General features: G+C 45.1%; 1 long non-coding RNA gene across 2 annotated transcripts; it reads left to right on the plus strand.

Moving 5' to 3' along the window:
- Positions 1–340: 340 nt before the first annotated feature.
- On the plus strand, positions 341–41250 carry LOC123743401 (uncharacterized). Of its 2 annotated transcripts, none has more exons than XR_006770171.1 (6): positions 341–5043; positions 5247–5344; positions 16101–16224; positions 16495–16614; positions 16870–16961; positions 40425–41250. It is a non-coding gene; the product is annotated as an uncharacterized lncRNA (long non-coding RNA). The 2 variants fall into 2 exon arrangements; XR_006770170.1 differs by lacking the exon at positions 40425–41250 and adding an exon at positions 27816–28266.
- Positions 41251–72089: the final 30839 nt, after the last annotated feature.

Consider the following 72089-nt stretch of genomic DNA (forward strand, 5'->3'; position numbering starts at 1 on the left):
TGTGTGTAAGTTTACAATGCAAACAATTTAGAATTATTGTTTCTTATAAAAACAAGAAGCAATCCAGTCATTCTTTCCTCAACTCTTAGCTAAGAGGCGACTCCGGGATGCTGGCCTTCTAGGCAGAGTAAAGGAACAGCCGTATCTCAGACTGGCCAATAAAAATAAAAGATTAAGATGGTAAAAAAAAAAACAGACACTGGACAGAGGAACTCTGCCTAGAAGGCCAGCATCCCAGGGTCGCCTCTTCACTATTGACGTTAAGACTGGTGTTTTGCGGGTACTATTTAATGAAGCTGCCAGTTGAAGACTTGAGGTATCTGTTTCTCAAACCAGACACTCTAATGTACTTGTCCTCTTGCTCAGTTGTGCACTGGGGCCTCCCACTCCTTTTTCTATTCTGGTTAGAGCCAGCTTGCGCTGTTCTGTAAAGGGAGTAGTACAGTATACTTCCATACATAAAAAAAAAAAGTACCAGTAATCTTCAGATGAGGCTTGTAGGCATCCTAGAGTAAAACGGAGAAGACCATCGTGCGCATGAGTCTCATCTTTCCACAGAGGGTAGTTTGTAGGCCAAATCGTTCGGATGCTACATACGATTTTGTGAGATGTCTCATGGTCTGACAAACACCGTTCTAGCTCTGCCTCCTTTCACCACAGAGGGTGATATCGCCGATTTTTTTTAATTTTTTTTAAATTTATTTTATTATTATTTTTTTAATTATGTTAATTCAGTGGGTGTAGAAAGTCACCACCCCCTTTCAAAATGTTCACCTTTTGTTGCCTTACAGCCTGAAATGAAAACACATAAAATTAGACTTTTTACTGCTTTATTTACACACAGTAAACCCCAATATCCAAGTGAATAAAAAAAAAAAAAAATGAGATCAATTGTAGTGACTTGGATTAGTTCAGAATAAAAGCAGTTGTTCATAGAGGCGTAGTAGTGCAATTCAAAGCAAAGAATCCACTACGGGTGGAAAGGTACTTTCAAAGGATCTACGAGATAAAGTTGTGGAAAGGCACAAATCAGGGGATGGATATAAAACAATTTAAAAGGCTTTGTCTATCTATTGGAGCGCAGTTAAGACCATTATTGAGAAGTGGAAGGCGTATGACACCACCCAGACCCTGCATAGATCAGGCCGTCCCTCCAAACTGGATGACCGGGCAAGGAGGAGACTGATCAGAGACTTGTTGGCTTGTTGTCCTGTTCACAAAAAAATCTAAACCTGTTCGCTTTTTCATTATGGGGTTTTGTGTGTAGGTTGTCTAGTCCTGTGGGTGCGCTCAACGTCAATTTTCCTGTGGTCCATCTTCAGTTTCTCAGTGATCATTTCCCTCACTTTGTCCTCAGACTCCGTCCAGGTCTTAATTCCGTCCAGGTCTGCAATTCCAACCACGACAATGTTGCCCTGCCTTGATTGTTCCTCTAGATAATCCGATTTTTCCTTCATTGTTATCATGGGTTCACATACAGAACTAATGTCCTCTCCCAGTGCCTTACAGATTGTCATCTTGCTTTTTTCCTGTTTTTAAAGTCATCAAGCTGAACCTGGGAGAACTGCGAACTGTGCTTAAGGTCCTGGACCTCTCTGGTCAGATCATCATTTTATTAGTTGACTCCACCAGTGTTTGGACACTACACTTGAAACAATTTTATTGTTGTAACAGCTGCTTGTACAACTCTTTTTGTTTGTTTAAAAGATCCTTCACCTGTGATGGAGTGACACCACTGTCCTCAACCGTACTCCTACTGGCTTTAGTCTTTTTTTTTTAATGGTAGCTCTTTCTCTCGCTGTCTTTCCTTTTCTCTCTTTCTCTCTCTCTCTCTCTCTTCTCTATGTGGTAGTGTTTAAATGTCAGTGCGACGGATTCAGTCCAGTTCTGTGTTTTGTGGAGTGGTTCTGGTCTTTCCTGGACAGACAAACGCTTTCTAACCTACCACAGAGATGGCACGCTCAGTCAATGCTACTACGCGCGTGAGTTTGTTTTATTTATGACGGCGCAAGACATCTTTCCAACACGCGTGCCGTCAACCTCCCGTGGCCTTCGCCAGCACACTCCTTTTCCATGGTGACGTGGCAGATGTTTCTGCACCGTAGCAATGGTAATGATTAGTCACGGCGGCTGGCCGATGGTATTTAATCCTTCATATTCACGGCACTGCCTGGGCTTCAGATGGTAGACAGATACAGTAAACGGAGCCAGGAGATAAAGCATTTTTACCCTGGGGGGCATTCTGGGATATGTCTCCTCCATCTTAAGAGGGGTTGTGTGTGTGATAGACCACTAGTGAGCTGGTGTGAATCCAAGGTCCTCCATGTTTTCACAGCTGTAGTGTTTGTTTGGCCTGGCCTGGAATAGATGGACAGTTTGGTCTACAGTGGAGACTTCAGTCTTGCTTCTGGACATTTGGAGAGGCCAATTTGTTCTAAGCTAGACTAGAGAAATTAGCTTTAAGATGGGGGGCAGTGTCTTACTGAGGCTCAACTAGGTGCTGTGACTCTCCCTCTCTTTCTCATGCGTTCTCGCTCTCTCTCAGCATTTTAGGATTGTTGATAGTATCTGTTATTGTGTGGGTCATGTTTCCCAAACACATTTATAAAAGGAACAGGAACAAAGGTGAGGGGGAAGCTGTGGTTCTCAACTGGTTTTGCCTCAGGACCCAAATTTGAACCAGGTTGTCTCAGTCGTGACCCAATTTTCACATCGCCAAAATGCAATCTGGAAAACTATTTTTAATGTTATAGTAAATGTAACAATTATATACCAAGGCAACAACATTCCCACCTTTTTTTCATTGTCAATCATTTTGCCCATATTCTTGATGAAGAATGTTAATAAGCTCACTGTTTTGAACCCACAAAATAAACCACTTAAAAAAATAAAATACTGTAGCTCTGCTAATAGCTTTATGTTGAAAATAACGGGATTGAGGAAATGTAGTTCAGAGATAAAAATTATTGAATCACTTTCTACCTGGTTTAGTCATTTTAAATTCATACTGGGGTATTTTTCGTCATCAAAACAATGATTTGTTTATTTTTTTTCATTTTTTTTCCCTCACACGCAACCAATTCAAAACCTCCTGTCGCGAGCCACCAGTTGAGAATCGTTGGCGTAAACTGTCAAACTCAAGCGTCGCATCCTCTTAAAGGACAACTCCGCCACTTTTCAACCTCATTCATTATCTCGAGCACCAAACCAGTGTCTACGTATGTGAAAATGGCACGTTTCTATGATCTGAGGTTATTAAGATAAGAAGGTTCTAAAAAAATGCTTATATGTAACTCACAGGGTAGGATTAAAAGTAATACAAAAAATAGATTTTTCAAAACATGCAACGAGTTTCTAGCCAGAGGGAGGCTATTTCTTTGCTCTCCACATCACCGTGTATCTCATAGTGTTTGAAAATGTAATTGGTTAGACATTTTTTTTGCTATATTTTTTTTCCGACAAAACATAGAAATGCGTTAATTTCACATATGTAGACACCGGTTTGGTGCTCGAGATAATGAATGTGAGGTTGAAAAGTGCTGGAGTTGCCCTTTTGAGTAGTACATACATACTCCATGAACTTAAAAAAAAAAGTAGACCCAACCCTGGGGTGACAAACCCAACAAGTTCAGGCCCCATCAACCCATCTGACCCTATTGCCCCAACCTTTGGGCTTACCCACCTGCACCCTACTGTATTGCAGTGCATTACCAATTTAACCACTGCAGTACCAACCCAATGACTGTTCCATCGGACCCACTCAGTAACAACCCTGAGTCTAGAGTGCAACCTGAGGACAGAGCTGACCTCACTGCAGTAAAACCCTAGTGAAAGTTACTCAGGGAGGGCAGTGACCAAACCGCTGTGCGGTGCTGAGCTGGGCTGTGGCATGTGGAAGAGAGGGGGGGCAGTTATTTAAGGTGTAAGGCATTTGTGTAATCGTTAAAGTTCCACTCGGGTTCCTGGTTGATGGGGGAACTTAATTTAGACAGGACACTTCCTGTTTGCAATGCACCCATTTCCCAGAAAAGCGTCCGTGAACGGAGACGCTGTTTCCCAAAGTCCTAATTACATAGGGCTGTGTCAGTGACCCAAATAGCAGCTTTTCCTCCTGACAACTGGGTTGGCTGCCGGGCCTCGCGGCCTGGCGTTGTGGCGGGTTTAAGAGCCTTAAGGAGGGAAAGCTGCTGCTGATGCTACTACTGCTACTGTTGTTGTTGTTGATCTGATGCCATTGACTGGAACCCCAGGGGGATTATGTAACGGGCTAAGAAGAGAGCAGGGCAATCAAGGGAGTAAGACATTAGAAAATACTCAACATTGACCTTGTGAATGTGGAATATACAATGTTAACCGCAGGACAACTTAAGTAAGGGTCAAGATTCAGGGACAGTGCAGACCAGGAAAAGTCCATAGGTGCTGTAGTGTAGAAGTCAAACCATTCGTGCATCCATCCCAGAGAAAGAGCGGAATACATACTATTCATTAAATTAAACTAGGATGGTGAAATATGTGTCAAACTTAGCATATTACAGTGAGACGTGACATTTGAAATGTATTACTTGAAAAAACAAAAACGATTTAAAATCATGTTGGCCTGGGGTGATGGGTGGCGGTAGGTTGTTGGTGAGTGTTATTTTGTAGTGTGTGTGTCTGCTTTATAAATATGTGACAAGGAGAGCAGACTGGAGTCCTTATTCAGGGCAGTGCTGAAAGATGCCTGTCCAAATCTCCGCCTTTTTACAGGGGATAAGTCCAGCCAGGTTGTGTGATGAAACTCAAGAGGGTATGTGGAACTCTCAAAGTATTCCATTCTCACTCCCACAGATCTATGTCCCTCCCTGTGCCCCCTGTGCCACCCCAGCCTGGCACGGCGCCTGGGCCCAGCCTGTGGTAGTGATGCCACAGTGTAATGACAGAGCACAAAGGCCTCAGCCAGCTCCACCCTGCTCTACCTCACCTGGAACACCCCCACATGTTGACTAACTACAGAAACACACGTGGGCTGTGTTGATGTTCTAGAAGTTAATTACATCACCACATGTAATCATATATAGTAACTAATTACTGACAATGAACCCGATTTAATGATATTGAAATCTGTCAATCATTACTATAACTTTTGTATGCTTGTTTACCTACCCACTTGTAACTCATCCAGAGGAATTTGACCGTGTTATGTTCCCATACCCCCGTCCCTCTCTTTTTGTCTCCCTCTCTTTCTGTACCCCTCTCACCTATTTCAGTTGGAGTGGGTCAGTCAGCAGCTCCTCCAGTCTCGTCACCGAGAGGCCTTTAAGCTGGCCTACGTGGGCTTTGTACATCTCACCGACATGCTGTGCTGGTGAGTGAGCGAGAGGACGTGTGTGTACGTGCACACGCGCTCTATCCACATCAGTACCAAAGCGCACACTTGGGAGGCGCAGGCGGCAGCTAGGGAGAAATGTGCTGTTTTGTTTTACAAGGGGCAGTGGACCAAGCTGGCCAGATCAAGCAATCCACTGTGGAGGATGGGTGAAGGGCAAGGCGCGCACACACACACACACACCCACACACACACACTGCCATCTCCCAGAGCCCAGTGGAACATACCACCCCAGAAACAAAACTGAGCTTCAAAAGGCGGGCAGTTAAGCACCCCACAATCAACACCCTATAACCCAGCTCCGTGCATACCATCAGGACTGCTGTTTCCACCCCAACGCTCTCCCTCCAAACACAGGCCCAACACACACACACACACACACATGCACACGTACACACTCCCTAGTTCCGACACTAACCCACAAGAACATTGCCCTCATCAAATCATTCAGGCATTTTGATTATTTCTCTATTCAGCATATGTATGCATACGCTTCTCCAAAGCTTTTCAGGTTCAGTGCCTCGCTCTATGGCACAAAATCAGTTTCCTTGACCTGTTAGGGATAGGCCCCTTTCTTCTCCATTTCCTGCCTGAATGATGTGCCCAAAGTAAACTGCCTGTAGCTCAGGCCCTGAAGCCAGGATATGCATATAATTGGTACCATTGGAAAGAAAACACGTTGAAGTTTGTTAAAATGATAACTTAATGTAGGAGAATACAACAAAATAGATCTGGTAGGAAAAAATTAGATTAACAAGAGTTTAAACTTTCAGCCAATCTAAGACGCATACAGTTGAAGTCGGAAGTTTATATACACCTTAGCCAAATACATTTAAACTCAGTTTTTCACAATTCCTGACATTTAATCCTAGTAAACATTCCCTGTCTTAGGTCAGTTAGGATCACCACTTTATTTTAAGAATGTGAAATAATAGAGTAATAGAGAAGGCTTGATTGATTTCTTTCTTTCATCACATTCCCAGTGGGTCAGAAGTTTACATACACTCAATTAGTATTTGGTAGCATTGCCTTTAAATTGTTTAACTTGGGTCAAACATTGTGGGTAGCCTTCCACAAGCTTCCCACAATAAGTTGGGTGAATTTGGCCCATTCCTCCTGACAGAGCTAGTGTAACTGAATCAGGTTTGTAGGCCTCCTTGCTCGCATATGCTTTTCAGTTCTGCCCACAAATCTTCTATAGGATTTAGGTCAGGGCTTTGTGATGGCCACTCCAATACCTTGACTTTGTTACCCTTAAGCCATTTTGTCACAACTTTGGAAGTATGCATGGGGTCATTGTCCATTTGGAAGACCCATTTGCGACCAAGCTTTAACTTCCTGACTGATGTCTTGAGATGTTGCTTCAATATATCCACATAATTTTCAGTCCTCATGATGCCATCTATTTTGTGAAGTGCACCAGTCCCTCCTGTAGCAAAGCACCCCCACAACATGATGCTGCCACCCCCGTGCTTCACGGTTGGGATGGTGTTCTTCGGCTTGCAAGCCTCCCCCTTTTTCCTCCAAATATAACGATGGTCATTATGGCCAAACGGTTCTATTTTTATTTCATCAGACCAGAGGACATTATTTCAAAAAGTACAATCTTTGTCCCCGTATGCAGTTGCAAACCGTAGTCTGGCTTTTTTATGGCCGTTTTGGAGCAGTGGCTTCTTTCTTGCTGAGCGGCCTTTCAGGTTATGTCGATATAGGACTCGTTTTACTGTGGATTTAGATACTTTTGTATCAGTTTCCTCCAGCATCTTCACAAGGTCCTTTGCTGTTGTTCTGGGATTGATTTGTACTTTTTGCACCAAATTACGTTCATCTCTAGGAGACAGAACGCATCTCCTTCCTGAGTGGTATGACAGCTGCGTGGTCCCATGGTGTTTATACTTGCGTACTATTGTTTGTACAGATGAACGTGGTACCTTCAGGCATTTGGAAATTGCTCCCAAGGATGAACCAGACTTGTGGAGGTCTACAATTTATTTCCCTGAGTTCTTGGCTGATTTATTTTGATTTTCCCATGATGTCAAGCAAAGAGGCACTGAGTTTGAAGGTAGGCCTTGAAATACATCCACAGGTACACCTCCAATTGACTCAAATGATGTCAATTAGCCTATCGGAAGCTTCTAAAGCCATGACATCATGGCACAGTCAATTTACTGTATGTAAACTTCTGACCCACTGGAATTGTGATTAAGTGAAATAATCTGTCTGTAAAAACAATTGTTGGAAAAATGACTTGTGTCATGCACAAAGTAGATGTCCTAACCGACTTTCCAAAAGTATAGTTTGTTAACAAGAAATTTGTGGAGTGGTTGAAAAACAAAACAAGTTTTAATGACTCCAACCTAAGTGTATGTAAACTTCTGACTTCAACTGTATATGTACCTAAATGTTTAAAATCCATAATATTTATGATTATTTATTTGAATTACGCGCCCTCCAGTTTCACCGGAAGTTGTCCCGCTAGCGGGATAACTATCCCAAATAAGTTTTAATTAACAGACATGAGAACTGGTTTGGGAGCAGTTTAAGGAACAGAGTAAGGTTGTCGTATTGCTAAATTTGTCTGGAACACGAATTACACGACTACTGTTGAGGATTTAAACTCTGTCAACAACAACAACGTAGCCAGTGTTACATTTTTTTGTGAGTAGACGTGTTTGTGTGGGTGTATTATCCAGCTTACTGCCACGTACTGGTAACTGCCAAAATAAAGGAAACACCAACATAAAGTTTTTTAATAGGGCGTTGGGCCACCTCGAGCCAGAGCAGCTTCAATCTAGCTTAGCATAGATTCAAGTGTCTGGAACTCTATTGGAGGGATGAGACCTCATTCTTCCACGAGAATTTTCATAATTTGAAGTTTTGTTGATGGTGGTGGAAAACACTGTCTCAGGCGCCGCTCCAGATTCTTCCATAAGTGTTCAATTGGGTTGAGATCTGGTGACTGAGACAGCCATGGCATTTAACATCATTTCAATGCTCATCAAACCATTCAGTGACCACTTGTGCTCTGTGGATGGGGGCATTGTCATCCTATGGGGGGCATAGCCATGGTAGCCAAAATAATGGCCTGCACAGCATTTTTTTATACATGACCCTAAGCATGATGGGATGTTAATTGCTTAATTAACTCAGGAACCACACTTGTGGAATCGCATGCGTTCAATATATTTTGTATCCCCATTTACTCAAATGTTTCCATTATTTTGGCAGTTACACACAAATAATATGTTGTAAATATACATGTATGTATTCATAAATGTTTTTGACGTCACTACTCACTGTTCAGCCTTGGCTAGTCAGGAGCCTCTCATGAGTGTGACCTCTGAACCCTATGTGTGTGTATTTTTGGAGCGGAAGCCGGACCCTGCAGCAGCTGCCTGCTCGCTGGCTCACGGAGGTCCTACGGCAGGTCAAGTCCAGTGACCGCTCCTCCAAACTGTGTGCCACGCACTGCAGCGCAGGCATCCTATTCTTCATCCATGTGTGTCTGTGTGTGTTTATGTTTGGAGAGGAAGTTCTTGGCATGCCTTTAGAACAGTCATGCTGGAAGAACACCATGTATCGCCATCCTTCTCTCTCTAGTAAATACTATATTAGAGAGATGGGAGGGAAACATTAGGGAGATAATGAGGTAGAGGGTGAGGTAGTAGGGTCTGAGAGGTAGCAAGGTAATAGAGAGATTTTAGGAGAGAAAGAGAAGAGAAGAGAGGAGGCTGATCTCCACACCTTGGCAGACTTGTGCATTCCATTGCTGCGGTGAAATACAAAAATCAAATAAAATTGTATTAGTCACATGCACCGAATACAACCTTACAGTGAAATGCTTACTTACGAGCCCCAAACCAACAATGCAGTTGAACAAAATACAGATAAGAAATAAAAGTAACTAAAGAGCAGCAGTAAAATAACAATAGCGAGACTACATACAGGGAGGTACCGGTTAGTTGAAGTAATGTGTACATGTAGGTAGAGTTATTAAAGTGACTATGCATGGATAACAGAGAGTAGCAGCGGTGTAAGGGGGGGGGTAGATGTTCAGGAGTCTTATGGCTTGGGGGTAGAAGCTTCTTGGACCTAGACTTGGTGCTCCGGTACCACTTGACATGCGGTAGCAGTCTATAACTAGGGTGGCTGGAGTCTTTGACCATTTTTAGGGCCTTTCTCTGACACCGCCTCGTATAGACGTCGTGGATGGCAGGAAGCTTGGGCCCAGGAATGTACTGGGCCGTTCTCACTACCCTCTGTAGTGCCTTGCGGTCGGCTGCTGAGCAGTTGCCATACCAGGAAGTGATGCAACCAGTCAGGATGCTCTCGATGGTGCAGCTGTAGAACCTTTTGAGGATCTGAGGACCCATGCCAAATCTTTTCAGTCTCCTGAGGGGAAATAGGTTTTGTCATGCCCTCTTCATAACTGTCTTGGTGTGCTTGGACCATGTTAGTTTGTTGGTGATGTGGACACCAAGAAACTTGAAGCTCTCAACCTGCTCCACTGCAGCCCCGTCGATAAGAATGGGGGCATGCTCTGTCCTCTTTTTCCTGTAGTCCACAATCATCTCCTTTGTCTTGATCACGTTGAGGGAGAGGCTGTCTCGTTGTTGTTGGTGATCAGGCCTACCACTGTTGTGTCATCGGCAAACTTAATGATGGTGTTGGAGTCATGCCTGGCCGTTCAGTCATTAATGAACAGGGAGTACAGGAGGGGACTGTGCACGCGCCCTTGTGTTGAAGATCAGTGTTCCGGATGTTTTGTTACCTACCCTTACCACCTGGGGGCGGCCTGTCAGGAAATCCAGGATCCAGTTGCAGAGGGATGTGCTTAGTCCCAGGGTCCTTAGCTTAGTGATGGGCTTTGTGGGCACTATGGTGTTGAATGCTGAGCTGTAGTCAATGAATAGCATTCTCACATAGGTGTTCCTTTTGTCCAGGTGGGAAAGGGCAGTGTGGGGTGCAATAGAGATTGCATCATCTGTGGATCTGTTGGGGGCGGTATGCAAATTGGAGTGGGTCTAGGGTTTCTGGGATAATGGTGTTGATGTGAGCCATGACCAGCCTTTCAAAGCACTTCATGGCTACAGACGTGAGTGCTATGGGTCAGTAGTCATTTAGGCAGGTTACCTTAGTGTGCTTGGGCACAGGCACTATGGTGGTCTGCTTAAAACATGTTGCTATTACAGACTCAGACAGGGAGAGGTTGAAAATATTAGTGAAGACACTTGCCAGTTGGTCAGCGCATGCTCGCAGTACACGTCCAGGTAATCCGTCTGGCCCTGTGTCCTTGTGAATGTTGACCTGTTTAAAGGTCTTACTCACATTGGCTGTGGAGAGTGTGATCACACAGTCTTCTGGAACAGCTGGTGCTCTCATGCATGTTTCAGTGTTATTTGCCTCTAAGCGAGCATAGAAGTAGTTTAGTTCATCTGGTAGGCTTGTGTCACTGGGCAGCTCTCGGCTGTGCTTCCCTTTGTAGTTTGTAATGGTTTGCAAGCCCTGCCACATCCGACGAGCGTCAAAGCCGGTGTAGTACAATTCAATCTTAGTCCTGTATTGACGCTTTGCCTGTTTGATGGTTCGTCCGAGGGCATAGCGGGAATTCTTATAAGCTTCCGGCTAAGAGTCCCGCTCCTTGAAAGTGGCAGCTGCAGCCTTTAGCTCAGTGCAAATGTTTCCTGTAATCCATGGCTTCTGGTTGGGGCATGTACATACGGTCACTATGGGGATGACGTCATCAATGCGCTTATTGATGAAGCCAATGACTGATGTGGTGTACTCCTCGATGCCATCAGAAGGATCCCTGAACATATTCCAGTCTGTGCTAGCAAAACATTCCAGTAGCTTAGCATCTGCTTCATCTGACTGCTTTTTTTATTGATCTAGTCACTGGTGCTTCCTGATTTAATTTTTGCTTGTAAGCAGGAATCAAGAGGGATAGAATTATGGTCAGATTTGCCAAATGGATGGCGGGGGAGAGCTTTGTATGCGTCTCTGTGTGTGGAGTAAAGGTGGCCCAGAGTTATTTATTTATTTATTTATTTTTTCCCCCTCTGGTTGAACATTTAACATGCTGATAGAAATTTGGTAAAACAGATTTAATTTTGCCTGCATTTAAGTCCCCGGCTACTAGGAGCGCTGCCTCTCGGTGAGCATTTTCTAGTTTGCTTATGGCGGAATACAGCTCATTCAATGCTGTCTTAGTGCCAGCATCGGTCTGTGGTGGTATGTAAACTGCTACGAAAAATACAGATAAACTCTCTAAGTAGATGGTGTGGTCTACACTTATCATGAGATTCTCTACCTCAGGCGAGCAATAGCTCGAGACTTCCTTAGATATCGTGCACCAGCTGTTATTTACAAAAATACATAGTCCGCCGCCCCTTGTGTTACCAGACGCCGCTCTTCTATCCTGCCGGTGCAGCGTATAACCAGCCCAGCTGTATGTTGATAATGTCGTCGTTCAGCCACGACTCCGTGACGCATAAGATATTACAGTTTTGAATGTCCCGTTGTTAGTTTAGTCTTCCATGTAGGTCATCGATTTTATTCACCAAAGATTGCATGTTTGCTAGTAGAATGGAAGGAAGTGGGGGTTTATTCGATCGCCTACGAATTCTCAGAAGGCAGCCCGCCCTCTGGCCCCTTCTCCGCCTCCTCTTCACACAAATCACTGGGATCTGGGCCCGTTCTCGAGAAAGCTGTATATCATTTGCGTCGGACTCGTTAAAGGATGATAAGGATTCTGCCAGTCCGTGGTGAGTAATCGCAGTCCTGATGTCCAGAAGTTATTTTCGGTCATAAGAGACGGTAGCGGCAACATATGTACAAAATAAGTAAAACAATTTTTTTACAAACAATGCAAATAAACGAACAAAAAAACACAATCGGTTGGGCACACGTAAAATGTCAGCCTTCTTCTCCGGCGCCATTTAAAGATAGGAAAGAGCTGGCTGGTGGGCTGCTGGTCTCCTACTGGCCTGGCTCTGAACTGGGATAGACATCACAGGAACCAGCCTGAACCCCCTTGCCTACCCCCAGGCCAGACACACAGCTGTCTCTCATCAGCACCCACAGCCAGCCAGCACACTGGCCAGCCGGTGCATGCTGCTGATGTCACCACGGCAGAAGAGTTTATACAAAGGCTTGTGTTACGTAATGACAGTGTAGTGGCAGTTTTCCAATTGTAATCTGTCCCGTTGTGTCTTTACTGTTTTATGTATTATTCTATAATGGTGTGTTTACGCAGGCACCCCAATTATGATCCTTTGCCCAATTATGGGCAAAAGCGCTGATCTGATTGGTCAAAAAACCAATTAATGGTAAAAAAAAAGATCAGAATTGGTCTGCCTGTGTAAACAAGGCCTAAGTGACTTATTTTCCTTGTCTCTTCTCCCTCTTCTGCACTAATGGCAACATTGTACAGAATAAGGGGAGAACTACTGTCTGCCTCAGTGAAGCCACTGAAGTTCAAGGCCGACCGCGGTACTGCAGGCATTGTTAGCAAAAAACAGAATCCCCCATTATAGTGAATGGAAAAATTGAAATCTTCTAATACACCAGACATATGTCCTTGAACCGATTTTATTTTAAAATAGCACACAGAAGAAGTTATAGGGATAATTTAGTTGCTAATGGCAGCCTGCAGTACCCCGGTCGGCCTTCAATTTTAGTTACTCAATGAGAGGGGGAAGCACTGAGCTTGCCTACAACGTCACTTCTTGGGGTAGCTCAAACTGCGCATGTTATGTCTCCATGAGATGCCATCTTAGCCGACTGTATTTGGCTTAAATGCGCTATTGAGTCTTCATAAATGGTGTTACGTGATCAATGGCTTTGTCATATATATATATATATATACTGCTCAAAAAAATAAAGGGAACACTTAAACAACACAACTCCAAGTCAATCACACTTCTGTGAAATCAAACTGTCCACTTAGGAAGCAACACTGATTGACAATACATTTGACATGCTGTTGTGCAAATGGAATAGACAACAGGTGGAAATTATAGGCAATTAGCAAGACACCCCCAAAAAAGGAGTGGTTCTGCAGGTGGTGACCACAGACCACTTCTCAGTTCCTATGCTTCCTGGCTGATGTTTTGGTCACTTTTGAATGCTGGCGGTGCTTTCACTCTAGTGGTAGCATGAGACGGAGTCTACAACCCACACAAGTGGCTCAGGTAGTGCAGCTCATCCAGGATGGCACATCAATGCGAGCTGTGGCAAGAAGGTTTACAGTGTCTGTCAGCGTAGTGTCCAGAGCATGGAGGCGCTACCAGGAGACAGGCCAGTACATCAGGAGATGTGGAGGAGGCTGTAGGAGGGCAACAACCCAGCAGCAGGACCGCTACCTCCGCCTTTGTGCAAGGAGGAGCACTGCCAGAGCCCTGCAAAATGACCTCCAGCAGGCCACAAATGTGCATGTGTCTGCTCAAATGGTCAGAAACAGACTACATGAGGGTGGTATGAGGGAACAACGTCCGAAGGTGGGGGTTGTGCTTACAGCCCAACACCGTGCAGGACGTTTGGCATTTGCCAGAGAACACCAAGATTGGCAAATTCGCCACTGGCACCCTGTGCTCTTCACTGATGAAAGCAGGTTCACACTGAGCACATGTGACAGACGTGACAGAGTCTGGAGACGCCGTGGAGAACGTTCTGCTGCCTGCAACATCCTCCAGCATGACCGGTTTGGCGGTGGGTCAGTCATGGTGTGGGGTGGCATTTCTTTGGGGGGCCGCACAGCCCTCCATGTGCTCGCCAGAGGTAGCCTGACTGCCATTAGGTACCGAGATGAGATCCTCAGACCCCTTGTGAGACCATATGCTGGTGCGGTTGGCCCTGGGTTCCTCCTAATGCAAGACAATGCTAGACCTCATGTGGCTGGAGTGTGTCAGCAGTTCCTGCAAGAGGAAGGCATTGATGCTATGGACTGGCCTGCCCGTTCCCCAGACCTGAATCCAATTAAGCACATCTGGGACATCATGTCTCGCTCCATCCACCAACGCCACGTTGCACCACAGACTGTCCAGGAGTTGGCGGATGCTTTAGTCCAGGTCTGGGAGGAGATCCCTCAGGAGACCATCCGCCACCTCATCAGGAGCATGCCCAGGCGTTGTAGGGAGGTCATACAGGCACATGGAGGCCACACACACTACTGAGCCTCATTTTGACTTGTTTTAAGGACATTACATCAAAGTTGGATCAGCCTGTAGTGTGGTTTTCCACTTTAATTTTGAGTGTGACTCCAAATCCAGACCTCCATGGGTTGATAAATTGGATTATTGATTCTTTTTGTGTGATTTTGTTGTCAGCACATTCAACTATGTAAAGAAAAAAGTATTTAATAAGATTATTTCATTTATTCAGATCTAGGATGTGTTATTTTAGTGTTCCCTTTATTTATATATATATATAAAATTGGCCACGCTCAAGGTCCTAAACGATATCATAACTGCCATCGATAAGAGACAATACTGTCATCGCTCCCATCAATCTATGAAATAACACGTGAATCATGTAGTAACCAAAAAAGTGTTACTACATTTTGTATTTGATATTTCATCAACCTGGCCAAGGCTTTCAACTCTGTTAATCAACCTCCAACTGCTCCTAAATGCAAGTAAAACTAAATGCATGCTCTTCAACCGATCGCTACCTGCCCGCCCGTCCAGCATCACTACTCTGGACGGTTCTGACTTAGAATATGTGGACAACTACAAATACCTAGGTGTCAGGCTAGACTGTAAACTCTCCTTCCAGACACATTAAGCATCTCCAATCCAAAATTAAATCTAGAATCGGCTTCCTTTTTCGCAACAAAGCATCCTTCACTCATGCTGCCAAACATACCCTTGTAAAACTGACCATCCTACCGATCCTTGACTTCGGCGATGTCATTTACAAAATAGCCAGCAACACTCTACTCAGCAAATTGGATGCAGTCTATCACAGTGCCATCCGTTTTGTCACCAAAGCTCCATATACTACCCACCACGGCGACCTGTATGCTCTCGTTGTCTGGCCATCACTTCATATTCGTTGCCAAACCCACTGGCTCCAGGTCATCTATAAGTCTTTGCTAGGTAAAGCCCCGCCTTATCTCAGCTCACTGGTCACCATAGCAGCACCCACCCGTAGCACGCGCTCCAGCAGGGCAAATTTCACTGGTCACCCCCAAATCCAATTCCTCCTTTGGCCGCCTCTCCTTCCAGTTCTCTGCTGCCAATGACTGGAACGAACTGCAAAAATAACTGAAGCTGGAGACTCATATCTCCCTCACTAGCTTTAGGCACCAGCTGTCAGAGCAGCTCACAGATTATTATTTCGCCACTATGGCCTATTTATTGCCTTACCTCCCTTATCCTACCTCATTTGCACACACTGTCTACAGACTTTTTGTATTGTCTTGTTTATTCCATGTGTAACTCTGTGTTTGTGCCGCACTGCTTTGCTTTATCTTGACCAGGTCGCAGTTGTAAATGAGAACTTGTTCTCAACTAGCCTACCTGGTTAAATAAAGGTGAAATAAAGTAAATCAATATGTATATGTGTGTCATTTGGTAGAGGTCAACCAGTGGGCTGCTATTCACCTATCCAGTTCTAGATTAGTGCTGCAGATGAAGGAAAGGACACTTTTTAGAGTCTAGACTATTGACATGCTGGCGGATGCAGCAGCTGTGTTCTGTCTGCGCTCACTGTACCTGTCATGTCTCCTGTCCAGGCCCTGTTGTCATCTGAGCCGAAGTCATCCAGCTGCAGCTTGCTGAAGATGACCATGTGAGAGCTGACGGATCTGGCCATGCCTTCTCCTGACAGAGCCACCGACCAGACCACTGTCCCTTAGGGTACTCAACACTACTACTTAACACAGTCACCTGAGGCAACACTTACTGGACGGATCACACGTTCCAATGGGGGGGAAGTGGTTGCAATTGAATTTAGCTCTATCTTAGCTTGTCGTATTGGAATACTCTCTGGGTGACATTTTAACCCCTTTGATCCTCTAGATCTAGCACTGGCTCCTTACGGTAACCATAGGCTGTGTGTGTGCTCTATATGTCTCTTTCTATGATCGCACATGCAGTACAGTGATATCCCTGTTTGTCCCTCTCTAGGTTCATGCTCTCAACATCCTGAGGTGCTCTTCACAGAGACACTCATCTGGGGGGAGAACATCGTTCGTTACTGAGGGAATGCACGCAGCAGTCCTGGGTTTCACCTCCCCCGTCTGGGCTGTGAGTCCTCATCCCTCCATCCTTCCTTCTATCACACACTCCCCCTCTTCATCGTCCCTCTCTTTCTCTCCACTCATCTGAATCTGTCCTGCAAGACGATAGACCTATGATAGTTATGCAGTCTCTCTCTTCCTCCCACCATCACACGTTCCTCCTCTTCGTCATCCCTCTCTCTCTCTCCCTTCATCTGAATCTATCCTGCAGGAGGATAGTCTTCTGAATGTAATCTCTCCTCCTCCTCTCTCTCCATCTCAGGTGAGGATCTCCTCCTCCCTACTATTCAACATCCTCATCATGAGGATCTTTGGAATGAAGAAAGGAAAGGACAAACACTCCAAAAAGAACAGGTCTGGATCTGTCCTCAGTCTCCGAGACAACATCTCTCACTGTTTCCTTTAGTAGAGCACCAACATCCCACACCTGCTTGCTCAGCCCCTGTACTTCTCTATAGGGCCTGCACTAGCATATGTTAGTGCAAATCTCCCATTGGCATTGATGCACGTTTATACACAAAAGCTAAAGGTGTTTGTGAGTTATGATTTGACCTTTGAACTCTACCAGTATGTTGCGCTCGGCCCGGTTGGTTCTGTCCAGTCTTCCCTGTGGCTCAGTTGGTAGAGCATGGTGTTTGCAACGCCAGCATGGTGTGGGTTCGATTCCCACGGGGGGCCAGTACAAAAAAACAAACAAAAAAAATGTATGAAATGTATGCATTCACTACTGTAAGTCGCTCTGGATAAGAGCGTCTGCTAAATGACTCAAATGTAAATGTAAAATGTCCTGTACCACCAGGGGGCATTGAGGCCCCACCAGCCAAGCGCTTCCTCAGCCCCAACCAAATGTTATCAGCCCTACTGCTCTCTCTCTTTGCTTGAAGAGTATGGCAGGAACATACAGTCTAGTGCTACGATTCCTTGAAAAACTCCCTGAAAGAGAGACTCCCTGAAAGAGAGACTCCCTGAAAGAGAGACTCCCTGAAAGAGAGACTCCCTGAAAGAGTATCCTCTCACACTGTGCCGTTAGAAAGGATAGATGCACTGCACTCTCAAACTCCCCATCTGCTTTCTTTGTTTTCTAGTCATCCATAACCCCATTTCTCACTCACTCACTCACTCACTCACTCACTCACTCACTCACTCGCTGTGCTATCCAGGACTTGGCTCTAGAATGATTTTAACAGTTTTGTTTTAATCAAGTCTAGTGAATATGAGCTGCATACCCGTCTACAAATAGGAGTATGCACGTACAGTCGCACACACTCACTCACTAGGCCTTCACCTCTGACCTGTGTGTCGGTGTTACCGTGAGGGGGTTAGACTAGTCCTTGACAGGACCACCTTATACCCTTCGCCCTACTCTACTGTCATCTCTCCCATCATTCCCCACTCACCGCAGATGTGACCTCTCTGTCCATCCCCACAATGCAGCGCTCTGACGGGGCGCTCGCTCGGTGCTGTCCTGGGTAGCTAATCTCGCCCTTCACAGGACAGCGTCGAGCGAGCGCCCCGTCAGAGCACTGCATTGTGGATATGGACAGAGGTCACATCTGGAGTGAGTTGGGAATGATGGGAGCGACGATAGTAGGGCAAAGGGTATAGGTTGAATGGAGAGAGGAGTGCATGAGAAAAAGGTTGAGGGTAGAGAGACTTGCTGAGGCTGAGAAAAAAGTATTTGATTGTTATCCAAAGATGAATCCTATGCTTATTGCTTATAGATGCTGTGTGTGCGATGATGTTATTTTGAGGTCTTAGCTGAACTGACTTTTACCCATGGGGGCAGATGAGTTGCTCTGAAGAGATTTTTCTTTCTCCTGATAATGTCCAATCCGAGGTCTTTTTGGCCCGTCCGACAGCACAGTCTGTTTTAGTGTTTTCCTTTAGTTTAATTTGCTTGTGTGGCAAGAAACCTTCTGATCCCTCTGGGCCAGGCCAACTATCTTGTTAATGTTTTCTTAAATTTTTTTTTTTTTTTTTTAAATCGCTTTTTCTTGGTGTTTTAGTCTGTCCCATATTATTAGTGTGTGAGAGACAGAGAGAGACGTGTGTTTGTGTTTCCCCTGCTCGTGTGTTCTGCGTCTGGCTCGTGTTATTACTGTGATTATTTGGTTGTGTGTTCTGGCTACAGTAAATGCGTTGTGACAGGCGGTCCACTCCAATGTCTGGCTGGATGCTGGTGTGTTTGGTCAGACCGCTGTGTGTGTGTTGGGTCGGCTCCCATGGCTCCAGTGGAGGTGAAGTGTATCGGATCCGTCGGGCCAGCTGACCTCTGACCTGTGTGTTTTTTGCGTGCGCGTGAAAGCTGTGTGTGTGTGTGTGAGAATTATTTTGAATGAGGTTTGAATCTGAAGTTACTGAATCTGATTGTTGTTTATAATATGGTTATTTCTTTGTTATTTATTATTGCCGTTCTGCGTCTGGATTTTATTTGGATAACACAGCTCAAAGTTCATGAGAAAAACTTTTGCCCTACAATCCCTGGCCAACAGCTATAGCTGTAGTTAAGCACGTAGAATTAAGCACCTAGTTCAAACCATGAAGCTGGGAGAGAACATGTGATGCTGGTGCAGGACATGCGGCCTACAAAGTTATAATTATAGGCTAGGGAATTCAATTTTAATTTTAGAATATAATACGGACTATTTTACATTTGTGTATTTAGTCTGACTCATACGGTGCGTTTGGAAAGTATTCAGACCCCTTCCCTTTTTCCACATTTTGTTACAGCCTTATTTTAAAATGTATAAAACAATGAAATCCTCAACGATCTACACACAATACCCCAATATGACAAAGTGAAAACAGATTTTTTTTTTAAATGTTTGCAAATGTATTAAAAAACAGACCTTGTTTTTCCATAAATATTCAGACCCTTTGCTATGAGACTAGACATTGAGCTCAGGTGCATCCTGTTTCCATTGATCATCCTTGATGTTTCTACAACTTGATTGGAGTCCACTTGTGGTAAATTCAATTGATTGGACATGATTTGGAAAGGCACACACCTGTCTATATATGGTGCATTCGGAAAATATTCAGACCCCTTGAGTTTTTCCATATTTTGTTACGTTACAGCCTTATTCCAAAATGTATTATAACATTTTTGCCCTCATCACTCTACACACAATACCCCATAATGACAAAGCAAAAACAGGTTTTAATACATTTTTGCAAATGTATTTAAAATAAAAACTGAAATATCACATTTACATAAGTATTCAGACCCTTTACTCAGTACTTTGTTATAGCACCTTTGACAGCGATTATTGCCTCAAGTCTTCTTGGGTATGACTCTACAAGCTTGGCACACCTGTATTTGGGGAGTTTCTCCCATACTTCTCTGCAGATCCTCTCAAGCTCTGTCAGGTTGGATAGGGAGCGTCGCTGCACAGCTATTTTTCAGGTCTCTCCAGAGATGTTCAAGTCCGGGCTCTGGCTGGGCCACTCAAAGACATTCAGGGACTTGTCCCGAATCCACTTGTGCGTTGTCTTGGCTGTGTGCTTAGGGTCGTTGTCCTGTTGGAAGGTGAACCTTCGCCCCAGTCTGAGGTCCTGAGCGCTCTGGAGGAGGTTTTAATTTTTTCTCTCAATCCTGACAAGTCTACCAGTCCCTGCCTCTGAAAAACATCCCCATAGCATGATGCTGCCACCACCATGCTTCATCATAGGGATAGTGCCAGGTTTTCTCCAGATGTGACGCTTGGCCAAAGAGTTCAATCTTGGTTTCATCAGACCAGAGAATCTTGTTTTTCATGGTCTGAGAGTCCTTTAGGTACCTTATGGCAAACTCCAAGCAGGCTGTCATGTGCCTATGGTAGTGGCTTCCACTACCATAAAGGCCTGACTGGTGGAGTGCAGCAAAGATGGTTGTCCATCTGGAAGGTTCTCCCATCTCAACAGAGGCACTCTGGAGCTCTGTCAGTGACCATCAAGGTTTTTGTTCACTTTCCTGACCTAGGCCCTTCTCCCCTGATTGCTCAATTTGGCCGGTCGGCCTGCTCGGTACAGAGAGATCCTTGATGAAAACCTGCTCCAGAGCGCTCAGGACCTCAGACTGGGGCGAAGGTTCACCCTATCCAACAGGACAACGACCCTAAACACACAGCCAAGACAATATACGAGTGGCTTCAGGACATGTCTCTGAATGTCCTTCAGTGTCGCAGCCAGAGCCCAGACTTGAACCGGATAAAACATGTCTGGAGAGACCTGAAAATAGCTGTGCAGCGACGCTTCCCATCCAACCTGACAGAGCTTGAGAGGATCTGCAGAGAAGAATGGGAGAAACTCCCCAAATACAGGTGTGCCAAGCTTGTAGCGTCATACAGAAGAAGACTTGTGCTTCAACAAAGTACTAAGTAAAGGGTCTGAATACCTTTAAGTAAATGTGATATTTCGTTTGATTTAAATGTTTAAAAACCTCTTTTTGCTTTGTCATTATGGGGTATTGTGTGTAGATTGATGAGGGAAAACAAATATTTTATCCATTTTAGAATAAGGTAACAAAATGTGGAAAAAGTCAAGAGGTCTAAATATACCTTTCATAATATTTCCCTTGTTGTGCAACGTGCGTGTGAGCCAACCTCCTCTTTCTCTCTCTATTGTTGCTTCATTCCTTCCTTGCTTTTAACAGTAAAATGAAATTAGTTTTGTTGTCCTTATCTTCAGCATTCTAATGACATGCTTGAATAATGTAGGACTGGAATAAGATGCTTTCACTTCTCTTGACGAAAATGGAATGGTTAAGGGTCTAAACAAATATCTGCCATAGCCTACCACCATCTCACGTGCTCTCTTCTTTCGAACTCCCCGTGAGTTCTATTGGCTGCTGTATTTAACATTCAGCAAGCAAGAGCATGTATCCCTCTTCGAATAGTCTTATTAGCATAAGAAATGCTATTCTTGTCTAGCTTTTCCTGGGACTCCAAGAGTGTTTTTTTTAAGGAGAGCGGCCTGGTGGGTATTGTGCAAGAGACCGAGGGTGTAAGTTAGAAGCTTATGCGTGAGCTAAATATAAGGCTAATACAGCGTTGAATTTTTTTTTTTACCTGAAAGAGGTAGACTAGGACATCGACATTTCGATCTCGAACAGGATTATCTATTTTGGATGGAATTGATGGAGAGAGACTGTGAGAGTGCTCACGTGCGCACGGATTTAAAGCAACGATATTTGAGTGATTCGGCTATTTTAAACCTTTGCAGCAAAAAAAAAAAAAAATGTGACCCCCAAAAGCTAGATGGAGATGTTTGAATTAGACGCACATTTAGTTATTATATTACTGTAGTATAGGCTATGCCTACCTGTCACCAGATAAAAAGTTACCATCATGAGATAATAGAGAGATTGTGAACTGCGTTCCCTACCGAGATACACGCTGTCCTCGCTCTGAGCATTCATGATTCATCTTAATGCAGAGAGAAGGCCCTAGAGAAGACAGATTTAGACATTGCACATCATTTAACAGTTCCATTTCACGTCATGCTGTTAGTAGAAATAATATAATCATTTACCGGTTTCTCACTGTTATTTATCCCGGGAAGAAGGAGTGGGTTTGGCCGCGGAAATCTCGGTAACCCGGTTCCCGTTATTCAACCCAGTGTGTACTGTGTGTGTGCGTGTGCACTGGTGTGAGTATAGAGGTCAAAGGTGATTTTGTGTGGCATAGCTCAGAGCCCTGTGATGGACAGGTTTGCAGGGGGCTGGGCCGTGTTAGCTGTGTTAAAGCCGTTTGGCCTGGCTGGGAAGGCTACGCTAATCCTAAGTGAAAGAATACAGGGCTTTGTGCAACTGTAACTGCTACCACATTGGCCTAGTCAGTCCCAATCGGGGGACTGTTTTCCGTGTCGCGCTGTGGCGCTGCTTGCCGCCACATGCGGCCTCACCAGACACAACCGACGCACCTCTACCATGACGGCGCCCCGGCTCTAACTCGGACCAGGCCTGGGACGGCTTAGTTAGTAGCGGGGGAGAGGAAGTGGGGTGGGAAGGAGGGAAGGGTGGATGTGTCCCTTTCGGGAAAGAATGTGTCGCAGTCATGGCTGAAGCATATGTGTGTGCCGGTCTTCACGTAATTGGTTTACGTTGTTTGGCATTGCAGGCTAGCCTAGCAAACCCTTCCTTCCGTTTCAGGGCACGTTATTAGACTTTAGGAGTTCAAAAAATAGGCCTTTATTGGCTTGGGGTAAATGGTGGGGTTTCAGCGTTTTGAGTTTGCCAAGGTTGAACAAAGTTTATCTGCACACGCTACCGCTCCATCCCCCCCCCAACACACACACACACACACACACACACACACACACACACACACACACACACACACACACACACAAAGTGACTGAGTCAGACTAGTGTCCACAGTACACCATTTCTTTCCAGGCACACTGCTTGCCTTACCTGTTTTGGGGATAAACAAGCGGTGCAAGCTGAAGTAAAGTGTGTTTCTCTCTGAGTTGGTCGTTGGCATGAGCCTCATGAGAAGCCGACCCTGCTGGCCTGCTTCTAATGAGCTCTTTATGGGCCTGTAACGCTTTGATATGGAAGGAAGTGGTTTAGAAGCCAGAACTGCACCAGAGAGGTTGTTTTCTTTATTTCTCCCAAGTTCCTCTCTCTCCCACTCTCTCTCCCTTCCCCCTGTCTCACTCACATTTCTCTGCACAAGGAAACTTATGTAATTATCAAATGGTTTGCAGAGCTGGGTAGGATGCTCTGCTGATATTACGCTACTGTTTAAATAACAGAGTAGATTTACAGCAGGGGTAGGCAACTAGATTCAGCCGTGATTTTTGTCAGAGCGGATGGTCAGGGGGGCTGACCAAAATGATAATAATTTGTACATTTACCACAACTAAGCCCAAAAATAGTTTTCTATTTGAAAATAACTATCATTTCATACCGTGATTACATTGAGACACGATCACATATCAATTTTTTTTTTTTTAAGCAGAATTTCTGGTGATTTTACAGTAATTTTTTTTTATTTATTTTTTACTAAAAACTTGCAGGCCAAAACCTGCCTGTTGCTGACCGACCCCTGTGTGTACAGTTCAAAAAGTTGAACTGTACACACAGGCTCCCTAAGTTGAAAGACCCCTGTACTGACTTTCCCAATCCTCATCACTCTGGCACTCGCTCTCTGCTTCCACACACAGTCTACAAACCAGTGATGCAGACCTTTGGAACATCTATATTTTAAAAAGTCTAATAAATCCATGTAATGTAGCCTACACCTTCACAATAAATCCATTATTTATTTTAGACGGGTCTAAAGAAGCATGATATGAAGAAAATGTAGTCTATTTCAGAAGAACAGAATAGCATGCTCTGAGTTGCCCTTATGTTAGGTCCTGATCTGGCTGATCTAGCAGACAAGATTTGCATAGAATTCGTGGTTTTATTTTATAGTACGAAGAATACAATTGAACAAAGCTGAATAAAATAGAAAGGATATGCTTAATTTAGGTATTAATGTAACATTAGTTGTTCTACAAACTTTGGGCTATATGTTTTGGTTTTTAATACATTGTAAGGCTGCATGGTATGACTCTGATTTGTAAAAAAAAAGTTGCTTGAAAGGCGTGAGCTCTGCTTAGTTTTTTGCACAGGCTGTACACACTTCATCAGTCTCTCATTCACAATTTGACAAGCACTTGATAATGCCTGGAATTTCACGGCGGCATCCCCTTTGCGGCCGTAATGCAAAAAAATCCATGCCTTTTTCGGCTAGTGGCCATTGTGCCCTTCTCCCTGAGTGCTGCATGCTCCAAAGCACCTCTTACTCACATGGCTCTCTATCACATGATTGGGTCTTTTGCACAGGCTACAAGTGAAGACGGACGCATCGGGTACGCAACTGGGCGCATCCTTGTCCAATTCCGAGGTGCATATTGAAAATATTGGAAGAACTGTCCACATTTACTTTTCATCAGCCAACATGATGAGTAGGCCTGTCAATCTACTATCCCCCATAGTACAAAAGTCGACCTATTCTGTGCGAGAAAATTAAATATTCCAAACATAGTCCGGGCCAGTTGTGGGATGTGATAGATTCCAAATTAATACAACTATTACCATTTTTAAAAAACGTGTTTACGCAATGTGGCTGAAGTAACAGATCTGAACGTTTCGCTTAAAGTGTTGATAAACTATTAGGCTATTTCTTCACATTATAAGCACCACAATGTGCACATGGCAGTAGGCTATAAGCGCGGATGTTCCATTAGCGTGAAGACACCATTATCAAAAGTGACCACAAATGCGATTATGCATATAATGTTTTTATTATAAAGGTGCATTTTTATGGTGAAAATGATCTTCCCCAAACTTGAAACTCACGCGCTGCTTATATATGCCAGTTAGGCTCTACACCCCTTGTAAAGTGGATTAATGTGCTGCATTAGAAGTTATTTGGACGCTTTAGTTATGATACAAACCTTATTAAAACATATAGGCCTATGGGCTAGACTACATGAGGTGTGCGATTATCATGCGAAAAAGTCGCAAAAAAAGGATGTTTCTTATTCTGGGCATCATTCACATGTGATAATATCTAATTCACAAGTGATAGGCTAATATTGTCACCCATCAGACTATTCTTGATTTAATCTTGATTTTACATATACTAACTAATATATGTGTGAAATTTGTTTTGATTTAGAATAGGCCATTATCATGCACCTGTCTCGAAACGGGCAGCAGGAAAAAATACGTCATCTATGCACTTAAATAGCGAATGCCAGACGCTTTTCCCGTGGTTCATTTTCATGCCAGTCAGGTAGGCTATACTTCTGTTTTAAAGATAAGCAATGTGCTTAATATAAGGAAAGTTGAGAAATAAATATTGTATGCTTAGCCTATAGAGAGCTGATGGGATCCTCCTCTTTTTAGTAGAGGCCGTTACTGTTTTTTTTTTTCGCAAAATTGCATAGCCTATAGAAATGTTGTGCAACATGAGCTCATGGGCTCTCATGAAGTGTTTTGATTAGATTTTCAATGACATTTGCATTAATGTCAGAGTGATTAGAGGGACAATGGAGTGCTGAGCACCAGGCCGTGACCGCCAGTGTGACGGTAATACGCTCACCGCAACAGCCCTAGTTCCACCCCACCATTGGACAGCACAGCAGTCTTCCCTCAGTCACCCCCTTTCCTCTTTTCAGCCTCCTCTGGTTTCTCTGGGGCCCTAAATTAAGGCCCCGTTGAGATGGCTTCATTATGCTCGTTAAGCTCGTTAAGCTCATTAAGGCTATTGGCCAGACTAATGGCCAGTTTCCTGGATACGGAAGAGGGAGGAGGGACCGACAGACTCCTCCACTCTCTATGGAAGAGTCTTAGTCTTCTTATATCTACCAGTTTCTCTCGTCTCAGTGCCTCCACCTAAAAGCTTTTGGACTCTCACTCACTCACTCACTCACTCACTCACTCACTCACTCACTCACTCACTCACTCACTCACTCACTCACTCACTCACTCACTCACTCATATTCCCTCCTTTGCCTCTCGCAGGAGTCATGTATAGTTTCCCACGAAACTAAACCTCGCTCCCCTCGTTCTCCAAACAAGCTCGTGACAAACCAGAGCTTCACAGGCCCAACTTCATCCAGACCCTCACAGGGTATCTTGGATCCCCACACACATCTCTTATTTTAACCTGCCCTCTTGTCAGTCCTACTGTACATGTCAGGCCAACTTTGACTTCAGGGTAATTGTGAGGCTCGTGGATTGAGCTTTCTCTCCTTTCACCATCATACCTCATACAGTATGTGTTGTCGTCCTCTCCCTTTGCGCTCTCTCTTTCCTCATCTCTCCTTCCTTTTTTAATTAGCCCCCTTACCTTTTAATTAGCCCCCTTACCTTTCATATCCATCGCTCTCTCTGTCTCCCTCTCTAGCCTCTCCAGCAGGGATTCGTATGTTAACAATTCCTCGGCCCTTCAGTGGCACATGACATCACTCGTGGCAGGGCTTGCCTGCGCTGTGTCTGACTGAAATCGGACACTAAACGCATTACGCGGACCTTAATTAGCGGCCTGTTACATTTCCCATCTCACCCATCGCCAGTCCAGGCCATCCCAGGGGGGGGGGGGTATTGTTAAGGACCCAGCTGTCAGAGGGGGGTCTGGTTTTTGGGCTTTCTATGACAACCTCATAGTGATGGTGACAGGCCCCCCCCCCCGAAGCACTCCTCTCTTTCTATCTTGCACCTCTTCTCCTCTCCCCATTCTGAGTCCGGGAGAGAGATGGGGGTTGTAGAGTTTGAGAGTGAGAAATGTAGAATGACAGAGTTGTAGGATTAGAATGGGAGAGGTAGAGTGTGGTAAAAGGGATTGATATGGGGTTTGAGTGAAGAAATAGGTCTTTAAAAGATTAGGTGAAGCAGAGATGATCGGAGTAAGACGGACTAGACTGATGGGATGTGGGGGGGGGGTATAGTTCTATTCAATAACTATTACTTTACTGTGTACTGTATCTCCCCTGTGTGTATCCTATCCTCTTCTGTATCCTGTCCATATTCCTAAATCCAGAGAACATCTGGCCTGTAATATTTCCCAGGCAAGTCTGCTCTGTCTCTGTCTTCCAGTACGGGGGTGAAACTACTAAATATGTGTATAAAGGTTGTCTAAACACAGCAGATTTCCTGCACACTCAGCGAGTCACTCCATATGGGTCAATGATCAGTAAATCATTGCCATGCTGCGTTCTGTGCTTATACCGACACCCTCTTTCTTTCTGCCCCCCTTTTTCTAGGGGACCATTTCCTTGGTCTTTTAGTCTACACTTGTTCTCTTTCTATTTTTTTATGAACCCCCTATCCATACTCTTGTTCGCCTGCACCACACTTTTCTCTCTTGTCGGTCTGCACAATTTTCAATTCGATGCAAATCTCACATCTAGCCAGATACGCTGGATACTGGATTTGGTTCTGTGACAGGAAGACGTTACACTTCGACTAGTGCGAGTGGCTAGAAAAAACATCAACAAAGCCCTTCTAAAATTAAAAAGATAGCCGTGGGGGCACCTCCGTGAAAATCGCGACTTGTCCAAATAACCAGTAATTCAAAAACCAGCGCACCGGAATCGTCTTCGTAATGATCACAGCCCGAAAGACTTAACATTTTCGTGTTTTCGGCTGTCTCGTGAGACTAAATGTTGTTAAATCGGTGTACCACAACAAGTACAGATGATAAATAACTCTCTCTGTGTCTGTTCTAGTGACAGTGGTCAGGTGATTCTGTACCCCAGCCTGTTCCTGTTGCTGCTGGTGTTGGAGCTTCTCTTCCCCTTCCCCATGGACAGGTCTTCTTCCACCCTGGGCCTGGCCCCCTTCATGCCTTTCATCAGATAAGGAGACACACACACACACACACACACACACACAACAACTGATGACATAACTTTGGGGCTCTCTCTCATCCAATGGTGATTTAGCTAGAATCATACTGTTTGGATCACGTGTTCCATTGATACTGTACACACAATAAGTTATGCAGAATTTTTTTCCTGGATCAAAAAGGGCTTAGGTGAGGTCTCCCGAGTGGCGCAACGGTCTAAGGCATTGCATCGCGGTGTTGCGGTGTGAATACAGCCTGGGGTTGGTTCATTACCGGCAGTGACCAGGAGTCCCATAGGGTTGCACACGATTGGCTCAGCGTCGCCCAGGTTATGGAAGGGTTTGGCCGGGGGGGGCTTTACTTGGCTCTTGGCGCTCTAGCAACTCCTTGTGGCCTACAGGCTGACTTCGGTCGTCATTTGAACGGCGTTTCCTCCGACACACGTTGGTGCAGCTGGCTTCCTGTTTAAGCGAGCAGGTGTTAAGAAGCGTGGTTTGGCGGGTCATTTTTCAGAGGACGCATGACTCGACCTTCTCTCCCGTTGGGGAGTTGGAGCGATGAGACAAGATCATAATTACCAAATTGGGGAGAAAAGGGGGGTAAAAATGACAACAACAAAATATTTAAAGTGTAGGGTGTGGCAATGGGCACGGCGGGCCCATTGGCGCGGCTGAATTTTTGAGGACATTTAGAGGCCCCCCATTTTTTGTCATTGTAGAGAAAGTTTTACAGGTTAAAATTTCCTGCAGTTCTATGCATTTTGCCATGGCTAATACTGTGTTATTTTGCTCAAACATAATAAAATCAATACTGCTAAAGTAATTATTTGTATATATATTTTTTTGACATGCACTGAACGTGTTTCGTCACACAGTGCCTTCAGAAAGTATTCATACTTCTTGACTTATTCCACTTTTGTTGTTACAGCTTGAATTCAAAATGTATTAAACATATATTTTTTTCTCTCCCATCTCTGCACAATTCCCCATAATGAAAGCATTTTTTTGTTACAAATGTTAGCAAATTTATGGAAGATTAAATACAGAAATAGGTCATTTACATACAGTGCATTCGGAAAGTATTCAGACCCCTTCACTTTTCCACATTTTGTTACATTACAGCCTTATTCTGAAATGTATTAAACATTTATTTTCTTTTTTATCAATTTACACACAATACCCCATAATGACAAAGCAAAAACAGGTTTGGATTATTTTTAGCAAATGTCTTAAAAATACAAAACTGAAATATGACATTTACATAAGTATTCAGACCCTTTACTCAATACTTTGTTGAAGCAACTTTGGCAGTGATTACAGATTACTGAGGAGTGGCTGCCTTCTGGCCACTACCATAAAGGCCTGATTGGTAGAGTGCTGCAGAGATGGTTGTCCTTCTGGAAGGTTCTCCCATCTCCACAGAGAAACTCTGAAGCTCTGTCAGAGTGACCATCAGGTTCTTGCTCTCCACCCTGACCAAGACCCTTCTCGCCCTATTCCTCAATTTGGCCGGCTCTAGGAAGAGCAGGCCGCCCGGCCAAACTTCTTCCATTTAAGAATGATGGAGGCCACTGTGTTCTTGGGGACCTTCAATGTTGCAGAAATGTTTTAGTACCCTTCCCCAGATCTGTGCCTCGACACAATCCTGTCTCGGAGCTCGACGGACAATTCCTTCGACCTCATGGCTTGGTTTTTGCTCTGACATGCACTGTCAACTGTGGGACCTTATACAGACAGTTGCGTGCCTTTCCAAATCATGTCCAATCAATTGAATTTATGACAGGTTGACTCCAATCAAGTTGTAGAAACATCTCAAGGATGATCAATGGAAACAGGATGCACCTGACCTCAATTTTGAGTCTCATAGCAAATGGTCTGAACACTTATGTAAATAAGGCATTTCTGTTATTTTGACCCCCCTTTTGCTGCTATAACAGCCTCCACTATTCTGGGAAGGCTTTCCACTAGATGTTGGAACATTGCTGCAGGGATTTGCTTTCATTCAGCCACATGAGCATTAGTGAGGTCGGGCACTGATGTTGGGCGATTAGGCCTGGCTCGCAGTCAGCGTTCCAATTCATTTAAAAGGTGTTCGATGGGGTTGAGGTCAGGACTCTGTGCAGGTTAGTCAAGTTTTTCCACACCGATCTCAACAAATCATTTTTGTATGGACCTCGCTTTGTGAAACAGGAAATGGTCTTCCCCAAACTGTTGCCACAAAGTTGGAAGCACAGAATCGTCTAGAATGTCATTGTATGCTGTAGCATTAAGATTTCCATTCACTGGAACTAAGGAACCTAGCCCGAACCATGAAAAACAGCCCCAGAACATTAATCCTTCTCCACCAAACTTTACAGTTGGCACTATGCATTCGGTCAGGAAGCGTTCTGCTGGAAACCGCCAAACCCAGATAAGTTTGTCGGACTGCCACATGGTGAAGTGTGATTCATCACTCCAGAGAACGCGTTTCCACTGCTCCAGAGTCCAATGGCGGCGAGCTTTACACCACTCCAGCCGACGTTGGCATTGCACATGGTGAACGTAGGCTTGTGTGCGGCTGCTCGGCCATGGAAACCCATTTCATGAAGCTCCCGACGAACAGTTAAGGTGCTGACGTTGCTTCCAGAGGCAGTTTGGAACTCGGTAGAGTGTTGCAACCAAGGACAGACGATTTTTACGCGCTTCAGCGCTCGGCGATCCTGTTCTGTGAGCTTGTGTGGCCTACCACCTCGCGGCTGAGTCGTTGTTGAAAAGACAGGGTCCTGAAAAAGGGCCGTTTCTTTTCATGCTGAGTTTAGCTTTCCCCAACCATAACAGTTCCAAGAATATAGTAGACCTAATTTCTGGTCAATAAGGGACAGTATTTAGCCGAGTGTGGAGGCTGTTTTGTGTGTGCGTAGGTGTGTGTGTGCAAGTGCATGCATGCAAGTTTATGTGTGTCTCCACATCTCACGACGTTCCCAGATTCCCACTCCTTTATCTCTACTCCTCCTGCCTTGCTGCGTCGGGAGGGTCCGGGCATACGCGTGGGAAACAGAGGTTCGCACATTCTTCTCACTTCTTGGAGCTGGAAGGAAAGACGGAAAAATATTATTCCTCCGTAGCACCTGAAAACAGCCCAGGAGCCGACAGCCACGCCCATTCCCTCTCTCTCCACCCCCCCTGACTCGTACCATCAGCCAGTAAGAGCGGGGGAGGGGGTCTCTCTATCACAGAGATGTCAGATGCACCCTAATGGAACGTTCTGTTCTAACACTATAGGGAAAATAGACTGGCGGAGAGCAACAAACAGAACAGACACAACAAACGCAGTCAACACCACACAATGTCGCGTAAACGGCTCCATAACGATGTACAGCGTAAACGAAGACGGCCGTCGCTATTCAGTTCAGTTGATTTAAGATACCAGTCTGGACATCAAGACGAATCTTCCCGGGTTCTTTCGCAAACACACGACACACAACATAATACAATACGAAACATGAAGCACAACACACATTTCGATAAGTAGGCATTATAATAAATCATTCATTCAATGAAGTTGTTTGTCTGTAGATATGCGTGTGCGCATGTGGAATACTGTAGGCCTATTTCTTGGCTGGAGAATTCGCTCCCTCTTTCCTATAGGTTGTACAACACCTTGATAAGTGTGGTGGATATTTGGAAACTCATCAGTCATTTAGCAGGCACTCTTATCCAGAAGGGAAAGGTAAGGGGTACACCTAGTCGGTTGTAAAACTGAATGCCTTCAACTGAAATGTGTCTTCCGCATTTAACCCAACCCCTCTGAATCAGAGAGGTGCAGGGGGCTGCCATAATCAACATCCATGGTGCCCGGTGAACAGTGGGTTTAACTGCCTTGCTTAGCGGCAGAACGACAGATTTTGACCTTGTCAGCTCGGGGATTCGATCCAGCAACCTTTAGGGCTACCTGGGCTACCTGCCCAGCAGCAGTCAGTTAGGGCATTTATCTTAAGGTGGCTAGCCGAGACAAGCACATATCACAGTCGTATTACGTACATTTTTCTTCAGTAAGAAAGTTGTGAGCGTAGTCAGTGCTAGTAGGAAAAGACAAGTGCAAGCTTTTTTTGTTGGGGGGGGGGCGCTAAGACTGTCTTATTTAACCTCTTGACGTTACCCTAGGATAGGGGGCGCCACAGCGCATTTTGGAAAAAATTCGTGCCCATTTTCAACGGCCTACTAATCAAACTCAGAAGCTAGGATATGCATATAATTAATACCTGTGGATAGAAAACACGCTAAAGTTTGTAAAACTGTTTGAATGGTGTCTGTGAGTATAACAGAACTCATATGGCAGTCAAAACCCCGAGACCGATTGAAACAGGAAGTGGAATTCTGAATTGTGGACTCAACTTCACGTCGTTGCCTATTATTCACACCGTGAGCTATCGTTATTTGAGCACTTCCTATTGCTTCCACAAGATGTCGCCAGTCTTTACAAAGTGTTTTGAGCCTTCTACTGTCGAAACTCAGTGAATGAGACGCGTTGGAAATTGGTCACAGGGGGAGGGCCATCACCATTATGACGCGCCGGCGGCCCTGTCTACCCCCACCTTTGGAAACGTTTTGAAACACAATGCAATCATCGCCCTCGAATCTTATTGGCTCTCTTGTTGAAACAGGCCCTGAAGATTTATGTTATACAACGTTTGACATGTTTGAACGAACCTAAATGGGAAAAAAATATTTTATTTCAAAACGGCTGTGGCGCGCCCGGCAGAGTTTTTGGATACACCATTCAGACGCGCTAACAACAGCAAGCTAATGGAACATAAAGGATGGACTTTTTCGACCGAAAATACATCTGTTGTGGACCTGGGAAATCCTGGAAGTGCTTTCTGATGAAGACAACTAAAGGTAAGGGATTATTGACAATATTATACAACATTAGATGTGATATGCGATTGTTCCAAGATGGCGCCTAGCTGTATTTACTAGCTCATTTTCTGAGTATCGCATCCCCTTTTATCGCTAAGTGTGATTACCCAGTAAAGTTATTTTTAAATCTGGTATGACAGGTGCTTTCAAGAGATATTCATCTATAAATCTTAGAATGACAATATTACATTTTAAACATGTTTTCGAATAGTAATTCAGTAAATTGTAGCACTGTTTCATCGGATGCTTTTGACGGGAAAATAGTTAGTCAACGTCAGACTCCGATGTAAAATGCTGTTTTCATATATAAATATGAACTTTATTGAACAAAAGAATGCATGCATTGTGTAACATGATGTCCTAGGTGTGTCATTGATGAAGTTTGTAAAAGGTTAGTGCTGCATTTAGCTGTTTTTTGGTTATTTGTGATGCATGTGGTTGGTCGGAAAATGGCTATGTTGCTGCTTTTACGATGGACTCCTCTAACATAATCTAATGATTTGCTTTTCCTGTAAAACCTTTTTGAAATCGGACGACGTGGGTCGATTCAGGAGAGGTGTATCTATAAAACGATATGAGACAGTCCTATATTTGAAAACAAAAAAAAAATTAAATTTCGTTATGCTAATGTCGCTAGGAGTTTTCCCTGGATTTTGATCCCGCTGACGGGACGAGACGCTAAAGAGTTAAGATACTCTTTGAAGAGGTACTCCCTTATACGGATGTGACAAACATATACAATTGTTCTTAACATTTAAACTGGCATTTTTTTTATGGTTTGAACGATAAGACAATATTATAAAATGACGTGAATTCTGCGTATGACCCAATGATGTGTATACCGTTGGTATGACCGCTAGGGGGCAACGCGGTTCAGTCTACCGCGGTCCTGGCAAACGAACAGATGTCGCTCACCTTACTGCTGTCCCCCATCCACTCAGCAACGATGGTAGTTAATCCCGTTGTAGGTTCGCCGCTATGTCCCTATCCTCCGTGTTCTCTGTTGTCAGTACACGGTTCTTCCGACATGGCATCTTGCAGTCTGGTTCTAGATATGCCATCAGGGCAGTGACGCCGACATCCTCTACCATTTGACTATGGCTGCGTATAAACTGCAATCATTTCTGTAATCAGCGCTGGGATTTTCTCACTCTGTCCCTTATCGCACTGCTGCTAGCAACAGGTTTCAGATGGTTAAGCATTGCTCCTGTACTACCACTGTAGCTCAATTCCACCTTGCCGAGTTAGCATTTATTTCACCATCTTCTCATTTCACCTTTTCAAAACATTGCCATACAGGACATCGCTGCTGTCTCACTCTTGGAACATTTCGAACTGTTAACGACGATTACCTGTGGAGCGCTGGCAAATCATTTTGGCAAATAATTTGAAAGATGCATATCTCCTCCTACGAACGTTACAGCATTGTTGCATTAGGTATTTGTTACGTTTTGTATTTTTCCCTTTATGATTATTATCGGGACCTGTTAGGGATTTTTTTCCTAAACGTTTACGGTCCCAATGTCATTTAAACATTCACATCCCCCACTCCCTTAGACTATTAGTAGGCAGGGAGGAAGAGGAGGAGGATGGGAGGAAGGCGGTGTGTGTGTGCTTGGTGCCTGGGATAGAGGGAAGAGACCGAGGGAGGAGAGGGACCTCTGGCTTTCTCATCCAATGGGTTTTGAGAAAGAGACAAAGGAGATACGACAGGAGTATTCAATTGTGATCTTCCCACACACGTACTGTACACTCCTCAGCACTTTTACAGTAACAGAATGAGGAAAAGATAGCTAATGAGTAATGACCTAATAATAACCCCAAAGAGAGCCCAGGCCAAGCTGCTTTACGCTGAGTATGATCTCATTTTGTTATGTTTTATGGTGTAGCTCTTAAATGATTTAAACAGACATTTGTATTTTTTTAGGCCCCACATTTCCCCCCCCTCTCAATATAATGTATAAATGATGCGCTCGGTCACCTCTCTGACCCAACTGTCTATGCTGCCTGATGGAGGAAAAGGAGGATAAAGGGATGATGGAGGGGTGTGTGTGTATGGCTGGTCTGGTCCGTTACAGCGGGGGGTTAACTGCTCTAGGTTCAGAGTGCTGGCTGGTTCTTGTCAGTGGAGGTATGCGGCGCGCATCCACCCAAATGAAGCCCATATGTTGGGGATGTTAAATATAGCAGGGCCCTTTTCCTCTCTCTGCTTCTACCCCCCCCCCAATCAGGCGCGTGTGGACGTGTCTGGGAGGATGATAACTATCTGCTCTCCCCCCTCTACGTCTCCACCTCCAGGACTCATCCCCACTGTGACAGAACAGCTCAGCAGTCCTAATCCACCTTTTCATCTCGATCTCCCTCCGTCCTTCTCATCCCCAGCTCCCTTCCTCTGATTTACCTCTCGCATTCCTCTATCAGCTCAGCCTTTGCAATGCTTCTCGCCAGTAAGGGCGATGACGCTGACCGCGACGATGATCGTGATAACTAGACAGATCAGCTGTGTGTTGGGGTCGCAGTATTTCCCCCGTGACTCCCTCCGTCTGTGAAAGATGAACAGGCTGTTTTCGTTATCGCTCTTTCGCTCTCTCGCTCTCTTTTTCTCTGTGCCCTTGGCAGACTGGCACTGCTTCTGACTAACCTGATACCGTTTATCGTTTTTCCACTATCCGGACCAAGCATCTCTGTGCGTGTCTTCCTCCCTCACTCCCTCCCTCCCACCTCTCTCTCTCTCTTTCTTTCTCTCTCTGCTCCCGTCCCTCTTCTGGCTATCTCATTTCACTGTAACCGTCATTATTTAACTGTGCCAATTCCTTCCTGACGGACTCCATTACGGCTCAGAGTTGCTCTAGTTTAGTGTTAACACGGTATAGAGACATTCGTTGGGGAGGAAACCAGACCCCAATGAGCCCCAGATGCCCCCTCTAGCCCTCACCTCCTCTGGGCTGGCGGGTAGCGCAGGTCCCTCTCCGTGTCCTGACCCCCTGGAGACGGCTTCGGACGGCCCCGTTTCTAAAATTACACCCTACAAACTGTCATTTCCTCTCCAAAGTGTTTTAATGAGACAAATTAGCACTGATAGTTAACATATGGGGCTCAAATGGGTCTGGGGGGGTTGATGGGGCAGGGTGGTTGGCCATTAGGTGTGTGTGTGTGTCAGTTCAGAGCAGAGGAATGATAACTGTTTTCTCTGACACAGGGCCTCTGTGTTCTGTTTGTCTGGGAGTTATAACACAGCAGGTGAAGGACCATTTGTTGAGAGGTTGTGTTCTGTGTCTAAACAGGCTCCCCTTGTCCAGCCCTTATTATCTCTTTCATTCACTCTCTCTCTCTCCCCCTCTCTCACTCTCACTCGCTCCCTCTTCTTACACACAGAGTATATAAGGTCATGTTGCCCTCTAGACTATTGGTGTTGGATCATGCCATGTCTTTTTTTGTTATTGTGGCTTTGGATGCGAAAATATTTATCGGCGAGTACACAGTTCTCAATTGTATTTCACAAATGTCCAAACAAATGGGTTCTTATTTATATAGTGAAACAGGGCCATTGAGAGTGGGCCATTTCAACAGGCAATATTTAATCAAAGACATTTTAATGTTTACATCCCTAAGGGGTGTTTCCTTCTCTGTAAATAGAGCAGTATCACTGGAACCCCCGTTGAGTGAGTGTGTGTGTGTGTGTGTGTGTGTGTGTGTGCTCGTGTATCATAGAGAAAGGGCGGAGGAGCAGTTGTGGGTGTTGTAAACATATCTTCCAGCCCTCCAGGCCAAGCTAAAGCTCCAAGTAGCAGAGCATCTTCATTTTGACATTCCGTTCCTTAAGCCGCGGTGATGGATTGACGCTCCTCTGCTGTTGTTCTGGAACAGACCGCTGGAGTTTCCAGAGCAGAGCGGCATGGCGAGGGATGCTTGTAAAGCACTCAGCTCCTCTAAGGCCCCGTAAACACATACATACATACATACACACACACACACACACACACACACACACACACACACACACACACACACACACACACACACACACGGAAGGCCCCGGACGCAAACGGACAACGTCACAGCAACTCCCTCTCCCCTCCTCCCCAACCTCACCCTCAAATTCCCTTCCCTCACCCCTAACTGTCCTACCCCATTACTATTGCCTTTCTTCCCTCTTCTAGTTTTTCACCCCTGCTTATTTTTCACCCATACATCCCTCTCCTGCCCCTCACCTCTTAATTTCCTCTCCCTCCTCCTACACCAACTCTTACCCCCACTTCCCCAGGCTTGCGGAGGTGAATTAAGAGGTTATCTGTCAGTCTGGGTGGGTGGGTGAGTGTGTGCGTAAACAAGTTCCATGTGGTGCCCCAGAGTGTTGTCTGGGGAACGATATGCTGAAAAGCCCTAGTGAGCCTGATTTCTCACCATTCAGACAATGCGCAGAGGCCATGTCTATAAGGGCACAAGGCGAGACTCAGATGCAGCCACGGGAGGCAGATGGTTAGAGTCTCTGATATTTATTACAATCCAAGGGGTAGGCACGAGAATGGTCGTGGACAGGCAAAATATCTAAACCAGGTCAGAGTCCAGGAGGTACGGAGTGGCAGGCAGGCTCGAGGTCAGGGCAGGCAGAATGGTAAGGCAGACGGGTTCAGAGTCCAGACAGGCAAGGGTCACAACTGGGAGGACTCGCAAAATAGAGAGAAGGAAAAAACAGCAGAATGGGGGAAGAAAACACGCTGGTTGACTTAACAAACAAGATGAACTGGCAGAAGACAAGCAGGGGGAACACAGGAATAAGTACCCAGAGACTAATGGGGAAAACGGTAACACCTGGAGGTGGGTGGAGACGATCACAAAGACAGGTGAAACAGATCAGGGCGTGACAATGTCTCTCTGTCTTAATGTAAATTAACTTTTGTTAGTCAGTTAGTTAGTCTGTCAATTGGTCCTCAGTCAGCCAAAAGGCCCTTATTCCCACCTCCCTCGAACGTCACCCATGTCCAACCCACTCTGCCTCCATGTCAGTTTTTTTTGTGACACAGTGGGACAAACAGACAGTCACTTCTAAACAAGGCTAATTTTAGCAGGTGTTAAGGGTGACTGACCAGTGACCACATTCCCTTACACCTCCATGTACAGTATAATACAGTAGAGGACTGTGTTTGTGTGCGTGTAGGTGAAAGGTCATCCTACTTCCCTGATAACTATTTGAATAGGTGGGATGTATATTCAGACTCAGATAGATATCAGTACACTCATTTGTTTGGAGTTTTGGAACAAGTTGTTCTCCTACAATATACTACTCACCCAAACACAGGGAAGTGTGTGTGTGTGTGTGTGTGTGTGTGTGTGTGTGTGTGTGTGTGTGTGTGTGTGTGTGTGTGTGTGTGTGTGTGTGTGTGTGTGTGTGTTCCTACATTATCAGGACCCCAATGTTCTAACAATTCACCCGAATGTCCTGGAAAGGTAGGAAAACAATAACTTTTTTTGAAAAGTCAGGACTTTTTTTCAGGTCCTGAATTTGTTCAAATGCAATTTAAGCTTAAGGGTTAGATTTAGTTTTAGGGGTTAGGGAAAATAGGATTTATAATGGTAAATGTTTTTAAACTCAACAGTCCTGAAGTTTGTGCGTGCTTAGTAGGGCTTTCATAGGACAAGATGACGCCGACAAACATGGTCGCCTGGCTCCTAAGCAACTTTGCAGTATTAAAAAAAAAAAGTGTTATTTCTCACATTATTAGCTCAGAACACTTTTTGCATTCTGACAGCTGGAAAGAACCTTTAGATATTAGAGCAGCTGTAACTCACCAGCATTTTGACCATAAATACGACTTTCCTAAATTGGATCCTTTGTTCGTACCCCCCAAGGCAATTCCACTTATCCCAGAGGCTGTTCCAAGATGCCACCGGCGGAGAAGAGATAGTCGGAGTCTGACTTTAGTCTGACTAAGGAGGCGTGCACACCATCCACCTCTTCAGAGTAAATTACTCGCTAATGTTCAGTCCCTGGAAAATAAAGTAGACGAGCTCAGGGCGAGGACTGTAACATACTCTGTTTCACAGAATCATGGCTCTCTCCAGATACACTGTCCCCGTCCATACAGCCAGCTGGGTTCTCAGTACATCGCGCAGACAGGAATAAAGAACTCTCCGGGAAAAAGAAAGGAAGAGGTGTATGTTTCATGATTAACTATTCATGGTGTAATTATGGTATCGTACAGGAACTCAAGTCCTTTTGTTCACCTGACCTAGAATACCTTAATAAAATGCAGACCGCATTCTCCCGAGATAATTCTCTTCTGTCATTGTCACAGCCGTGTATATTCCCCCTCAGGCCGATACCACAACAGCACTCAAGGAACTACACTGGACATTGTGCAAACTGGAAACCGTACTGTATAGATGATATCTGCATGTGTGGTTCCCACCATGAAGCATGGAGGAGGAGGTGTGATGTGTTGGGGTGCTTTGCTGGTGACACTGTCAGTGATTTAGAATTCAAGGCACACTTAACCAGCATGGCTACCACAGAATTCTGCAGCGATACGCAATCCCATCTGGTTTGTGCTTAGCGGGACTTTAATTTGTTTTTCAATTGGACAATGACCCAACACACCTCTAGGCTGTGTAAGGGCTATTTGACCAAGAAGGATAGTGATGGAGTGCTGCATCAGATGATCTGGCCTCCACAATCACCCGACCTCAACCCAATTGAGATGTTTTGGGATGAGTTGGACCACAGAGTGCAGGAAAAGTAGTGGCTTCTTCCTTGCTGAGCGGCCTTTCAGGATATGTTGATACAGGACTCGTTTTTACTGTGGATATGGATATTTTTGTGCCTGTTTCCTCCAGCATCTTCACAAGGTCTCCTGCTGTTCTGGGATTGATTTGCACTTTTCGCACCAAAGTACGTTCATCTCTAGGAGACAGAACGCGTCTCCTTCCTGAGCGGTATGATGGCTGCGTGGCCCCATGGTGTATATACTTGCGTACTGTTGTTTGTACAAATGAACGTGGTACTTTCAGGCGTTTGGAAATTGCTCCCAAGGATGAACCAGCCTGGTGGAGGTCTACAATTTCTTTTCTGAGGTCTTGGCAGATTTCTTTTGATTTTCCCATGATGTCAAGCAATGAGTTTGAAGGTAGGCCTTGAAATGCATCCACAGGTACACCTCCAATTGACTCAAATGATGTCCATTAGCCTATCAGAAGCTTATAAAGCTATGACATCCTTTTCTGGAATTTTCCAAGCTGTTTATAGGCACTGTCAACTTAGTGTATGTAAACTTCTGACCCACTGGAATTGTGATACAGAGAATTATAAGTGAAATAATCTGTCTGCAAACAATTGTTAGAAAAATGACTTGTCCTTGCACAAAATAGATGTCCTAACCGACTTGCCAAAACTATGGTTTGTTAACAAGACATTTCTGGAGTGGTTGAAAAACGAGTTTTCATGAATCAACCTAAGTGTATGTATACTTCCGACTTCAACTGTGTATATATGTTATATAATATAACATCTTCTAAATGTGTTTGCAACCAATACAATTGTATTTGATCGAATCCCTCTTCTCTAACCTGCGTTGTCTGTTGTTTGTGTGTTCCAGGTGATGTTGTTCTGCGGTCTACCAGACCCTTGAGACCCCGTTTGTCATGGTAACCCAGGTCCACCTCCACCCTCCAGACCCTTTCGGAGGACCTGCCTCTGGAACCTGGAGCTAGAACCCAGGAGAACCACATCCACGGAACCCTAATACAGGTCTGGAACCCATTCCATTCTCTAATACTGGCAACACACACTGAAAAAGAATGCGCTGTCTCAACGCACACACATTTGCACACGCACACACATTCTGACACAGTATGCACAGTCTCAACACGCACTCGCAGACACAGCTCTCAACACACCCTGTCAACACACAGTGCACATCCCATCAACCCCATTATCACACTGTGACAGTCCAGGGTAAATACAGATTTAGTACTGTCAACACACTCTGACAACAAGTGAACACTCACACAGTAATATCAACACGTACTGATGAGATATTGATACAGTCTTACTCATAATGGGACAGCTTGGCCCAAATCGGGGGGCGTTAGTGTCAGGGGGGGGAATTAATAGCTTTGTTTTGTATTTTCCTTCCATGATCTGACAGTTATGATTTGAGAGTGGTTTCTGGTCTTAAATACTGGCTATTTTTCAGGGAGGTCTGTGGGATAGAGGGAGAGGAATGGGGTGAGAGCGATGGAGACAGGGTGAGAAGGAAAGAGAATAAAATGAGTAGGAGAGAGGGAGCATAAAAAAAAAAGAGAGGTAGGGAGGCAGAAAAAGAGATTGAGATATGGGCTCGCAGAGGCTTACGGGTGTCTTTGTGAGAGCAGGGTTTATTTTATTTCCGGTCATGGTGGCCACGTGTGGAGTTTTCACAGATGTCCCTCTCTCTCTCTCGGAGGTGAGGATGACAGGAGAGCCGTGTCTCTGTGGCCAGGGAGGAGAGAGGGAGGGATCGATAGAGAGGGAGGGAGGGTTGAGGGAGGAGAGAAATAGAGACGACCACTTTGAGAACATGCAGGGAGGATAAGATGGATGTAAGATCCATGTGATGCGTGTATACTCTATGGGGTTTTACAGTAGAGCCAAAGCTTGCAACCGGTGTTTCCTCAAAATAATTTCATTTCCTCAGCCCTCACACCTCTCTCCACCTCTGTCTACCATATTAGACAGGGAAGAAGACCCTCTGTTGTCAATCGATCATATTTATAAAGCACCTTTTTATAACAGCAGTTGTCACAAAGTGCGATACAGAGACCCAGCCTAACACACCAAACACCCCAAAGAGCAAGCAATGCAGATGTAGAAGCACGGTTGCTAGGAAAAATTCCCTAGAAAGGCCGGAACTTAGGAAGAAACCTATAGAGGAAGAAGGATCCGAAGGGTGGCCAGTCGTCTTCTGGCTCTGTCGGGTGACGATTATAAGAGTACATGGCCATCAAGGCCAGAGGGAGTGAAAGAGAGGGGCACGTCTGGTGAACAGGTCAGAGTTCCATAGCCGCAGGCAGAACAGCAGAAACTGGATCAGCAACACGACCAGGTGGACTGGGGCGGGGACAGCCAGGAGTCGTCAGGCCAGGTAGTTCTGTGGCATGGCCCTAGGGCTCATGTTCTCTGGGAGAGGAAAATTAAAGGGAGCATTCCTAAGATCACACAGGACACCAGATAAGACAGGAGAATTATACCAAATAGGACAGACCCACCCTAGCCCCCAGGCACATAGACTATTGCAGCATAGATACTGGGGACTGAGACTTGGCGGTCTGGGGACACTGTTGCCCCATCCAAACTTACCCCCAGACAGGGCCAACCAAGCAGGATATAACTCCACCCACTTTGCCAAAGCACAGCCCCCACACCAAAGGAATATCAACAACCCTAACTTACTACCCTGAGACAAGGCTGAGTATAGCCCACGAAGATCTCCCCCATCGCACGAGCCTCGTGGGGTCGCAAAACCAGACAGGAAGATCACGTCAGTGATTCAACCCACTCGAGTCGAGTATAGCGAATAACCTAGGGAGAGAGGACGGCCGAGTCATAGTCTTCACAAGGTCTCCTGCTGTTCTGGGATTGATTTGCACTTTTCGCACCAAAGTACGTTCATCTCTAGGAGACAGAACGCGTCTCCTTCCTGAGCGGTATGATGGCTGCGTGGCCCCATGGTGTATATACTTGCGTACTGTTGTTTGTACAAATGAACGTGGTACTTTCAGGCGTTTGGAAATTGCTCCCAAGGATGAACCAGCCTGGTGGAGGTCTACAATTTCTTTTCTGAGGTCTTGGCAGATTTCTTTTGATTTTCCCATGATGTCAAGCAATGAGTTTGAAGGTAGGCCTTGAAATGCATCCACAGGTACACCTCCAATTGACTCAAATGATGTCCATTAGCCTATCAGAAGCTTATAAAGCTATGACATCCTTTTCTGGAATTTTCCAAGCTGTTTATAGGCACTGTCAACTTAGTGTATGTAAACTTCTGACCCACTGGAATTGTGATACAGAGAATTATAAGTGAAATAATCTGTCTGCAAACAATTGTTAGAAAAATGACTTGTCCTTGCACAAAATAGATGTCCTAACCGACTTGCCAAAACTATGGTTTGTTAACAAGACATTTCTGGAGTGGTTGAAAAACGAGTTTTCATGAATCAACCTAAGTGTATGTATACTTCCGACTTCAACTGTGTATATATGTTATATAATATAACATCTTCTAAATGTGTTTGCAACCAATACAATTGTATTTGATCGAATCCTCTTCTCTAACCTGCGTTGTCTGTTGTTTGTGTGTTCCAGGTGATGTTGTTCTGCGGTCTACCAGACCCTTGAGACCCCGTTTGTCATGGTAACCCAGGTCCACCTCCACCCTCCAGACCCTTTCGGAGGACCTGCCTCTGGAACCTGGAGCTAGAACCCAGGAGAACCACATCCACGGAACCCTAATACAGGTCTGGAACCCATTCCATTCTCTAATACTGGCAACACACACTGAAAAAGAATGCGCTGTCTCAACGCACACACATTTGCACACGCACACACATTCTGACACAGTATGCACAGTCTCAACACGCACTCGCAGACACAGCTCTCAACACACCCTGTCAACACACAGTGCACATCCCATCAACCCCATTATCACACTGTGACAGTCCAGGGTAAATACAGATTTAGTACTGTCAACACACTCTGACAACAAGTGAACACTCACACAGTAATATCAACACGTACTGATGAGATATTGATACAGTCTTACTCATAATGGGACAGCTTGGCCCAAATCGGGGCGTTAGTGTCGGGGGGGAATTAATAGCTTTGTTTTGTATTTTCCTTCCATGATCTGACAGTTATGATTTGAGAGTGGTTTCTGGTCTTAAATACTGGCTATTTTTCAGGGAGGTCTGTGGGATAGAGGGAGAGGAATGGGGTGAGAGCGATGGAGACAGGGTGAGAAGGAAAGAGAATAAAATGAGTAGGAGAGAGGGAGCATAAAAAAAAAGAGAGGTAGGGAGGCAGAAAAAGAGATTGAGATATGGACTCGCAGAGGCTTACGGGTGTCTTTGTGAGAGCAGGGTTTATTTTATTTCCGGTCATGGTGGCCACGTGTGGAGTTTTCACAGATGTCCCTCTCTCTCTCTCGGAGGTGAGGATGACAGGAGAGCCGTGTCTCTGTGGCCAGGGAGGAGAGAGGGAGGGATCGATAGAGAGGGAGGGAGGGTTGAGGGAGGAGAGAAATAGAGACGACCACTTTGAGAACATGCAGGGAGGATAAGATGGATGTAAGATCCATGTGATGCGTGTATACTCTATGGGGTTTTACAGTAGAGCCAAAGCTTGCAACCGGTGTTTCCTCAAAATAATTTCATTTCCTCAGCCCTCACACCTCTCTCCACCTCTGTCTACCATATTAGACAGGGAAGAAGACCCTCTGTTGTCAATCGATCATATTTATAAAGCACCTTTTTATAACAGCAGTTGTCACAAAGTGCGATACAGAGACCCAGCCTAACACACCAAACACCCCAAAGAGCAAGCAATGCAGATGTAGAAGCACGGTTGCTAGGAAAAATTCCCTAGAAAGGCCGGAACTTAGGAAGAAACCTATAGAGGAAGAAGGATCCGAAGGGTGGCCAGTCGTCTTCTGGCTCTGTCGGGTGACGATTATAAGAGTACATGGCCATCAAGGCCAGAGGGAGTGAAAGAGAGGGGCACGTCTGGTGAACAGGTCAGAGTTCCATAGCCGCAGGCAGAACAGCAGAAACTGGATCAGCAACACGACCAGGTGGACTGGGGCGGGGACAGCCAGGAGTCGTCAGGCCAGGTAGTTCTGTGGCATGGCCCTAGGGCTCATGTTCTCTGGGAGAGGAAAATTAAAGGGAGCATTCCTAAGATCACACAGGACACCAGATAAGACAGGAGAATTATACCAAATAGGACAGACCCACCCTAGCCCCCAGGCACATAGACTATTGCAGCATAGATACTGGGGACTGAGACTTGGCGGTCTGGGGACACTGTTGCCCCATCCAAACTTACCCCCAGACAGGGCCAACCAAGCAGGATATAACTCCACCCACTTTGCCAAAGCACAGCCCCCACACCAAAGGAATATCAACAACCCTAACTTACTACCCTGAGACAAGGCTGAGTATAGCCCACGAAGATCTCCCCCATCGCACGAGCCTCGTGGGGTCGCAAAACCAGACAGGAAGATCACGTCAGTGATTCAACCCACTCGAGTCGAGTATAGCGAATAACCTAGGGAGAGAGGACGGCCGAGTCATAGTCTTGTGAGTGTTGGGGATGGGCTGGAGTAGTGAGTGTTGGGGATGGGCTGGAGTAGTGAGTGTTGGGGATGGGCTGGAGTAGTGAGTGTTGGGGATGGGCTGGAGTAGTGAGTGTTGGGGATGGGCTGGAGTAGTGAGTGTTGGGGATGGGCTGGAGTAGTGAGTGTTGGGGATGGGCTGGAGTAGTGAGTGTTGGGGATGGGCTGGAGTAGTGAGTGTTGGGGATGGGCTGGAGTAGTGAGTGTTGGGGATGGGCTGGAGTACTCGATTCAAGGTTTGTATTAGATTGCTTTTTTTTTTTTATTCAACTATTTAGCAGGTTAAATGTGGTGGGGGAAGTCAACTGCCTTGAAAATACTGTGATTTAAATGTCATTTTCAAAACAACCAGTAGGCTTAATTTGAAAAACAAATGGCATACTGCAAACTTTTTTTTGCCCTCAGCCTCATTTCACGCTAACATTGCGAGAACTCAAGATTCTTTGTTGACGAGAGTACTTGAACACAGACATTCTTTCAAATGCCCATCCCTAGTGTGTGTGTGGTATGTGCATGCATGCCTGTGCGTATAAGGGCCCTTGCATCAGTGTACTTGTTTACTTTAGACGATCCACCACAGATAGACCGGGCAGCGTGTCAGGTCCCGCCCGTTCAATCTGAATACGGAGGGGTGTCTTTCCCCCGATGGACCACAGATAAACGGGAGTGTTTGGAGACGCTGGGTCGAGATCTGGAGGAGCGCTTGGCTGGGGGTAGCCAAGAGGGGGGCCGGGGTTTGTACGCAAACGTTCTGGTTGTAAACACACTGTAGAGTATAGAGGAGAGACCAAAATAGACAGAGTGTACGTGTGGACTGGAGCATCACTCAGGGCCCACTAGATAGAGGAGATAGTGTGTATGCACACATACTGAGGCCCTGTTTATGCTGAAGTGATGAGGACAGTGTGTTCAGCTGCAGGGGATGGCTAATGTATGTTAATGTGTTACAGCCACTGTCCGGGAGTCAGTTTTGTGTGTGTGTGTGTGTGTGTGTGTGTGTGTGTGTGTGTGTGTGTGTGTGTGTGTGTGTGTAACAGGTTGCAGATGTGGCTGTCTCTGCCCTATTGGGAAAAACCTTCCTAGCTTTCATTTGCTGATTTTAACTTCGCTTCTGTTGCTATCCAGAAGGCCCCTTTTCACATCCATTAACAGAGCGCGTAGACAGTACACATTCCCTGTACACTGACATACTCTTCCCCAGCTCTCTCTCCCACACCCCTAGCTGTGTGACCTGCAGCATCCCCCAGGAGACCATCCCCAGAGCGTCATGCATCAGCAGACCGAGGTTAGAGTTATTAGAGATGGCTCTTTGGTTAAAGCACCACCAAACACAGTGCTAGCCAGCACTGCCCCGGTCCACCCGATAAGTTCTGTTGACACAACCTCCCCGGGCTTCCCCTGGACCGGCCTAACAAGGGAACAGACGGACCAGCACTAACAGAACCTGACGCCCGCACCCGACACGCACCAGGCCTGTCTATCCAGCATGCATAGCGTTGGTCAGTAGAGTTTTAGGTCACGCGGTGGGGAATTAATCCTTTGTGTATTTCCACAACACAAGTCAGGAGTTGTACCGTAGACTTGCCCATGGACACACTTTTTTCTTTCTTAAGTGTTTGGAGGAAGGGTTCGTTACCTAAACAGCATTGTAGCTGTATGTAAGTGCCAAAATAAAGGAAACACCAACATAAAGTGTCTTTAATAGGGTTTTGGGCCAGAACAGCTTCAATGCACCTTGGCATAGAATCTACAAGTGTCTGAAACTCTATTGGAGGGATGAGATGCTATTCTTCAACGAGAAATTCCAAAATGTGGTGTTTTGTTGATAGTGGTGGAAAACGCTGTCTCAGGCGTCGCTCCAGAATCTCCCCTGGGTGTTCAATTGGGTTGAGATCTGGTGACTGAGACGGCCATGGCATATGGTTTACATCATACATCATTTTCATGCTCATCAAACCATTCAGTGACCACTCGTGCCCTGTGGATGGGGGCATTGTCATCCTATGGGGGCATAGCCATGGTAGCCAAAATAATGGCCTGCCCAGCATTTTTATACCTGACCCTAAGCATGATGGGATGTTAAATGCTTAATTAACTCAGGAAACACACCTGTGTGGAAGGACCTGCTTTCAATATACTTTGTATCCCCCATTTACTCAAATGTTTCCATTATTTTGGCAGTTACCTGTATCTGCCAAGCTGTTAAGAGCATTGGACCAGTAACCTAAAGGTCGCTGGTTTAAATCCCCGAGCCGATTAGGTGAAAAATCTGTCAACGTGCCCTTGAGAAATGCACTTTACCCTAATTGCTCCTGTAAATCGCTCTGAATAAGAGCGTCTGCTAAATGACTAAAATGTAAAATCTCGTTCTGTGATAACAAACCTCCAAACGAGCTTCAACGCCATACAACACTCCTTCCGTGGCCTCCAACTGCTCTTAAATGCTAGTAAAACTAAATGCATGCTCTTCAACTAATCGCTGCCCGCACCCGCCCGACTAGCATCACTACTCTGGACGGTTCTGACTTAGAATATGTGGACAAGTATAAATACCTAGGTGTCTGGTTAGACTGTAAACTCTCCTTCCAGACTCACATTATGCATCTCCAATCCAAAGTTAAATCTAGAATTGGCTTCCTATTTCGCAACAAAGCCTCATTCACTCATGCTGCCAAACATACCCTCGAAAAACGGACTATCCTACCGATCCTTGAATTTGGCGATGTCATTTACAAAATAGCCTCCAACACTCTACTCAGCACATTGGATGCATCCAATCACAGTGCCATCCGTTTTGTCACCAAAGCCCCATATACTACCCACCACTGCGACCTGTATGCTCTCGTTGGCTGGTCCTCGCAACATATTCGTCGCCAAACCCACTGGCTCCAGGTCATCTATAAGTCTTTGCTAGGTATAGCTCCGTCTTATCTCAGCTCACTGGTCAGCATAACAACACCCACCCGTAGCACGCGCTCCAGCAGGTATATTTCACTGGTCACCCCCAAAGCCAACACCTGCTTTGGCCGCCTTTCCTTCCAGTTCTTTGCTGCCAATGACTGGAACGAATTGCAAAAATCATTGAAGTTGGAGTCTTATATCTCCCTCACTAATTTTAAGCGTCAGCTCTCAGAGCAGCTTACCGATCACTGCAGCTGTACCCAGCCCATCTGTAAATAGCCCATCCAACTACCTACCTCATCCCCATATTTGTTTTTGTTTTTCTGCTCTTTTGCACACCAGTATTTCTACTTGCACATCCTCATCTGTACATATATCACTCCAGTGTAAATTGCCAAATTGTAATTACTTCTCCACTATTGGCCTATTTATTGCCTTACCTCCTTACTTCATTTGCACATACTATATTTTTCTATTGTGTTATTGACTGTACCTTTGTTTAGCCCATGTGTAACTTTGTGTTGTTTTTGTCGCACTGCTTTGTTTTATCTTGGCCAGGTCGCCGTTGTAAATGAGAACTTGTTCTCAACTGGCCTACCTGGTTAAATAAAGGTGAAATAAAAATAAATAAAACAATCTATGTGTGTAGCCTCAGAGCTTTTCTGTAGCAGACGGAAGTCTAGCTGTAGTGCTGTTTCTGAGGTTGTAGCCTGATTTATCCTGGTCCCAGACCGGTTTGTGCTGTCTTGCCATCTCCTATGGTTGACCATCGGAGTTGGCAAGACAACACAAACAGATCTGGGTCCAGGCTATAGCTAGAAAGGGGCCATTCAACATTGCAGCTGACTTTAACGGCGTGTCTATACTGACTGATCTACAAATCACCTTGCATCGTAAATGACTACTCACTATTATTTGTAGATCAGTCAGTCACAATTTACCCATCATACATCATGGTTTTGATGCTCTTGAACTCAGCCAGGGTCTGTAGAGAGTAGGACTAGTACAGCACAAACAGATCTGGGACCAGGCTATAGCTAGAAAGGGTTTGTAGAGAGTAGTACTAGTACAGCACAAACAGATCTGAGACCAGGCTTTAGTTAGTTAGGGTGAGTAGTACTAGTATGCGTAATGAAAGAGGACACAGAAGGTCACCACGCCTCCATGTTCTCTCTGGCTCACTGTTCTAATACAACAACCCTAGCTGCTTTCTGTCTGCTCCGATCGTTCACATAACACACACACACACACACACACACACAGGTCATGCTTCTCTCCCTCGTCTGCACAGTGGCAATAACAAGCAAGTCCCTGGGGTGCAGTTGAGCTCCACAGCTCCGTGACGGGTAAAGATTGAAGATGTCATTGTTCACACATGCCACAGGGCTTGTTTGTCTCATAACGTCTGCTTGTGTGTGTAGGACCATGTCTATCATTAGTTCTGAATTGTTTGTTTGTATGTTTGTGTATCTTTGGATGCTCACGCTTAGGTGTAAATGTAGCAAAAGTATTTGAGTGTCTGCTTATTTGTTTGTATTTTTGTGTAAGAGTCTTATTCAAGGGTTTGTGTGTTGTGCATGTGTGTTTTCTGGTGGTTTCTTGCGTTTGGGTGCACTTTTCTGTATGTTTGCGCGCCTGTGCGCGTGTGCCTGTGCGCATCTAGCCGTGCCCTGTGGTCAGTCCCTGGTCGTGGATGTGGGAGTGACTGCAGCCTGATAACAGCCCTCACACACCACCACTATTTTTACCAGGCTAAATGTGACACACTCGCACAACACACACTCAACACCGACTGTAAAACGCCTCGCTAAAAACAACCCGTACAGAGACGGTTTGATTTGTTTCGTATATAGCTCAAACATTGCCAAACCGTTCTCATAAAGTTTCCCCAAAGCGGTGGTGCCCTTCATCAAAACGGCACAGGTCAAAACCCTGCCCCCCCCCCCCCACTGCTCCATCTCCAGACAGGGACACAACAGTGACCTCTCAACCCATTTCCCTTCTCCCTGGGTTAAAACGTCTGGACCGTGACCCTTTCCTTCTGCTTTATAGATCTCATCTGACTGTGGCATCTCTATTTTAGCTCCGTCTTATCCCATCTCTCTTCTCGTCCCGCCTCTGTTTTTTTTGCTCCATGTCATGCTTTTTGGAGGACGGTTTGGGTTCTATAAATATTCCCATTTCCTTCAAGCAAGGCCGGATTAAGCCGGCTGAGACTCCCACTAGGGACTTCCCAGTCTGAATCGTCGAGGGGACAGTGAACGACGGAGAAGGGAGGGGTGTGGTGGATGCTGTTTGTGAGAGCCAGTGGGTGTTGGCTGGTACAGGGGGGGTGAGCAGGGCTCGGTGACCCAGGGCTGGTGCTACGTGGTGGCCCTGGTCGGCTTGGTTTTCCCCCGTTGCCTACCCTGCATGGTGTAATGAATGGCTTCCTCCACTGTGGCCGTAGCTCAGCTAAAGAGTATACTTACTATGGCCCAGAATACACAAGAGTACACGGACTACAGGACCGAGGAGGCTGAGTACACTGCCTCAGAATACACTGCATCTGACCTAGCCTCAGAATACCTGGCCTCCATTATAGCATCTGCAATATCTCCACTGAATAATATTATCATTAGGCCATTTTATAATATATGTAGAAAGCGTTGTGTTTATATCTTTCTTGGTCCCAAACAGCCACTTGGTAACCGCACAACTTTTTTCAGACTGTTCATCATCAGCCAACATAAACTACTTTACTTTGTTTGTCTACGAACCTCAGCGATTGTTTGCCTAGTCAAACTCACAGCAGTTCACTCCTCAGTAATTCAGACACACACACACACACACACACACACACACACACACACACACACACACACACAGTTATTACTAAACCAGTTGAAATGACATTGTGTGTGTGTGTGTGTGTGTGTGTGTGTGTATTTTCTATGTGCTGTACCTGCTGCGTTCCTACCAGACGACCACACACAGAACCCAGGCGGCAGGAAGTGACATCAGCAAAGCCCTCCAACCACGACTGTGGCTCGCCTCCAGGTAGTTTCTCACTCACTCACACTTATGGACGCATACAGTGCCTTCGGAAAGTATTCAGACCCCTTGACTTTTACACATTTTGTTGCGCTACAGCATTATTCTAAAATTGATTAAATAGTTCTTGTTTTTTCCCTCGTCAATATACACACAATTCCCCATAATGACATAGCAATAACAGGTTTTTTGATTTTTTTTTTGCTAATTTAGATTTGTTTAATATGACATATCACATTTACATACTCAGTACTTTGTTGAAGCACCTTTGTCAGTTATTACAGCATCACGTCTTCTTCGGTATGACGCTACAAGCTTGGCACACCTGTATTTGGGGAGTTTCTCCCATTCTTCTGTGCAGATCCTCTCAAGCTCTGTCAGGTTGGATGGGGAGCGTTGCTGCACAGCTATTTTCAAGTCTCTCCAGAGATGTTCAATCGGGTTCAAATCTTCCATTTAAGAATGATGGAGGTCACTGTGTTCTTGGGGACCTTCAATGCTGCAGAACATTTTGGTACCCTTCCCCAGACCTGTGCCTCGACACAATCCTATCTCAGAGCTCTATGGACAATTCTTTCGACTTGACCTCATGGCTTGGTTTTTGCTCTGACAAGCACTATCAACAGTGGGACCTTTATAGTGGGACCTGTCTGCCTTTCGAAATCATGTCCAATCAATTGAATTTACCACAGCTAAAAGGCACATGTACAAATATATCTCAATGATGATCAATGGAAACAGGATGCACCTGAGCTCAATTTCGAGTTTCGTAGCAAAGGATCTGAATACTTATGTAAATAAGGTACAGTTGAAGTCGGAAGTTTACATACACCTTAGCCAAATACATTTCAACTCAGTTTTTCACAATTCCTGACATTTTAATTCCCTGTCTTTGGTCAGTTAGGATCATCACTTTATTTTAAGAATGTGAAATGTCAGAATAATAGTAGAGTGATTTTATTTTAGCTTTTATTTCTTTCATTACATTCCTAGTGGGTCAGAAGTTTACATACACTCAATTAGTATTTGGTAGCATTACCTATAAATTGTTTAACTTGGGTCAAACGTTTCGGGTAGCCTTCCACAAGCTTCCCACAATAAGTTAGGTGAATTTTGGCCCATTCCTCCTGACAGAGCTGGTGTAACTGAGTCAGGTTTGTAGGCCTCCTCGCTTGCACACGCTTTTTCAGTTCTGCACACACATTTTCTATAGGATTGAGGTCAGAGCTTTGTCTTTGTTGTCCTTAAGCCATTTTGCCACAACTTTGGAAGTATGCTTGGGGTTATTGTCCATTTGGAAGACCCATTTGCGACCAAGCTTTAACTTCCTGACTGATGAGATGTTGCTTCAATATATGCACATAATTTTCCTTCCTAGTGATGCCATCTATTTTGTCAAGTGCACAAGTCCCTCCTGCAGCAAAGCACCCCCACAACATGATGCTGCCACCCCCGTGCTTCACGGTTGGGATGGTGTTCTTTGGCTTGCAAACCTCCCCCTTTTTCCTCCAAAAAGGTCAATATTGCCAAACAGTTGTATTTTTGTTTCATCAGACCAGAGGACATTTCTCCAAAAAGTACGATCTTTGTCCCCATGTGCAGTTGCAAACCATAGTCTGGCTTTTTTTATGGCAGTTTTGGAGCAGTGGCTTCTTCCTTGCTGAGCGGCCTTTCAGGTTATGTCGATATAGGATTCGTTTTTACTGTGGATATAGATACTTTTGTACCTGTTTCCTCCAGCATCTTCACAAGGTCCTTTGCTGTTGTTCTGGGATTGATTTGCACTTTTCACACCAAAGTACGTTCATCTCTAGGAGACAGAATGCGTCTCCTTCCTGAGCGGTATGACGGCTGTGTGGTTCCATGGTGTTTATACTTGCGTACTATTGTTTGTACAGATGAACGTGGTACCTTCAGGCGTTTGGAAATTGCTCCCAAGGATGAACCAGACTTGTGGAGGTCTACAGCTTTTTTTCTGAGGTCTTGGCTGATTTCTTCTCATTTTCCCATGATGTCAAGCAAAGAGACACTGAGTTTGAAGGTAGGCCTTGAAATACACTGCTCAAAAAAATAAAGGGAACACTTAAACAACACAATGTAACTTCAAGTCAATCACACTTCTGTGAAATCAAACTGTCCACTTAGGAAGCAACACTGATTGACAATAAATTTCACATGCTGTTGTGCAAATGGAATAGACAACAGGTGGACATTATAGGCAATTAGCAAGACGCCCCCAATAAAGGAGTGGTTCTGCAAGTGGTGACCACAGACCACTTCTCAGTTCCTATGCTTCCTGGATGATGTTTTGGTAGCATGAGACGGAGTCTACAACCCACACAAGTGGCTCAGGTAGTGCAACTCATCCAGGATGGCACATCAATGCGAGCTGTGGCAAGAAGGTTTGCTGTGTCTGTCAGCGTAGTGTCCAGAGCATGGAGGCACTACCAGGAGACAGGCCAGTACATCAGGAGACGTGGAGGATGCCGTAGGAGGGCAACAACCCAGCAGCAGGACCGCTACCTCCGTCTTTGTGCAAGGAGGAGCAGGAGGAGCACTGCCAGAGCCCTGCAAAATGACCTCCCAACAGGCCACAAATGTGCATGTGTCTGCTCAAACGGTCAGAAACAGACTCCATGAGGGTGGTATGAGGGCCCGACGTCCACAGGTGGGGGTTGTGCTTACAGCCCAACACCGTGCAGGACGTTTGGCATTTGCCAGAGAACACCAAGATTGGCAAATTCGCCACTGGCGCCCTGTGCTCTTCACAGATGAAGCAGGTTCGCACTGAGCACATGTGACAGACGTGACATAGGCTGGAGACGCCGTGGAGAACGTTCTGCTGCCTGCAACATCCTCCAGCATGACCGGTTTGGCGCTGGGTCAGTTATGGTGTGGGGTGGCATTTCTTTGGGGGGCCGCACAGCCCTCCATGTGCTCGCCAGAGGTAGCCTGACTGCCATTAGGTACCGAGATGAGATCCTCAGACCCCTTGTGAGACCATATGCTGGTGCGGTTGGCCCTGGGATCCTCCTAATGCAAGACAATGCTAGACCTCATGTGGCTGGAGTGTGTCAGCAGTTCCTGCAAGAGGAAGGCATTGATGCTATGGGCTGGCCTGCCCGTTCCCCAGACCTGAATCCAATTGAGCACATCTGGGACATCATGTCTCGCTCCATCCACCAACGCCAAGTTGCACCACAGACTGTCCAGGTGTTGGCGGATGCTTTAGTCCAGGTCTGGGAGGAGATCCCTCAGTAGACCATCCGCCACCTCATCAGGAGCATGCCCAGGCGTTGTAGGGAGGTCATACAGGCACGTGGAGGCCACACACACTACTGAGCCTCATTTTGACTTGTTTTAAGGACATTACATCAAAGTTGGATCAGCCTGTAGTGTGGTTTTCCACTTTAATTTTGAGTGTGACTCCAAATCTAGACCTCCATGGGTTGATAAATTGGATTTCCATTGATTTTATTTTTGTGTGATTTTGTTGTCAGCACATTCAACTATGTAAAGAAAAAAGTATTTAATAAGATTATTTCATTCATTCAGATCTAGGATGTGTTATTTTAGTGTTCCCTTTATTTTTTTGACACACACACACACACACAGCGACACAAATGACATCCACTCCTGATATTGAAGACTCTCCTTTTTCTTCTGCCCATCCCCTCCTTGGCTGGTTTCCCTCCACACCCCACACAGGCTTCCAGTTCAATGGAACCGATCTCCACACCCTACCACATACCTCCCTGTCCCAAACCTGGGCCTGTTTTTGCAGTGTCATTCTGGGGTATTGTGTGGGTATTGTATTGTGTGTAGATTGCTGAGTATTTTTTTAGAGGCTGTAACGTAGCAAAATATGGAAAAAGTCAAGGGGTCTAAATATTTTCAGAATGCAGTGTATGTGGACACCCTTTCAAATTAGTGATTTCGGCTATTTCATCCACACGTGTTGCTGACTTGTGTATACAATTGAGCACTCAGCCATACAATCTCCATAGACAAACATAGGCAGTAGACTGGCCTTACTGAAGAGCTCAGTGACTTTCAACGTGGCATCTTCATAGGATGCCACCTTTCCAACAAGTCAGTTCATCAAATGTCTGGCCTGCTAGAGCTTCCCCGGTCAACTGTAAGCGCTGTTATTGTGAAGTGGAAACGTCTAGGCGCATCAACGGCGCATCCGTGAAGTGGTAGGCCACACGAGCTCACAGAACGGGACCGCCGAGTGCTGAAGCGCCTTGTGCATAAAAATCATCTGTCCTTGGTTGCAACACTCACTACCGAGTTCCAAACTGCCTCTTGAAGCAACGTCAGCACAAGAACTGTTCGTCAGGAGCTTCATGAAAAAAGTTTCCATGGCCGTGCAGCTGCACACAACCCTAAGATCACCATGTGCATTGCCAAGCGTCAGCTGGAGAGGTGTAAAACTTGCCGACAGTGGACTCTGGAGCAGTGGAAACGCGTTCTCTGAAGTGATGAATCACGCTTCACCGTCTGGCAGTCCAAAGGACGAATCTGGTTTTGGAGGATGCTAGGAAAAAACTACCTGCCTGAATGCATAGTGCCAACTGTAAAGTTTTTGTGGAGGTGGAATAATGGTCTGGGGCTGTTTTTCATGGTTCGGGCTTGCCCCCTTAGTTCCAGTAAAGGGACGCTACAGTATACAACAACATTGTTGATGATTCTGCGCTCCCTACTTTGACAATAGTTTGGAAGGCTCTTTCATGTTTCAGCATGACAATGCACAAAGCGAGGTCCATACAGAAATGGTTTGTCGAGATCGGTGTGAAAGAACCTCATGGAACACCTTTAGAATCTCAAATATGAAATATATATTTTGATTTGTTTAACACTTTTTTGGTTACTACATGATTCCATATGTGTTATTTCATAGTTTTGATGTCTTCACTATTTTTCTAAAATGTAGATAATAGTACAAATAAAGAAAAACCCTGGAATGAGTAGGTGTGTCCAAACTTTTGGCTGGTACTGTATATATCTCGTGAATCTCACACAAATGTGAAAAAATCACCCATCCATAGTTAGTCTCTTGCCCCTCGTAGAAACAGTTCAAAGGGTAGTCCAAAACAGAGCTCATTTTGAAGTATCCATCACCTAGGCTAACAAGTGAATGCAGTTTGCGCATTGTAAAATAGGAAAAATACTTTGCAAACAACTCTTCTAAGTGCACATAAAGTAGACACCTCAATAACCTACAGTTCTCCACATAGTTCGGATTTAGGACAAATGTGACTTTGCATCAATATCCAATTAAGAAAATTCCATTGTTGTCAATGTGTAAGTGCACAACGATTGAATTCTATTCCGAGTCAGTTGTTACCGTCCAACTGTTTAGGCTTGGTGGTCACTGTAGAGTTTCCATATGCTAGTATGAGTCAGCATAAGACTGCTGACCCTCAAGATGGCTGCCTGCTCTCGCAGTGTATTCAACGTTGGTTACAGAGGGAGACGAGCCCTAAACTAACACAGCTTCTTTTAACCTCATTTTCATCATTTCCAGCACCATTCCAGTGTCTTCATATATGGCTAGTACTCCTAGGGAGTGCATTGTTTGGCCTGAGATCTGAGGGTTTAGGTTGTTAAAGGAAGCCTCAGTGTTGGCACAGTCAGGTTGGGTTGGGCTGAGGCTCATCCCTGGACAAATCTGTTCTCACTAAATCTACACTCTCCCCACCACATTCTCCTCTTCCCATGGTGTGTGGGTGGGTGGGTGTGTGTGGGTGTTGTTAATATCCGAATCCTAGTGATGAAAATGTGATGTCAACCTCGAACACTGTTCCCATTGTTTTCACACACACGCTTTTACAGTGCTGTGGTCACACGTTTGACGAGCACACACACATACACCCATGCTCACACACACGACCACACAAGCAGCTCTAGTGTCTCTTGGATATACACACACTTACATTAATAAATATTTACAAAAGTCTCTCTTCTCTATGGTGACTCACAGACATATTACACACACACCATGCAAAGTATGGGACTGTGTATGCCTGATGGCATCCCATGTGACCGCCTGAATAGCGGGTCTATCCTTGGATTCTTCATCCTCCAGCACCCTCATTATTCACCCTGTTATCTGAGAACTGGTGACCCATTTATTGATCAAAAAGTACCCAAGTTTACCTTGGTACAGACAACTGACTATTGTGACTTGTGTCAACAGATGACCATCCATGTATTGACAGTATTGTTACTGTATGTATTGACAGTATCGTTATGCCTATCTGTGAATAAAGCAGCTATTATGCCTCAAGTCAAGGAACAGTGAAACCTGGTTCTGTGTCTTCTCTCCTTCCTCCCGCCATCCTCTTTCTTGAGTGACCCAAGGGCCGCGTGCGGATGTGCTGGGGAGCCGCGTGCGGATGTGCTGGGGGGGCCGCGTGCGGATGTGCTGGGGGGGCCGCGTGCGGCTGTGCTGGGGGGGCCGCGTGCGGCTGTGCTGGGGGAGGCCGCGTGCGTACGTGCTGGGGGAGGCCGCGTGCGTACGTGCTGGGGGAGGCCGCGTGCGGACGTGCTGGGGGGGGCGCGTGCGGACGTGCTGGCTGCTCCTGTCGGAGGTAAGTAAACCAGACACACAACTGATGTGTCGCACTGCCTCCCACTGCCTTTATTAGGCAAGACAATGGAAAAGTGCTTATTTGATTGATTTGACTCCAGGTTGTAGAGTTTCCTACATATTTGGGTTGGTTTGATATGGGTGGAGGGAGGGACATAAGAAACCCCTGGAGTAAATATATGAGTGAAATGAGGTTTAGTTCAGAAAAACATCCACAAACTTTTGACCAAGCCTTTTTCTGGGGGTGATTTTTATTCACCTGGTAAATGTTGTGCTCTCTGATCTGGAGAGTTAACTTCTATCACTTAGTGGTGACCTCTCCATTTTCGAAAGAATGTAAGAATGAATTTAGAACTACCTACTGACGTCTGTTGGCAAGACCTGTCCAACCGTCCTCCATTTGAACTAATTGTTCACGGAAGTGTTGATTGGTCTGTAGCAAGGTTGTTTTAGGGAAGCATTGTGTAAGGTGGGTGCGTGTGTGTGTGTTTGTTTGTGGGATGGGGGGGGTCTCCACAATGGAAGAATGCGAAACCAAAGGCAAGCCTCTGACAGATGGGGGATTGTGCCTGTGACCCAGTTAAGGGAGTGAGGGGATGTTGTGTGTGTTTTTTGGTTCATGTGCTCAACACATGTCCCGGGAGTGGAAACGTTTACGGCTTTTTAAAACAAGCCTGCATTCAGCCTGGCCCAGGCCTGGCCCACTGGACCCTTACATAACAAACACACTGCAGCCTCCACCCAACTCTGCCCCATCCCTCTGTCCTTCTCTACCTCCCTATTTTCTACCTCACTCTCTCTCTGGCTTTCCCGTTCTCTATTTTTCCTCACAGAGGGCCAAGGCGTAGGAGTGAGAGCGGGAGCAAATTCCTCAAGAAACGACAAAAATCATGACAAAAAAAATTGATTTCTCTACTCTAAATGGTAAAAGACATTTTAAGAGCGGCGGGCACCTGGAGGGAGGGAGGGAGGGAGGGAGGGGAGAGGGGGGGGAGAAGGTTAACAATCCTCCTTTTTCACTTTTACTGGCATCATCCACGAAGTAGGAACTAGAAATGTATTGGGCAGTTCCTGCAGACATTCCCATCGCTATGTAACCAACCCATCTCTGAGGCAGAGAAACTGGGAGAGAAGAGGGGGAAGGAGGAGAATAGAGGGGGTGGGGGGTTAGGGGGGGCTTTTCTCCACATGCGCCTCTTGGCGGCAGCCTGTTTGATCCATCCAGACTCGTAAATCCCTCCCCGCTCCTCTGCTCCAACCAAGCCAGTAAAAACAGCAGCAGCACATTTTGGACTTAGGCTCTCTCGCTCTCGCTCTCGCTCTCTCGCTCTCTGAGATCCAACCCCACTGATTCCATGGCCAGCACTCTTCGTACCTCTCAGATGGGTTATTCACATGACTCAATCCACCTTAAATGATCTCCGTTAAACACACACACAGGCTTTTTTTCTGGATTAAAAAGAGGCTTAGGTGGTGGGTGTGGCAATGGCTGTGGTCAGCACGTCGGTGCAGGTGATTTTTTAAAAAATATATATATTTTTTTGCGCATCTTTGTGGTATAGATGCAATTTTAAAGCCAATTTCCTGCAATTCTTTGCGTTTTGCCATGGCTAATGCTGTGTTCAAGCAATAATGCTAATCAACACTGCTAAATTCATTGTTTTTGGAATGATCAATTCTCCCTGACTTGTCTAGCATTAATTTTGGTGATTAATAGTTCCCAAATGTTATATTGTAAAAAAACATATATAATATAGGTCCGTTATCTTTTCAACATACTTTATCTGGTTTTAGTCGTTTAAGTTTACACTGAAAGCATTTTTCCATCCCGAACGGGGGGGAAAAATGATAATGTTTTTACAGTGTTTGGACTTGCTTTGGCGGCCCGCCCCAAGGATTTCAATGGCAGAAAAATCCCTGACACACACTAAAGTCATTAGCACCCACAGATCTGGACATGATCCTACTGCTGAATCTCATGTATTTATGTTATTAGAGGATTTCTGGAAAGGGATGTGCCCCCCAGACAGACACATACTGTACATACACACAGTGTCTGGGGGTTTGTTTTTCACAGTTTGGGTAATGACGGGGGAGCATGATGTAAAATTCAGCTGTTTGTGTGTTGTACTAGAACTCAAGAAACTGAAGAATGAACATACAGGGCCTTCAGAAAGTATTCATACCCCTTGACTTATTCCATATTTTGTTCTTAAAGTCTGAATTCAAAATGGATTAAGTATTTTTTTTTTCTTCTCACCAATCTACACACAATACCCCATAATGACAAAGTGAAAAAAATGAAATACTGAAAAATTGAATTTACCGAAGTATTTACACCCCTGAGTCAATACATGTTAGAATAATCTTTGGCAGCGACTATAGCTATGAGTCTTTCTGGGTAAGTCACCAAGAGCGTTGCACATCTGGATTGTATAGTATTGCACATTGTTAAAAAAATTATTCAAGCTCTGTCAAGTTGATCATTGCTAGACAGCCATTTTCAAGTCTTGACATAGATTTTCAAGTAGATTTAAGTCAAACCTGTAACTAGGCCATTCAGGAACATTCAATGTTGTTTTGTAAGCAACTCCAGTGTTTATTTGGCATTGTGTTTTAGGTTGTTGTCCTGCTGAAAGGTGAATTTATCTCTGAGTGTCTGTTGGAAAGCAGACTGAACCAGGTTTTCGTCTAGGGTTTTGCCTGTTTTAATTTATTTATTTAACCAGGAAAAGCCCATTGAGACCCAGACTCTTCTTCAAGGGAGACCTGGCCAAGAAGGCAGCAACACTCAATACATTACATAATTAAAACATACGACAACATGATTCCAGCCTAAAAAAAAGCATTTACACTCCTCTGTAACAGTCTCCCATCAATATTTGAAATTCATTCAGTGGCACTAACATATCTAGATGAAGCATGGATTGTAGATTATTCCATGCGTCTGGTGCCCAAGAAGAGAAGGCAGTCTTACCTAATACTGTGAATGTCCTGGGGACTTTAAGTAGCAACCACCCAGCAGACCGGATATAGTAACTGCTGGTGGTGAAGGAGACCAGACTATAGAGGTAAAGAGGGAGTTTACCCAAAAGGGATTTTTTAGATGAACACATAATTTATATGCGCAGAAAGATACATTTGTGAGGTCCAACCTACCATTTGGTGCAATGGTGGGTGAGTGACTTGGCATTTGTAATAAAGCGCAAGGATGCATGATAAACAGAGTCCAGTCTCTGTAAGACAGAGGAGGTTGCATGCATATACAACAAGTCACCATAATCAATTACAGAGAGAAAAGTGACCTGAACAAGCTTCTTTCTAGCCATAAGCGGGAAGAAAGCCTTAATACGAAAATAAAACCCAATTTCAATTTAAGCTTTGTCACAAGATTATCCACATGAACTTTAAAGGACAACTTGTCATCCAACCAAATACCTAGGTATTTGTAGGATGACACTTTTTCATTGGATAAGCCACCAGATGTGACAATGCTAATGTTCTAGCTCTGGTAAAGGTCATGAATGTAGTTTTTTTTGTACATTCAAGACCAGTTTGAGACCATAAAGGGAGGCCCGCAGTGACTGAAAAGAAGTCTCTCAACAGCCTGAACCAGAGAAGGAGCACATTAATATATGACTGTATCATCTGCATGTAGATGGAACTTTGCTGGTTGCATCCCATTTCCCAAATCATTAATACAAATTGAGAACAACACAGGAGCTAAAATGGAACACTGGGGCACACCTCTATTCATCTCAAGAAAGCTAGGCTTGTGATTGTCAGTATATACACATTGTGTTCTGTCAGAAAGATAATTCCTAAACCAATTTACTGCCCCTTCAATGAGACCAATGTTTCGGAGTCTAGCTAGCAACAATTCATGGTCAACTGAATCAAAGACCTTTGATAAATCCACAAACAGAGCAGCACAATGTTGCTTTTTATCAAGTCCATTAATGATGTCATTTGCCACTGCCATAGCTGCAGTTGTGGTGCTGTGCCTCGATCTAAAGCCAGACCGAACCCCGCTCGGTATGTTCTTTTCAATTAATATATTTTTTTAACTGTTCACTAGGGATTCCTAGACTTTGGTCAGGATAGGGAGTTTAGAGAGAGGATGATTTAGTTATTAGCATCGGAGGGATCTCCACCTTTTAGCAGTGGGAGGACATAAGCTGATTTCCAAATGCTGGTATGGAATTGGTCAAGAGACTCCAGTTGAAAATGTGAGCCACAGGTTCAGTAATAATACTAGCTGCTCTCTTTAAAAGGTAGGAGTCCAGGTTGTCTGGACCTGCAGACTTTTTAGTGTCTATAGCCTTTAGTGCTTTATAGACCTCAGTATAAGCCTGTGCTTAGCTCTATAACGTTTATTTTTATCATGAAAATGATACCCTAGTCCTTGCCTATGGCAAGCATACCTATAACATGATGCAGCCACCACCACGCTTGAAAATATGAGGAGTGGTACTGTGTTGGTTTTGCCCCAAACATAATGCCTTGAATTCAGCACATTAAGTTCATTTCTGTGCCAAATTCTTTGTAGTTTTACTTTAGTGCTTTATTGCAATCAGGATGCATTTTTTGGAATATTTGTATTCTATACAAGCGTCCTTCTTTTTACTCTGTCCTTTACATTAGTATTATGGAGTAATTACAATGTTGTAACTACAATCCTCAGTTTTCTCCTATCACAGCCATTAAACTCTGTAACTGTTTTAAAGTCACCATTGGCCTCGTGGTGAAATCCCTGAGCGGTTTCCTTCCTCTCCAGCAACTGAGTTAGGAAGGACGCCTGTATCTTTGTAGTGACTGGGTGTATTGATAAACTATCCAAACTGTAATTAATACTGTACTTCAAAGGGATATTCAATGTCTGCTTTTTTTATTTTTACCCTTCTACCAATAGGTGCCCTTCTTTGCAAGGCATTGGAAAACCTCCCTGGTGTTTGTGGTTGAATCTGTGTTTGAAATTCACTGCTCGACTGTAGGACCATACAGATAATTGTATGTGTGGGGTATAGAGATGAGGTACTCATAAACAAATTATGTTAAACACTATTATTGTACAGAGTGAGTCCATGTAACTTATTATGTGATTTGTTAAGCACATTTTTACTCCTGAACTTATTTAGGCTTGCCATAACAAAGGGGCTGAATACTAATTGATTCAATACAGTTCAGCTTTTCATTTATAATGAATTTATAAAAATGTCTAAACATCATTCCATTTTGACATTATGGGGTATTGTGTGTAGGTCTGTGACACAATCTCAATTTTATATTCAGGCTATAACGCAACAAAATGTTGAAAATGTTTCTGAAGGTGCTGTACCTACACGTCAGTGTACAAAACATTAGGAACACCGTAGTATTGAGCTGCACCTACTTTTGCCCTCAGAACAGCCTCTACAAGGTGTCGAAAGAGTTCCGGAGGGATGATGGCCCATGTTGACTCCAATGCTTCTCACAGTTTTGTCAACGTAACTGGATGTCCTTTGGGTGGTGGACCATTCTTGATACACACGGGAAACTGTTGAGCGTGAAAAACCCAGCAGCGGTGCAGTTCTTGACACACACAAACTGGTGAGCGCTGACACCTACTACCGTACCCCATTCAAAGGCACTTAAATCTTTTGTCTTGCCCATTCACCCTCTGAATGGCACACATACACAATCCATGTGTCAATTGTCTCAAGGCTTAAAATCCTTCTTTAACCTGTGTCCTCCCCTTAATCTATACGGATTGAAGTGGATTTGACATCAATAAGGGATCATAGCTTTCATCCGGATCCACCTGGTCAGTCTATGACATGGAAAGAGCATGTGTTCCTAATGTTTGTACACTCTGTAGATACGCACACATTTTGAGTGTTCTGAGTGTGTCAGCCCAGGACTCTATTCATCACTTTGTTCAACCTAACTAATGTATATTCACACCAGGGTCAGCGTGGGCCATGACTACAGCAGTACACACAACACACACACACACACACACACACACCTTTCTTATATAGTGGGCTCACACACATATCTAATTTACAAGATAGAACGACCAAAGGGGGCGGTGTTGCAATCTACTGCAGAGATAGCCTGCAGAGTTCTGTCCTACTATCCAGGTCTGTACCCAAACAATTTGAACTTGTACTTTTAAAAATCCATCTCTCTAAAAACAAGTTTCTCACCCTTGCCGCCTGCTATACACCACCCTCTGCCCCCAGCTGTGCTCTGGACACCATATGTGAACTGATTGCCCCCCATCTATCTTCAGAGCTCGTGCTGCTAGGTGACGTAAACTGGAACATGATTAACACCCCAGCCATCCTACAATCTAAGCTTGATGCCCTCAATCTCACACAAATGATCAATGAACCTACCAGGTACCACCCCAAAGCCGTAAACACGGGCACCCTCATAGATATCATCCTAACCAACTTGCCCTCTAAATACACCTCTGCTGTTTTCAACCAAGATCTCAGCGATCACTGCCTCATTGCCTGCATCCGTAATGGGTCAGCGGTCAAACGACCTCCACTCAACACTGTCAAACGCTCCCTGAAACATTTCAGCGAGCAAGCCTTTCTAATTGACCTGGCCCGGGTATCCTGGAAGGATATTGACCTCATCCCGTCAGTAGAGGATACCTGGTTATTTAAAAAAAATGCCTTCCTCACCATCTTAAATAAGCATGCCCCATTCAAGAAATTTAGAACCAGGAACAGATATAGCCCTTGGATCTCTCCAGACCTGACTGCCCTTAACCAACACAAAAACATCCTGTGGCGTTCTGCATTAGCATCGAACAGCCCCCCGTGATATGCAACTTTTCAGGGAAGTTAGAAACCAATATACACAGGCAGTTAGAAAAGCCAAGGCTAGCTTTTTCAAGCAGAAATTTGCTTCCTGCAACACAAACTCAAAAAAGTTCTGGGACACTGTAAAGTCCATGGAGAATAAGAACACCTCCCCCAGCTGCCCACTGTACTGAGGATAGGAAACTCTGTCACCTCCGATAAATCCACTATAATTGAGAATTTCAATAAGCATTTTTCTACGGCTGGCCATGCTTTCCACCTGGCTACCCCTACCGCAGTCAATAACACTGCACCCCCCCATAGCTACTCGCCCAAGCCTTCCCCATTTCTCCTTCTCCCAAATCCATTCAGCTGATGTTCTGAAAGAGCTGCAAAATCTGGACCCTTTCTTTCTAAAATTATCTGCCGAAATTGTTGCAACCCCTATTACTAGCCTGTTCAACCTCTCTTTCGTGTCGTCTGAGATTCCAAAAAATTGGAAAGCAGCTGCTGTTATCCCCCTCTTCAAAGGAGGGGACACTCTTGACCCAAACTGCTACAGACCTATATCTATCCTACCCTGCCTTTCTAAGGTCTTCGAAAGCCAAGTCGACAAACAAATTACCAACCATTTTGAATCCCACCGCACCTTCTCCGCTATGCAATCTGGTTTCAGAGCTGGTCATGGGTGCACCTCAGCCACGCTCAAGGTCCTAAACGATATCGTAACCGCCATCGATAAGAAACAATACTGTGCTGCCATATTCATTGACCTGGCCAAGGCTTTCGACTCTGTCAATCACCACATCCTCATCGGCAGACTCAATAGCCTTGCTTTCTCAAATGATTGCCTCGCCTGGTTCACCAACTACTTCTCTGATAGAGTTCAGTGTGTCAAATCGGAGGGCCTGTTGTCCGGGCCTCTGGTAGTCTCTATGGGGGTGCCACAGGGTTCAATTCTTGGGCCAACTCTTTTCTCTGTATACATCAATGATGTCGCTCTTGCTGCTGGTGAGTCTCTGATCCACCTCTACGCAGACGACACCATTCTGTCTCACAGTTTTGTCAACATAACTGGATGTCCTTTGGGTGGTGGACCATTCTTGATACACACGGGAAACTGTTGAGCGTGAAAAACCCAGCAGCGGTGCAGTTCTTGACACACACAAACTGGTGAGCGCTGACACCTACTACCGTACCCCATTCAAAGGCACTTAAATCTTTTGTCTTGCCCATTCACCCTCTGAATGGCACACATACACAATCCATGTGTCAATTGTCTCAAGGCTTAAAATCCTTCTTTAACCTGTGTCCTCCCCTTAATCTATACGGATTGAAGTGGATTTGACATCAATAAGGGATCATAGCTTTCATCCGGATCCACCTGGTCAGTCTATGACATGGAAAGAGCATGTGTTCCTAATGTTTGTACACTCTGTAGATACGCACACATTTTGAGTGTTCTGAGTGTGTCAGCCCAGGACTCTATTCATCACTTTGTTCAACCTAACTAATGTATATTCACACCAGGGTCAGCGTGGGCCATGACTACAGCAGTACACACACACACACACACACACACACACACACACACCTTTCTTATATAGTGGGCTCACACACATATCTAATTTACAAGATAGAACGACCAAAGGGGGCGGTGTTGCAATCCAAAAAATTGGAAAGCAGCTGCTGTTATCCCCCTCTTCAAAGGAGGGGACACTCTTGACCCAAACTGCTACAGACCTATATCTATCCTACCCTGCCTTTCTAAGGTCTTCGAAAGCCAAGTCGACAAACAAATTACCAACCATTTTGAATCCCACCGCACCTTCTCCGCTATGCAATCTGGTTTCAGAGCTGGTCATGGGTGCACCTCAGCCACGCTCAAGGTCCTAAACGATATCGTAACCGCCATCGATAAGAAACAATACTGTGCTGCCATATTCATTGACCTGGCCAAGGCTTTCGACTCTGTCAATCACCACATCCTCATCGGCAGACTCAATAGCCTTGCTTTCTCAAATGATTGCCTCGCCTGGTTCACCAACTACTTCTCTGATAGAGTTCAGTGTGTCAAATCGGAGGGCCTGTTGTCCGGGCCTCTAGTAGTCTCTATGGGGGTGCCACAGGGTTCAATTCTTGGGCCAACTCTTTTCTCTGTATACATCAATGATGTCGCTCTTGCTGCTGGTGAGTCTCTGATCCACCTCTACGCAGACGACACCATTCTGTCTCACAGTTTTGTCAACATAACTGGATGTCCTTTGGGTGGTGGACCATTCTTGATACACACGGGGAAACTGTTGAGCGTGAAAAACCCAGCAGCGGTGCAGTTCTTGACACACACAAACTGGTGAGCGCTGACACCTACTACCGTACCCCATTCAAAGGCACTTAAATCTTTTGTCTTGCCCATTCACCCTCTGAATGGCACACATACACAATCCATGTGTCAATTGTCTCAAGGCTTAAAATCCTTCTTTAACCTGTGTCCTCCCCTTAATCTATACGGATTGAAGTGGATTTGACATCAATAAGGGATCATAGCTTTCATCCGGATCCACCTGGTCAGTCTATGACATGGAAAGAGCATGTGTTCCTAATGTTTGTACACTCTGTAGATACGCACACATTTTGAGTGTTCTGAGTGTGTCAGCCCAGGACTCTATTCATCACTTTGTTCAACCTAACTAATGTATATTCACACCAGGGTCAGCGTGGGCCATGACTACAGCAGTACACACACACACACACACACACACACACACACACACACACACACACACACACACACACCTTTCTTATATAGTGGGCTCACACACATATCTAATTTACAAGATAGAACGACCAAAGGGGGCGGTGTTGCAATCCAAAAAATTGGAAAGCAGCTGCTGTTATCCCCCTCTTCAAAGGAGGGGACACTCTTGACCCAAACTGCTACAGACCTATATCTATCCTACCCTGCCTTTCTAAGGTCTTCGAAAGCCAAGTCGACAAACAAATTACCAACCATTTTGAATCCCACCGCACCTTCTCCGCTATGCAATCTGGTTTCAGAGCTGGTCATGGGTGCACCTCAGCCACGCTCAAGGTCCTAAACGATATCGTAACCGCCATCGATAAGAAACAATACTGTGCTGCCATATTCATTGACCTGGCCAAGGCTTTCGACTCTGTCAATCACCACATCCTCATCGGCAGACTCAATAGCCTTGCTTTCTCAAATGATTGCCTCGCCTGGTTCACCAACTACTTCTCTGATAGAGTTCAGTGTGTCAAATCGGAGGGCCTGTTGTCCGGGCCTCTGGTAGTCTCTATGGGGGTGCCACAGGGTTCAATTCTTGGGCCAACTCTTTTCTCTGTATACATCAATGATGTCGCTCTTGCTGCTGGTGAGTCTCTGATCCACCTCTACGCAGACGACACCATTCTGTCTCACAGTTTTGTCAACATAACTGGATGTCCTTTGGGTGGTGGACCATTCTTGATACACACGGGAAACTGTTGAGCGTGAAAAACCCAGCAGCGGTGCAGTTCTTGACACACACAAACTGGTGAGCGCTGACACCTACTACCGTACCCCATTCAAAGGCACTTAAATCTTTTGTCTTGCCCATTCACCCTCTGAATGGCACACATACACAATCCATGTGTCAATTGTCTCAAGGCTTAAAATCCTTCTTTAACCTGTGTCCTCCCCTTAATCTATACGGATTGAAGTGGATTTGACATCAATAAGGGATCATAGCTTTCATCCGGATCCACCTGGTCAGTCTATGACATGGAAAGAGCATGTGTTCCTAATGTTTGTACACTCTGTAGATACGCACACATTTTGAGTGTTCTGAGTGTGTCAGCCCAGGACTCTATTCATCACTTTGTTCAACCTAACTAATGTATATTCACACCAGGGTCAGCGTGGGCCATGACTACAGCAGTACACACACACACACACACACACACACACACACACCTTTCTTATATAGTGGGCTCACACACATATCTAATTTACAAGATAGAACGACCAAAGGGGGCGGTGTTGCAATCCAAAAAATTGGAAAGCAGCTGCTGTTATCCCCCTCTTCAAAGGAGGGGACACTCTTGACCCAAACTGCTACAGACCTATATCTATCCTACCCTGCCTTTCTAAGGTCTTCGAAAGCCAAGTCGACAAACAAATTACCAACCATTTTGAATCCCACCGCACCTTCTCCGCTATGCAATCTGGTTTCAGAGCTGGTCATGGGTGCACCTCAGCCACGCTCAAGGTCCTAAACGATATCGTAACCGCCATCGATAAGAAACAATACTGTGCTGCCATATTCATTGACCTGGCCAAGGCTTTCGACTCTGTCAATCACCACATCCTCATCGGCAGACTCAATAGCCTTGCTTTCTCAAATGATTGCCTCGCCTGGTTCACCAACTACTTCTCTGATAGAGTTCAGTGTGTCAAATCGGAGGGCCTGTTGTCCGGGCCTCTGGTAGTCTCTATGGGGGTGCCACAGGGTTCAATTCTTGGGCCAACTCTTTTCTCTGTATACATCAATGATGTCGCTCTTGCTGCTGGTGAGTCTCTGATCCACCTCTACGCAGACGACACCATTCTGTCTCACAGTTTTGTCAACATAACTGGATGTCCTTTGGGTGGTGGACCATTCTTGATACACACGGGAAACTGTTGAGCGTGAAAAACCCAGCAGCGGTGCAGTTCTTGACACACACAAACTGGTGAGCGCTGACACCTACTACCGTACCCCATTCAAAGGCACTTAAATCTTTTGTCTTGCCCATTCACCCTCTGAATGGCACACATACACAATCCATGTGTCAATTGTCTCAAGGCTTAAAATCCTTCTTTAACCTGTGTCCTCCCCTTAATCTATACGGATTGAAGTGGATTTGACATCAATAAGGGATCATAGCTTTCATCCGGATCCACCTGGTCAGTCTATGACATGGAAAGAGCATGTGTTCCTAATGTTTGTACACTCTGTAGATACGCACACATTTTGAGTGTTCTGAGTGTGTCAGCCCAGGACTCTATTCATCACTTTGTTCAACCTAACTAATGTATATTCACACCAGGGTCAGCGTGGGCCATGACTACAGCAGTACACACACACACACACACACACACACACACACACACACACACACCTTTCTTATATAGTGGGCTCACACACATATCTAATTTACAAGATAGAACGACCAAAGGGGGCGGTGTTGCAATCCAAAAAATTGGAAAGCAGCTGCTGTTATCCCCCTCTTCAAAGGAGGGGACACTCTTGACCCAAACTGCTACAGACCTATATCTATCCTACCCTGCCTTTCTAAGGTCTTCGAAAGCCAAGTCGACAAACAAATTACCAACCATTTTGAATCCCACCGCACCTTCTCCGCTATGCAATCTGGTTTCAGAGCTGGTCATGGGTGCACCTCAGCCACGCTCAAGGTCCTAAACGATATCGTAACCGCCATCGATAAGAAACAATACTGTGCTGCCATATTCATTGACCTGGCCAAGGCTTTCGACTCTGTCAATCACCACATCCTCATCGGCAGACTCAATAGCCTTGCTTTCTCAAATGATTGCCTCGCCTGGTTCACCAACTACTTCTCTGATAGAGTTCAGTGTGTCAAATCGGAGGGCCTGTTGTCCGGGCCTCTGGTAGTCTCTATGGGGGTGCCACAGGGTTCAATTCTTGGGCCAACTCTTTTCTCTGTATACATCAATGATGTCGCTCTTGCTGCTGGTGAGTCTCTGATCCACCTCTACGCAGACGACACCATTCTGTATACTTCTGGCCCTTCTTTGGACACTGTGTTAACAACCCTCCAGACGAGCTTCAATGCCATACAACTCTCCTTCCGTAGCCTCCAACTTCTCTTAAATACAAGTAAAACTAAATGCATGCTCTTCAACCGATCGCTGCCCGCCCGTCCAGCATCACTACTCTGGACGGTTCTTACTTAGAATATGTGGACAACTACAAATACCTAGGTGTCTGGTTAGACTGTAAGCTCTCCTTCCAGACTCACATCAAACATCTCCAATCTAAAGTTAAATCTAGAATTGGCTTCCTATTTCGCAACAAAGCATCCTTCACTCATGCTGCCAAACATACCCTCGTAAAACTGACCAGCCTACCGATCTTCGACTTCGGCGATGTCATTTACAAAATAGCCTCCAATACCCTACTCAATAAACTGGATGCAGTCTATCACAGTGCCATCCGTTTTGTCACCAAAGCCCCATATACTACCCACCACTGCGACCTGTACGCTCTCGTTGGCTGGCCCTCGCTTCATACTTGTCGCCAAACCCACTGGCTCCAGGTCATCTACAAGACCCTGCTAGGTAAAGTCCCCCCTTAACTCAGCTCACTGGTCACCATAGCAGCACCCACCTGTAGCACGCGCTCCAGCAGATATATCTCTCTGGTCACCCCCAAAGCCAATTCCTCCTTTGGCCGTCTCTCCTTCCAGTTCTCTGCTGCCAATGACTGGAACGAACTACAAAAATCTCTGAAACTGGAAACACTTATCTCCCTCACTAGCTTTAAGCACCAGCTGTCAGAGCAGCTCACAGATCACTGCACCTGTACATAGCCCATCTATAATTTAGCCCAAACAACTACCCCTTCCCCTACTGTATTTATTTATTTATTTTGCTCCTTTGCACCCCATTATTTCTATTTCTACTTTGCACTTTCTTCCACTACAAATCTACCATTCCAGTGTTTTACTTGCTATATTGGATTTACTTTGCCACCATGGCCTTTTTTGCCTTTACCTCCCTTATCTCACCTAATTTGCTCACATTGTTTGTGAGCAAATGTTTTACTCCATGTGTAACTCTGTTGTTGTTGTATGTGTCGAACTGCTTTGCTTTATCTTGGCCAGGTCGCAATTGTAAATGAGAACTTGTTCTCAACTTACCTACCTGGTTAAATAAAGGTGAAATAAAGAAAAGGAAAAAAAAATTCTAACCCTTTTGCTATAAGACTTGAAATTGAGGTCAGGTGCATCCTGTTTCCCATGATCATCCTTGATGTTTTCCTCAACTTGATTGGAGTGCACCTGTGGTAAATTCAATTGATTGGACATGATTTGGAAAGGCACACACCTGTCAATATGAGGTCCAACAGTTGACACTGCATGTCAAAGCAGAAAGCAAGCCATGAGGTCGAAGGAATTGTCCGTAGAGCTCCGAGACAGGATTGTGTTAAGGCACAGATTTGGGGAAGGGTACCAAAACATTTCTGCAGCATTGAAGGTCCCCAAGAACACAGTGGCCTCCATCATTCTTAAATGGAAGATGTTTGGAACTACCAAAACTCTTCCTAGAGCTGGCCACCTGGCCTGGTCAGGGAGGTGACCAAGAACCTGTTGGTCACTCTGACAGAGCTCTAGAGTTCCTATGTGGAGATGGGAGAACCTTCCAGAAGGACAACCATCTCTGCAGCACTTCACCAATCAGGCCTTTATGGTAGGTTGGCCAGACGGATGCCACTCCTCAGTAAAAAGCACATGACCGCCCACTTGAAGTTTGCCAAAAGGCAC

This window comes from Salmo salar, chromosome ssa01, assembly GCF_905237065.1.
Source record: "Salmo salar chromosome ssa01, Ssal_v3.1, whole genome shotgun sequence".
Taxonomy (NCBI): domain Eukaryota; kingdom Metazoa; phylum Chordata; class Actinopteri; order Salmoniformes; family Salmonidae; genus Salmo; species Salmo salar.